Genomic DNA, 67,177 nt, shown 5'->3' on the forward strand with positions numbered 1-67,177 from the left:
CTTGAAATCCCTACATATGGAGTGCGTCTGCCAACGAAAGGCGTCTGATTGGGAACAACAGCCGACAGATTGCGGCACGTAATACCTCAGGCGGCTTGAGAACCTGAGGTTCAACTCAAACCCTGAGAAGCGCTTGCATTTTCATGGAGGACGCCTTCTGCGAAGTTTGGTCGTCAGTGAGCATGCGCCGCGTTGTTGCTTGGTGAGGACCACGAGATCCGGATCGAGCAGTTGGAAACTCAGTGTAATCTAAGCTCTCTATAGGTGGCCATGACGGGCTCTTACCTTGATTTCGGCCATTAGCCTCGAGTGGGACCGACTGGGGCGCTGCAATCGCTCAACGTTGACGTAGTGACAAGCATCACGCGACGAGGCCAGGTATTTTTTTCCGCTTTGCTTTGCTTTGGCTGTGCGCTTTAGCGCAAATCAACATAAACTGTTTGCTAAGTGTATATGATTTATGCTATTACGCTAAACGTGCGTTGGACGAAGCCTAAAAAAAAAATATCCGAATACTCCAAGCGAAACAATCGGAAGTTGTGTGTAAGTTACGATGGAATCCTACGATGGTTTCGTGGCCGCCAACAACGCTCGGATACTTCGCCGTGGAGACCAGCGATTACACTTCTACGAACCCTTCGTGCGCTTCCCGACTTGAAGCAGCAAACAAAAGGAAATACTTACTCGAAAACGCAATTGTATGGGAAGGTCGTTCGATCGATCCGCGGGTTCCGGAAGCAACGATCAACGACTTCTCCGGCAACTCATGTCGGCGGAAAGGCCTTGCAAGGTGGGCAGGAAGGCCTAGCAAGGTACTCGTCACTCGATTCGGTGCCTACGACGAGCGGCGTCGTTGAACATACATGTTGGCGCGACCCCCTTTTTAAAGGGGCCCTGCAATGACGTTGTTACTAATTTTTAATTTGTACCGAACCTGAGCGCACTGAACGTAGTAACTTAGTGAACGTTTTCGTTTCTCGAAATTCCCTTTATGTTAAAAGTTATAGGCAAATTAAAATGTCAAAAACAAGCCAAAAATAACCTCCCTCATGACGTCCTTGGTTGCTTGAGAGTGACCGTGAACTAGAGGAGGCGTAGTGAGCTCATCGAGCGCTCACGGCTGCCGCACTCCGTGTTGACGGCGCGAGAGGGCGCCATTAAAACGTGTTCTGGATAGGCTGTATGCAGCGGGCAGCCGGAGCGGCTCTGATTGCATTTGCTGTGTGATTAAATACTAATTCGGCATGACACTTCATTGGCCACAAACGACAGCAAACACGGCGTATTACCCCGGTTCAGAATGGGAGCTACTTTGAGCTGCCATACCGCGAAACGGCCAAACCGCAAGACAAAGCTTTTCGCCGAAGGCGGCCGGAACGCTCGGAGCCGGTCGGATCCTCCTGCCCTTACGACCGCAGCGCCGCCGCGTACATCCGGGACCTTTCCGTGTCGGCGCCTGATCCCACTACTCCTTTCTAGCATGCGCCGCCTTTTCCACCGCTTGGTGGCGGGTATGTCGACGGGTCATTTCTTTCTTGCGTACTTTATGAACTGCATTCGTTTCTTTTTTGATCTAGAATACTGACCCAAAACTACTTTCATAAATAATGAAAACAGTTCGCGCCACTTATATTTTGTATTTCGACTAAAAATAAGCTTTTAGCGGCTCTGACCTGTGACAAGCCCAGGACCAAAGACGTCACATTTCGCGCGCTTTCGGTACCGCGGGTCGCCCTCGTCGGTGGAGGAGGTTTCTGCGTCGTCCGATTAAAATACGACGCACTGATATTTAGTTTCTCTCTCCGTGCCCGCTGGCTTGCCCGAACCCCAAGAGACGTGGAAACCGCAAAAAAGGTAGACGCTTAAATATGATTGCAGGGCCCCTTTAAGTGGGCCCATTCAGTATGAATAGTGTAACCTTGACCTGAATCGTCCGGTTAGAAAGTCAGCCGAGCCCCTCGTCGTACCCTTGTCCTTTTCGGACTGTTGTGCGGTGGTGGCGGATGATCTCGTCGCATTTTCACATTCGTCAATTCTATTTGCTGCTTTCTTTGATCTAAAGCTCAAATGAACACGCTATGAATAACCCTCGAATCATTTGGTTAGAAGACTATTTTTTGTGTGTCTTTCTAAAACTGCGCGAGCAAACCGGAGATCGGAATGCCAAGTTCAACGCCTGCTCAGCCATCCTCGGGATTTGTTTCTATTTTCTCTTCCCTGCCTGTTTCTAACAAATAGGGAAAAAAAAATCGCTCCGGGAACTATGATGTTCCAGAATCTACCTGTTTGTCCATTGGACAAGCCTCCGAAGCTACGACGACGACCGACTTGGTTGTGATTAGTACCATAACATAAACCTGGGTCGCTGGGTCCAGTTCCCTATGCCGCCACGCCACTGTTGGCGCGCTGCCCGAGCTTAATTTTTGACGAAAAGTACAACGAAAGAATTAGGTAACACTCAACCCCAACTCTCGTTCAAATTCACGAATCAGACATAAATTGTGAACGATAAGTCTCAACCTATATTCTACCAAGGAAGCGCAGAAGCTGTCACGTGATCCTTGCTCTTACGTCTCAACAGGTGGCGCCACTCCATCTTCTCGGGGTGGATATCAGACGAAGTATCGGAAATAAAAACAATGTGCTCTTTTCTTTTTTTTTTTTTTACGAATTGTCAGTGCATGGCTGTTTTATTCTACCAGTCAAGCATAAAAAAATGAAGATAAAATGAAATCGACAAAAGAGATATGTTCTCTCGTTTTTTTCCGACAATTATTTTCGGCTACAGTTCTTCGTCTGGTTTGCACTCTCTGTTTGTTACCGCGTTTCCTTTATTTTCTTATCTTCGCTGTTTTGTGGTGCAAGTCATGTTCATGGTAGGCTTAGCTCCCGACTAGGAGCAAAGCGCGCTATAAGGCTTCCAACAAGGGGAGTGCCAGAGGACAAAAGAGGTTCGCCAATGTTTTTGGGCGGACTTTCGTCGGTGACCTCTGGGCTTCCTATTCGCCTCGCAAGTGGGCTCATTTTCGTCTTCTGCGCATGAGAAAGGAAGTAGCGGTGACGTCAGGACGCCGAGCCCTGATTGGCTGATCGCGACCCCCTATCTGAGCGTCGTCTGCTCCTTTGCAACGTCGTCTGCTCGCAACGTCGTCTGCGCCTGTCTTTCCTTTCCTGCGACTTTCGGAAGTCAAGCGAGCTCGACTTGGCCTTTCAGAGAGGGCAGACGAAATAACTCGAGCGGTACGTTGTTTTTGTCTAACAACTAGCAGACGCGCATCAAGGCGGGAAGTCAAAGGACTCACTGGCGAGGTGTCCCGAGGCGCCGAGGTTTGTTTGCTAAGAACCGAGAGTGAGCATGTTAGTGTCCGCAAGTTCCCTCCCAAATAGTTTTCCCCTCCTTTCGTGTGCGGCGAGACCCCTCATTCTTTAACGGCGTCGGCGGGTTGGCACCATTAACGTCGTCTGCTTTACGTCTGCTAGTCAAAGCGATGGCTGCTTTACCTTTCCTGCGTCTGTCGGAGATTCACCGCTTTTTCACCGGCGAGAGTCACCGTTGCCTCGAGAAACAAGGAGATAACAAGAGGAAGAAATTTACCTCTTAATCTAAAACTGAGGTTAGCGATCAAAGTATAATACGGGAAGGGTTCACAAGGGTCGCGCTGGCATATTCCATTCACCACGCCAGCCGGTCGTGAACAGATGGTCGCCGAGTGCCTGCTAGGCCTAACTGCCGTGCTCGCTTGGTCGGGTTCGGTGGATTCGTGGCCGTTGGAGCTTTTCCCGGGTGTTTGTGGATCCAGCGTTCTTGTTCGTCGTGATCTGTTTCAAGTACTTTTTACTTGTTTCTTGCTGCTTGAAGTCGGGACGCGTGAGAAGCGCCCGTAGAAAAATAAACGTCCGTGGGTCGTCGCGACTGTGACGCTGTCGGCCATGCTGATTTGATCGTAAGAAATGCGTAAGACACCTTCAGAGCTGTCGTAGGATTTCGTCATAACCTGCGCAAAGCTTACGAAAATTTTGTTTCGTGAATACGAATTTGTTCTTAAGTTTTGTCTTACGCACATTTTTGACGTAAGTTCGTTTCGTGAATCTGGCCTCTGCACTTCCGAAAGTCGCAGCAAAAGTGAGACAGACGCAGACGACGTTGCGAGCAGACGACGTTGCAAAGGAGCAGACGACGCTCAGATAGGGGGTCGCGATCAGCCAATCAGGGCTCGGCGTTCTGACGTCACCGCTACCCCCTGCGCAAGGAGCAGACGAAATTGCCCTCCTCATACGATTCTATGCTGGGTGAGGCGCTTCATCGAGGGGAAAACCATCCGAAACAAGCCACCGACAACACTGCTATCATCACCAAAGCTGACGCTGTAAAATGCGGTTCTTGGTGCCTTCACTGCCGACCTCCACCCAACATGGAGAGCACTGCTGACATTTATTGGCTGTTGCAACAAACATACGCCTTTGGTTAGTACACGGCCACTGTAAATAGCGATTTCAAGTTTTTAATTTCTATTTTTTACTCAGGTAAGTTTGTTCACTGAAAATGTGATGCCTTAATGTTCAACTGATTCGACGGTTTGACCTCATCAGATGGTGAGGTGAGATGACAAATACGTTTATTTAGCCTCAATCAAGCGGTCGCGCTGCAGCGTTGCTTGCAGGTATAGGGCATCTCCTAAAAGAGGGCGCCCAATCCGTTTGAAACCGAGGTAGTTGAGGAAGGGCTGCATGCAGCACCCTGAACCTCTGCTGAGTTAGTCCAGGAGACGAGGTCCTGTGGTCGGTCGTCAGGGTGCAGACTATACGAAGCGCGTGTTCTTTTGCTTGTCGCGCAGGTGTTGGGATGACGTCAGGACACCGAACTCTCTATGTCTGACTGAAAAAAAAAAATAGTGGGCAGACCTCGAGGCGTCTTGCGTTAAGGTCTACCCACTATCCTCTCAATAATCAAAACCAATCCGAGCTGGGCGTTGTTCTGACATAACAGCAACCCCTGCACAAGAACCAGACGACTTGCACTCCACATTGATAGCTTGGGTTCGGCGTGTCGCGAAGGCTGCGCAGGTTCACATGCGGTCATGTAGCTTTAGTGTGATGGCATCTTGGCAGTGTGGGTACCGTCGAATCAGGGATTGATATGTCGCGTCTTGTTTGCTTTTTTCTGTTATCTCATTTGCTGAGTAAATGACGGGTAATCACCGCGCCTCTGCGCACGCGTCAAAGCAAGACTGTTTGGTATCGGCAGGGTCCCTTGGGGATACTATTAGCAAAAACTAATACATTTGAGATATGTGCAAAGGCCTTTAGAATATACTTCAAACGTGTTTTGTGTCTTGAAATACGCTAAAGGTATAATAAATGTATATTACTAAATTTTGTAGACTGCACTAATTGTACTTGTCTTGAATACATTGCAAATATGACATAAACATGTACACTTTAAATGCACCTCATATACGTTGAGAAACATAAATATAGCCTTTGTATGTTAAAAATGCATTTCATATAAAGTTATAAAATATGAAGTAAGCGCACTTAAAGTTTATTATTAATGTAACTACAACGTAATTTCCAGGAATTCGTTTTAAATATGCTTGAAGTACGTTAAGATGCCTAAATGGCAACTTAGTATATTGAAAGTACTTCGAAAATATGTTCGTGTTAATATGAGTTAAATGAATGCAAAATAGTTTGATTCTAAGCAGTCGGTAACTCGGATCGCGATTGCTACATCGTTGCTCTGCCTATGCTGATAACATGTGCACTGACATTTGAATCGTCTCTCTCGAGGCAGCACGTATAGCACTTACCTCGACTGGGGCGTAAGTAGCGGCGTAATATCCGTCGAAGCCCGTGCTGAGAACCAAGAACTATACGTTAGAAACACGTTTTAACACCAGGAACACGTATCTAATTAATTGTGAGGTGTGCGCCACTTTAGAGGCGTCCTATTACCTCACTATTCTGCGAATTCCACAAATCAGCAAGCGCTAGTGCTGATCCCTCTTTTTTATTCTGAGATATTAAAGTTGCTTGAGCTTCTCCAAGTCCACAACCCCACCGGCCATCGTGGTACGCCGGTTGTTTCTTGATGACAACACTATAAACTGAATGGAAAGCGCCGAATAAACAAGGACGAGGAAGGGGACAGAGACGAAGCGCACTCTCAACTGAAGGTTTATTGAAACAAACATTGACTATTAATACCGTCTATCTGGCTATTGGTTTAGAAAGAAAAACTTCTTATCTATCAAGTGCAGTGACGGCGCAATAATACACAGGCTCTCCCCTTGCTTTCTTATGCAGATAGCCTCTGTATTAGAGCGCCGTCACTGCACTTGACAGATAACGAGTTTTTCTTACTAAGCCAACAGCCAGCTAGACGGTATTAATAGTCAATGTTTGTTTCAATAAACCTTCAGTTGACAGTGCGCTTCGTTTCTAGTTCCCCTCTGTTCCCTTCCTCGTCCTTGTTTATTCGGCGCTTTCCATTCAGTGATGTACCAACTAGATCATTTATCTATTCTACTATAAACTGAACCTCCGATAAATATATATATATATATATATATATATATATATATATTTATCGGAGGTTCATATATATATATATATAAACGAATATGTGCAGATGAATGAACCGTACTTAATCCAATGAATCAAAGAATCAAAGTTTTCAGGAACCCGCCGAAAGCCAAAAAACGGCGGAGCCAGGATTTGAACTCTGGGCCAAGGTGGAGTGGTGTAGTGGTGTAGCTAACCTCTACACCACTCCACCTTGGCTTTCTGGCGTTTCCTACCTGTCTTATTAATGCACAAGAACACCTCCGATTGGACACATTTCGTTTCTTGTGCATTAATAAGACAGGTAGGAAACGCCAGAAAGCCAAGGTGGAGTGGTGTAATGGTTAGCACAAAAAAAAAAAAAAAAAAAAAAAAAAAAAGGTGTAGTGGTTAGCACACCCGACCGGACATTGGGAGGCCCAGAGTTCAAATCCTGGCTCCGCCGTTTTTTGGCTTTCGGCGGGTTCCTGAAAACTTTGATTCTTTGATTCATTGGATTAAGTACGGTTCATTCCTCTGCACATATTCGTTTATATCCTCCTCGGAGACCACGTACGATGACGTGAAGTGCCCGTGTTGTATATATATATATATATATATGTACTTCCGAGAAATAACTTCAGCCGCCAATTCCAAAACTCGCTAATAACAGTTTATTTCTTTATTTTTTTTTTTTTTTTTTTTGCAAGCGCGGTATATATGTTGCAAAAACAGTAAATTTTTTAAAACAATTACCCTTTTTAAGAGTTTTGCCATGATCGTGACGCGCCCTCGCGGGAATTTCTCGAAACACTTTTGAGGGCTCCGAAATCGTCGCTCCGTCATCCACGCCAGTGCGCGCGTGCCTCCCGGTCTGTTTGTCTATGTGTGTCCTCTGGTGGCGTAGTTCCGTCCTTCGTCATTCTGCACGTGTCTTTTTGTCGCCGCTTGGCGTGCATATTTGCTTCGCAATGGCCAAGAACGATCCTGGTGGATCAACAAAAGTCACTGTTTACGACAACCTCGTTCGTCTTTAAACTTTCAAAGATGAATAGACCGCCGACGCCGCATCGGTCCCCACCGTCGACACGGAGACACTCAATCATCACTTCGGTGTCCCGTCCAGCCATAGCCTCCTCTATACTCACAAAGCCTGGCAGTTCGACGACGGAGTCAAAGAGTGCCCGGTCGCAGATTTGGAGCGCGGGAATCAGGTAACACAGAGCATCAAAGAGCCATTTCTCGGGGAACCTGTACGTCAAAGCACAGCTTTTGCAGCGGCAAGGACCCGAAACACACTTGTTCGCTCCGTAGAAGTCTGTTTCGGCGTCTCGCCGCAGCGGGGCGCCAGTCACGTTGCTCTCTTCTCATCCGTTGTCTGCCTCTCCACCTTTTCCATTTTGGCGGCCGCCTCAAGGGGCGATCTGCCAGGTTTTGTCAGTGTATAGAAGCTTATGGTTGGGCAAGCGACTTAAAAACATTTTTCGAATTTCAGGGCACGCGTGCGATGTAAGGAAAGTAATGGTGACCAGTTTCGACCCCAACCCAACTAGCCACCCTATGCGGAGGTTGATCTTTCCGTTTTTGAGGCCCGGTCACTAGAAACACCTGATTCCGCTCTCATTGAGCGTCTAAGTTATTCAAGCTTATTGCGAGACGACAGCTTTGTGTTCTGTCATTTCGCTGTTCTGTTGTACCGCGTGAGAGCACGAGGCGTCGCTGTACCTGGCGTCGTGTAAACATACTCGAACAGGGTGATATCCGGGCGGTGTTGATATCGCGATGGCTGGCCTGCACCGTAAAAAGGTAAGGAACAGTATGTAAGAAACCTCCCCTCTTTGAATTCAGTCTATTTTTGAACCTCCGACGAAGTGGGCACTACAAACAGGAGAGTTCACGATTGGTTGCCAAGGGGTTCCGTCAGGGTTCTGTCGCCGTAGGGCTTGAATCTATTTCGAACGCTTTAATTTGTCTTGCCGGTGACTGCTATTTTTTGTTAGTTTTCACTTTTAACGTGGCAAGACGTGAATGTGTATAGCGCTCGCCTGAAGAACGGCAAGTTTTATCTAGTTATTCGTGAGTATCGCGCACGGCTTGATTAAGTTACACAAGCTCGCGTGCCCAATTACTCTATTTTAGTTAAAAGCAGAATGTCCCGCCGTCACGTAGAGGATGTTTCGTGGGATGGGGGTTTTCGGGGTTACGTTGGTGAGGTTCCATGAAGGGGTTTCTTCAGAAAGATAAAAGAAGTTGGTCGATAGGTTGGTTCATTAGCTTTAGGATGGCACGCCCCTGGGTTGCATGTTCGAGCTGCGCTTGGTGCAGGTCAATCTGCGAGGCCAAGTTGTGATAGAATTCCGGGAAGGACACGAATTATCGAAGTTGTTTCTAATTTTGGGCATTTGGGTACGTTATGCGTCCTTAAGTAGTGTTTGAAGCCCAGCCCAAGGTCATTTGTTGAAACTATAGAAGCGAATGCCGTGCACCACTCTTAAGGTAAGCACCGATCGCATGAGAAGTTTTGCGACGTGCCCTACCACGCCTTCCATGCGGTGGGCACTTCTACAAATTAGTTGTACTCCTTGCTTCCATGTTTTATGATTGCTTTTAGCCACAACACCGGACCGTTATTAATATTAAAGTATACACCGAGAATTCTAAGTTCTTCAATTCTCTCGATTGCTTTTCATGGCATGTGAGCTGGAGAGCTTTCGTTACGTGGTTTCTTCTTGTCTGCATATACTTCGTATTTTCTGTTGATGGTTGGAGACAGACGTCTCTTAGATAATCTTCGATTGCGCCAGGTCCTTTTTTTTCAGGAGAATATGTTACAGCTTTGTGGGCCCGATGTTTGTTTATAAAGTGATGTCATCAACGTATACTGTAAAGTGTACAACTGCTATGTCTGCAGTTTCTATTACGAGGTTAAAGAGAACCGGCGTCAGCACTGAACCCCGTAGGACGCGGATGTTGCTGCCACGCTCATGGTATTTAGTGTTGCCGACTTTGATGCCGTATTTTTGAGGAAAGCTTTGACGAAAGCAAGGAGTCTTCCTTGTATGCCTAGTTTATGAAGCGAGCGCATCACCGCTGGGAGGTTGTCAAATGCTTTACTAATGGCCAGTGTTAAGAGGGTGCGTATTTCGTTGACCCGTGGGTCGAAGTCGGCTACGCCTCAATAAATCAGGCGTAAACTATCTGTTGTTCCAATGTTTTCTTTTTTTTAAATCCCGTTTTAGCAGGTGCAGTCCGAATCAGAGCCCAAAACCTCCTGATCTGCCTCCCTTCCCCCGCTCTCCCACCCTCTCTCCCTTCCACTCTAAGCCCATCCTTCCATCTCGCCATCCCTTCCTATGCTCCTATTGCTCCTAGGTCGCCCTTCCTCCTTTCCCTAACTCTCCCTTTTCCTGGTCACCTGACACAACAATTCAACTTCCCCACTAAACTGAGAGAAAAATTTACGTCACGTGACACAACACTTCCCTCTTTCCATTCCACTCTCCTACGTTCACTTCCTCTCTCTCCCAATTTTTTCTTCTCGCCCTCCGACGGTGCTCCTCTTCCACTCCCCATCTGTTCCTCCTCCCCCTCTCCCTCACGCCCTCCTCTCTTTTGCTACTTTTATCCTCTTTACCGCTCCCCAAGAATCCTGCAGCTCCCTTCCACTCTCTCCTCGCTTGCATTCCTTCCCCCAATCTCTTTTTGGTCACGTGACAAAAAAATTGTATCTCAAGAATTTATCAAAATATAGGTTCTTCACTCTCAGAACGACTGTTTAATGTCTTCCAATCAAATGAGATGATCGCCCCTATATACTACATTTCATGTATTATACGAATTTGCAGATGAATGTAGCTTTCATTTTTTTATTAGCCCGACATCATTATTTGTCCCAATCTAAACCCTGTTGGTGATTGGATTTCTCCGTGCCTCTGGACTTAAATAATAATGTTTCTTAAAGAGCATACCTGGGTAGTTTTGCTTGGGATAATATTTTTTTCTTTCAGTTTATGAACAACATTTTCAATATCTTGAATGTCTGCCCGCCATTGTGAAGGACCTTAATAGTCCCAATAATAGCAATATCGTCGGACTAATGGAAATCATTTAAGATATAGCAGTTAATCGACCGCTATAAAAAGAAACATTTTGTTACTCAATGGATTGGACAGGTGTCCCAGTGGTGATGCGTGGGCCCGAATGTCCACTTGTCCGGATGGCCGTCGTGTTGTTGATGCTTGAAGCCACTGGTGCTCCATTGGAAAGGAGGCACGGAACCGTCTGTCGTATATGTTGGCCCGTTTATGGCTACAAATTCCAGCTTTTTAAACATGGCGTAATTGGTAAGCTGAAAAAAAAGAAAACAGAAGCACTGAGTTTTTGTTTTCTGAACGTCCAAGTGATTTCATTACGTTTAACGTGGAGGATGTGGGTTCTTTAATAGTCATGTATTATGTCCGGGATTAAGGGCCTCTCACCGAAATGAATCAAACTCCGTGAGTGACCTTTATGAACTTTCCTTTAGTTCGAACACTCAAGAGTTTCACTCGCACTACTACAGCTCGCTGCCAAAGAGCACTAGTAACAACGAGATTTGACTGAAACATATGTCAATGTCGCGTTCATGCCTTTGGTGGCTTTCCAGATATTTTTTGTTGTTTATAAAATGGAAAATTCCGAAAAGCAAAAGTGTAGGCAATAAAAATACGCTGGTGTCTCTATATTGGCGTATTAATTTTAATGCAGATGGGTGATTGTTATGTATGTAGAAATCCTGCTTATTAATTAAGGTGCTCTCTGTTAAAAAAGATGATTGTTTCATAGTTGCGTCGGCATTATTTTTTTTTTTTAAACTTTGTATGTTGGTGTCGGCGTTTTGGAGGGAGCATTTGTGGGGCATTGCGGCCGAGGTGGGAGAGTTTCCCCTGTGGTAGTTAAGAAACATCTCGGGTTCCGGGAGAACCCGCGCTTGGAGCTGCTTGTGGTTTTTAACCAAGTGCGCCTGTGTATAGAGGGTTTCGCCGCTTTGTGTCAAATTGTCGCTTTTAGTATTTACCCGATGTAATAATTTAGCTGTTGGCGCCAAGCAGACTGGGAAAAATGCAAGGAACGATTCTAGAAAAAATTAGGTTTTGGCGGTTGGAGCGCCAGGCTGACAGCTCGCCGACCACTGGGTAACAGTGTACCACGTGCGAGTGGTAGAGTTTGAAGGGATTGGTTGGTCCCTGAGAGGAAAGGAGTCTCCTACTAGTTTACAACAGGACTGCCAAGAGGATTCTCGGAGGATTGGCTTCGAATCGATTTTGGGAGACTGGGGTCAAAAGTATGGGGTTTAACTTTGGGATTTTAACTCACTGTTGCGTTTTTTTTCTTCATAATAAACGTGGCCGCACTGGCCACTGTAAAGTCAACAAGCGTCGCAATGTGTTCAACTTTCCGGGGTCTGTCATCGGGCGAACACCATCCTCAGTCGTACCCATCAGGACCAGGGCGCCCACTCCCACACGAGGTCGAAGGAAGTTGACTGGGATTCCTCCCGATTTGTTCGTTTTGGATAGGTACGAACAAAAGGTTTATATACACTTTCCCACAGCCAAGTTACATAGCCATGAATGCACGACGACGGCCTGTGAAAGTTCGAAGTGATTTTATGACCGTAATTCGTATGCATAGAGAAGCTAGAATTCGAAAATATAGTGTGCGCCATTTCAAAAAATCGTAAACGTTTATGTGAATACCATGGATTTGCTTCAGAAACAGCTTCCAACATGAGCTGAGCTAACATACAGTTAAAATGAGTGGAAGTGCTAGTCCCGCACTCAGCAGCCCCACCTCTTCACGCACACGCACCAGAATTCGCAATAAAAAATCTGTCCCCGTCATTTGACTTCATGACCAAGTTAGCGTAGATTTTTAAATTTACAAATTATATTTTATAAATTAGAAAAAAATTAAACGCCTGACAAGTGGTTCATAATATATAACCCCCTGTGAGCTGTCCGCACGTAACTGCTCAGCTAACCTCAGTCGATAGGCTATCTTGTAATCACTTGGTCCCTGAATCAAACCCCGCCGGTAGAATTTATTGCTACCTGAAACCGGAGCTCCGGCGTCAATTCGAACGTTTTCATCTACATATTTTCTTAAAAAGCAAACAAAATTGAACCTAGCGAAGAAAGTAAATTTCCTAAAATGTTTTACATAAAAATAAATCGTAGAGATACAATATAACCGAATCCGTAAATATCCAGCAACTTTACTATTCCGGCATCTTGTTGTGACATCAGATGTTATAAAAACATCAGCAAATGTTCAGCTTGAGCACGTCCTGCTCAGAGTCAGATGCAGTCAGAAGGCCATCGTGGTCGTTTGTGTGAAATAACAACGATTCATCGCGCTCGCCTTAGTGCAATGACCTGCAAATGCTTCAGAATTTTTAGCACAAAATGTGAGACCATTTGCCGTTCGCATTCAATTAGCCGGCATCGCCTCCCAGGGCACCTCCCGTGGGGGCTGCATTCGCGATCCGCCGACATGAGGACCAAGAGGCCGCAGTGAAGTAGAATGGCATGAAAGGTTTTATTTTCTAGCAAAGTGTTTACTGTTTTCTAGCACGAGGCGAACGCCCCGAGCCAGCGTTCGCGTCGGACGGCCCAGGCCCACTTCCTTCGCAAGGACTTCTAGGTCGGAAAGGAAAACAATAAGATGTAACTCCGCTGTGTTGCTTTGTGGTGTTATTGCACCTCACAGTCCATCACTAATTCCCCTCACCCTCCACGGAATGCCGCAAACAAACTAAACCTGAGGCAATTCGCGAAACCACAACGCTCACTATCACCACAGCGCACAACGCCGTGGTGTAGGCGTCGTCGTCTGCTCTTAAATACATTTAACGTAACGAGTTCCCCTGCTTGTTGTTTCCAGTAGAGCAGCAGCAAGGGATTCGATTGTATACGCCTAAGCTTCCAAATTTATTTTATCGAAATTTTAAAATGAATATTTTGTTGAAATGTGTCGTAGATCTACTCAAAGGTAAATAAATATTTGGTACACGGATAAAATTCTATAAAAATCAATCACCATTTACATTTCGCCGAAGCTCTCCTTTAAAATTGTCTCTATTGGGCCTAAAAGCTTTATAGGAAGCTGACATAGGTGTAGTGGTTCAGCTTTAGAGCCGAGCGTGATGATCTTCATTATAAAAAAGTGTATCGAAATCTCCTAAAAACTTGGTGAGATAGGCCGCCCAAAAATTGCCCTTCACAGTAGAAAAAACACAGGAAGGAGTGCTACACTTTTTAGACGTAAGCTTACAAGTTAGAGATGGATTATGTTGGGAGTACAATACAGTATCGAAACAACAGTTCTTTAGAAACGGAGCCGTCATGCAAAAAATATTTAAAGTCGAAGTATATAAACAATAGCACACAAGGAGTCAAGTCTTTGCTAGAAATGCTCTAGAGATGTCGTGCACCCATTAAATAAATTAAGCGTTACAGAGGCACTTGAAGAGACTGGAAGATGCGGGCTATCAAGATGTGTTCATAAAAGTGCAAATGTCCACACAATTCATGAAAGGGAAGAGAGACCAGGCTCCAAGGAACTGGAGAGCGATAATATTGTATTTGCATAACGTCTCACGCAACTCAAAGGCTTGTGCAAAAAGGTAAGGTGTCGACTGGGTTTGCACTTCGGATTTTAAGTTGAGTAAATTGGCAGCCTTTCAGACCGGTCTGTATGTAAAACAGCACTGCGAAAAGTCGGTATCTTGCGGAAGGGGGGGGGGGGGGGGGGGGTGGCGTATGTAATACCGGTGGCTAGTGGGTTTAAATATGTAGGCCTAACGCCAAGATGTATTAATAACAGATTCACAGAGCACAAATGTAACGTAATTAACCAAGTTTGGAATATGCAATTAGCTACACATATTCGCGAATGTGACAATAATACCGTTGACCCTCCAAGAAGGGAGGTGTTTAGCATGTAGAGTAATGACATAAAATCCGCAGTGAAAGAAGCAGTTAGGATAAACATGTGAGGAAATCGCATCAGTCAAGCTTCAAATGCAACTCGGGAATCAGTAAAAAATATTCGTGAAATTGTAACTAAAATTGCAGGACAGTTTTATTTTTGTTTGTTTTCATTGGATTGTTTTTTTCGGTGGTAAATCTAAACAGTGCAGTTTCTATGTTTTTGCACCGTCTCTGTGAAAAAAAGGATCCCACGATCTACAGCGTCATTTCTTCTTTTTTGTGTGTATATTTGCTTCAAAGGGGTTAGCTTTGTTGAATTTTTTCGGTCGGGCTCCCTCCTGCGCCAATCCTTAGTGTCATCTGCTGAAAGAACTGGCTTAGATTTTGGATCACCATGAAACTAAGTTTTCCTTTTTGCACCCTTTGTATGCGGGGAGTTCGGGAATTTCAAATGATATAGTACTTTTATTCCTTTGTGTATGCGTGTCTGAAATGACTTGTTTTGTTTGAACTGTTTCCGTCGAGCTTCCCTGCTGGAACTACCGTATGGGTTCCACCTTTTTGTGTTCGGAACAAAGTGGCTTAGATTTTAAGTCGACTTGAAAACGAAGTGTTCCTCTGTGTGTTTTACGTTGTGGATGACCTTGGGAAAAGGGAACAAAAGCGTTATAATGATATACATTATGCTACCTGAGTGCGTTACATTTGTCTGTCACCTTTCACATTTTTTCAGTCTTTTTTAAAATATCTTAAAGTTTTTTTCAAGTCTCAAGGTTTAAACATCATGATAAATTCTCACCAGCTGGTCTGCACGTAGACCATTTTTTTCACAGTATACGCAGAATCCGTGAGAAGACTTTGAATCTACAAAATCGCACACATATGACCACCTCCATATATCCTGGTATAGGGCCTCCGGAACCACAGTGCAAGAGATATCAATGGCATCGGAAGAGTATTAAAGAAATTGTAACAGCTTAGTAATCGTAAACTAGAGGAGGCACAAATGTATCAACTGATGGCATTTTGGGTTGAAAAATGGCATAGCTAGTGCGAATAAACAAACTGGTATACAAAAACGCGAATACACATTACGGTTACATGACCTCTCTAAATCTCTCAGTAGCTAATATTCGCTGAATAAGTGTTAGGTGATATTACCCACCTTCATATCGGTTCCTCCGACGGCCTTTTGTTTGACCCCTGGCAAGCCGGTGCTCAAACTTGGGTTCAACAAGTCGAACCGAGCAGAAATAGCACTGACGGGGTTGTATTTCTGTGTGCAGTTGCATCTTGATGCCGGATCGTGGGTGTAATTATTGTACCTTGTAAATGAAAAAAACGTTAGCGACGCATCCAAAGTGAAAATATGCAAACATATCTGTCGTTTACACCAATTATTTGACTAGGATAGTTGCGATATCGCGATTGAGTGCATGCTAAAGAGAGAAGTCACTCCTGACGGACCAATCTCAACTTTCGACGCAGATCTATTGTTGTTGTTTTTCTTTTTGTCCAGTTTGCAGCGACGTTACCGAAGCTAATGGAATTTGTTCTTTGAGCTGGATGTGAGTAAGAAGGGGAAGCTGATGGCGTGAGATATAACCCCCCAAAAAGTGGGGCTCGATAATTTACTGACAAGGAAACAGCGTACCCTCAAAACAAGCATTCTAAAGCTTTCATGCACACAAAAGAAAGAGCCACTTACACAGCGTTTTTGTCGACGTCTAAAGCCTTTAGACGTCTTTGACGTGGAGAATCGTATACGGTAGATGATTCTCCACATCACATTAAACTATAGATACGCGTCAGAATATCTAGAACCAAATCTCATTCGCATTTTAACACACCTGCGATTCAGGAATTTGACGTCGGAGGGAAGCGGCTAGAAATTATAATGCAGTACTGGGCAGGACACCAGCAGGCGGAGAGACAATGTTCCGTGCTACGCACACTGAACTGCGATGTTTCTGTACTTAAAATACCAAGATAAAACAAATATATAATTTAGACTTTCCATGAAGGCAGCTTACCTCATGAGGCTTGTCATAGTAACAAGATCTTTAACCTTGCTCTGTTCCCTCCTAAATATTTGTGCGCGGGCGGACATATCATGGCTGTAATAATTTCCATATTTCTTGACCATATCTGGTTGGCCACTGATGTTGAAGATGGCTGGGAAGAAACTGCAATTTCGTATAGGTAAGTAGGTAAATGGGGTATGTAATATTGAACGAAGTAAATAAACCAAATTGGAACGAAATTGGATTACGCGGAGTACGGCCGCATAAAAGGCGCTCACGTGGTTCGTCTGCTGGGGTAAGGTTTCTATAAAACATGAAATTATTTTTAACGCTAGCCCCAATACCAACATTTTGTTGGTATTGGGGTATTGGCGTCCGTCTGTGCAACTCCCGCTAAATGTAGCGGAAAAATTGACGTCACGTGACCTATACACAAATTCGGTTCCCCACTAAATTTAGCGGGAAATTTGATGGCCCATGACCCTACATCACGGGACCTACAGACTAATTTAGTTTGCCTGCCAAGTATAGCAGTCAAATATACGTCACATGACATATAAACCAATTCAGTTTTCTCGCCAAATTTGGTGGGAAACTGGATATCACGTGACCACTGCAGCAATTCAGTTTCCCCGCTAAATTTGGCGGGAACATTGATGGCACGTGGCCTGTACACCAATTCAGTTACCCCGCTAAATAGTGTGGTGAAATTAACCTCACGTGACCTGACGTCATGTTACCTATACACCAATGTAGTTTCCCCACTAAATTTAGCTGAACATTGAAAATTCAAAGTCCTATAATACATTTAACGCATAATAGAACTTTAAAATTAAAGGTCATTGCTTTTTTTTCTTGCGGCGCCGTCACTTTGGTTGTTCGAGGTTCGGATCATATGATATGTGACAGTCTCCGCTTAAAACTGCATTGGCCGCGAGCAATATTCGCACCGAACCTATGAGGAATTCTGTAGTATTCGTTGAGGGCTCCTTTTTTTTGCCTGCTGTTCATTGGGTAAAAGCAAAACACGTGGCATCGGCCCGGTTCAACTGAATGGCCTGTGCCGGGCAGAGAGAAAGAAGGTGGCTCCCTACATAAGCTGTAGACGTGCGAAAAAGTACGAATTTAGTATGGACTCGAGGACTTCATCGCGCGTCAGTTTTAACGTATCCAAAAGTGTGTACAAACAATTTGATGTGCACAGTTTTGAAATTAAAATTCGACTGATTGAACGATCGAAATCGCCCCCACTGGAATATTTTTAATTCTTCTCCGTTTTCCGTCTCATTGTCGACACCACGGAAGGAACCATCTCTGCCTCTGCCAAGATGTCATTCTCAGCATCAAACTTATCTTTACTGTCATTCATGTAGAGAAGTGATTTGGGGATTTTGTGTATTGAAAATGTTGAAATTTCCTGCACTCTAGAGTTAATGAATATACGGCGCAGTGCATAACGGCTTCATACTCACGCGACATTGTAGCTTGCCCAGTACCGTTGCTTTTGAAGATAATTGCTGAGATCCTCAGACTTTGTTAAATTACTGCAAAAAAAAAAAAAAAACATTCGTTCATCATTTTTAGGGCTTACCTCAATATCAGAAACCTACGGCATCTGTTCGAGTATCCAGAGGGTATTCTTCGCGATGGCTTTTCCGGGAGTAAAGAGCTTGTAGTCCAAAACCATCCACTGATTATTGTACCTAAGAAAAGGAAAAAAAGATGTAGTTAAAAAGTTCAGTGTAATTATTAAAAAAAAAGAAACACTCTACGAATTGAAAAACAATCATACATCTATCTCATTTTCCACCAGGCTTTTTTTAAAATATGTTTTGAATACCTTCTTTTGTGCCTAGAACACTTACCATATAGTATCCGCCTGATATATTCTTAATATCTGTGGCAGGATTTTTATAATTTGGTATTAAAGACTACATAACCATATCTAGTTTTATACCTACAGACTGCGTGAAACCTATGAGAAAATATTCCCCTTGTGACGAGACTACTGTATTACGTTTCAGATTGTGATACTGCGCAAGAGAGTACACACAATTCTCACACATAGGTATGTAGCAGAATGGAACCCACACAAACATTTGGTCATACAAACATTTGATGAAGTGGGAAATATAGATCACCATTTTAATAGGATTAACGTTGTGGGAGACGAGGGTGGAAGATGACGGGGCAGAGGGCACGTGACAAGTGGTCGGCGGAAGAGACACGAGCTGGCGCATGACAGAGCTTGCTGCGCAAGGCTGAGGCCGGACAGGAACGTTGGAGCCCGTCAGGCCCATGGCGGTCCCCGCAGCGGTCCTTTAACGCGGTTTGGACCAGGACTATAAACGATGAGCCATGGCCATACCGGCCTAGGCCACGACGAAATCGAAGTAGTTCCGCAGCGAAATTCGGGCTATAATAGGCCGGAACAGCTAGCCTACGGAGCGCTTGCGTGAGAAGGACGATCCGGAGGCCTGGACGCAAACTTCGGCGGCGAGCTCTGAATGACGGACGAAAACCAGGATCGGCGAGCCTGGACTGCCGGCTCTCGAGGACGGGCAACCGGGAAGTACAGTAAACCCTTCCGCTGTGTTCTCGTTGTGTTGTGTCACTCTTTGGGAGATGAGCGAAGCAGAGGCCGGTCGGGCGTCGTTTATTAGCGAGCGACCCCACAACATTAATAAACTTGATCGAGTACAAAAAAAGGCCACTATAGTCGGTTAGAAGTCAAGAAGGTAGCGGCAAATGCCCCTCAAAGGAAATCTTGTATTCCTCCGCCACCAATCGCGTCTTGTTGTTTACGTGACATCACGACCTGCCCGAGCCAATCTTGTTCTGGCAAATGAGTACTTTCAACTTGGCTGCCGGGCAAATTTTCTACGACTCCAGTATCTTGCAGCAATTATTTTTTTTTTTTTAATTCGGTTTTTCACTTATTCGAGCATACGTCGCTAAGTCGTAACCGCGTCCACTTTTATTCGCAATAGGTTCTGCACGACAGCGTGAGAATCCAGCGATAGCATTGCCATCGAAAAGTTCGATGCGGGACTAAGACCTAGCATCGTACAAACGTCGAACGCCGTCTGCTTCTCTGCCTCAGGCTGCGTCTCAACATCGTGAGGGCATCGGCTTTTCTTCGCAGAGGTATCCGTGGAGTGACGCCAAAATGCAGCGGTCACCAAACTCTTCTTTATAAGTGTAGGGGGCTGTGCGGGAGGGGCATAAGTGAACCGCGAACACAGTAAGTGTCTTCACCCAATTTCGACCGTATCTTTGCTGGTGTTAATCAATAGTCCGTCTACTGAAATGACGCCTTCGAAGCAGTTTGTATTCATCTGTGAAATGTGGCGTCCTTGTCAAGTTTCCGCGTCGCAGTCAGCTGCACGGTAATCTATGTCTGTGATAGTACCCGCGGGTGCATCCTCGTTCGCAATAATGAGCTGTTACATACATGTGGCATACAAATGATAAAGCCTGTGATGCGTATGTTGCAGACGTTTAATTGATGTTGTTTTTGGACGTTAAGAAGCTGATGTCTTCTTTTGGAAAAAATATCAGAGAATTTGAGGGAAGAAGATTTGGTTCTTCCAAATGCTTTCGAATTATCTGCTTGCTCTCAGAGGCCCTGTCAGTCCTATGTTTATGCTTCTAAACCCGGGTACGTGACGCGAGTACCCCCACTCGCGTCGCCTCGCGGCCTGAGGTATTGCCGGTAAACACGCACCAACGTTTCCAATTTATTTTAGACGGAAAATTAATCCACAGTATTTGACAGCAGCATTGGTTTAATAATTTGTAAAATATAAGAAGTCTGTCAATAAAACTTGATTGCAAGGGCAGCTTCCTACTTCATGAATTGTGGCTTTCTTATATGCGACATATTTGTTTAAATCAAAAATTGAAAACATACCGAATACTCAGATGTCCTGATCTTGGTCTGAATGCAAGTGGCAGAATGATTTGTCTTTATAACAATAAAATCAACAGCGCTTGAATCAAGCAACAGGTCAAACCGCCTAATTACATTTCTGATGTATGTTTATCTCTGCATTATACCAGGCCGTAGCCGCGAACGAGCTGTACAGAGACTGTCATCATCTTTCTGGTCTACCTTGACAAAGACAGACTCGTGTAAAAAAACATATTGAGCTTCTTGGAGGCAACTTCGCAGTTCTCATTGTCAGAGCTTTCATGATACCATCGGAAAGAAGGGTCCTTGTCGTTTCATCGATACATGTTTCATCAACTTTTTACGACTCGTTTCATCGACACTGATTGCTTCATCGATACTACCACACTGTGCTCTGAAGTTTCATTGACACACAAATTTCACGCTGTAGGAGCATTTTGTTGTGCGTTTATCACTGGGGCACAGGTTAAACTATCCGGCCTACTCAGTTCACGACGCTTTGCGGCGACAGTCTCCAGCAGTTCATTACAAAAATTTGGACCCACGCAGCCCACCCGTACATCCCGCTTCGCAGCAGCGTGTAAGGGTGGTCCTGCCCCGTGCATGTACCCGTTCCCTTGCTCACCAACAAACCAGCGCTCCCCTAATCAAACAAAAATGTTGTCGACGAAACATAGAAAGATATATCGAGAAGCGAGTGTCGTTGAAACAATCTGTTGATAAAACAACGCAACGTTGATGAAACGAACTGTCGGGGAAATGCCATCCGTTGAAATGAGTGGCACCGCACAAAAAGCCTGTTTCCGAGCCGCGTTACTTAAACACTATCGCAGGCATCATTTTTAAATACCCTTGCCAGAGAAGGGGTTAACGTGGGGCTCATGACCGCATCGAATGCGACAACTGGATTCGATGCGACTAAGTCGCATTCATGTAAACACGGCTTTTGTTATTCTCAGAGTGCCCTCGGTCATGTGAAAGGCCACCGACTTCCAGTTTATGCTTCGAAACAGATGATTGGCAGTTAGAGTTAGCTGCCCACAGTGTTGACCCAAGTTATTGTTATTCTCAGAGTGGCCTCGGTTGCGTGAATGGCGACCGACGTCCAGTTTATGCTTCGAAACAGATCATTGGCAGTTAGAGTTTGCTGCCCACAGTGCTGACGCACGTTATTGTTATTATCAGAGTGGCCTCGGTCGTGTAAATGGCCACCGACGTCCAGTTCATGCTTCGAAACAGAGAATTGGCAGTTAAAGTTAGCTTCCCGCAGTGCTGACGCACGTTACTGCTATTTTCAGACAGGTCTCGGTCGTGTGAATGGCCACCGACGTCAAGTTTATACTTCGAAACAGATCTCTGGCAGTAAGAGTTAGCTGCCCACAGTGCTGACGCACGTTATTCATGTTTTCAGAGGGGCCTCGGTCGTGTGAATGATCACAGGCGTCCCATTTATGCTTTAAAGCAGAGCACTGGCAATGATCGTTTATGTCATTTTTCTTAAACAAAAAAAGACCGTATTTGCAATCAAAATCCTATTTGTTCCGTAGCAAAGATGCTTAGACAGCGGGAAGGGCCAATATGGCATCTGATGTCTTTGGCGTAGATGGGCAGCAAACTTTGGTTTTCACAAAGTTGAAATCTATACTGGTGATTCATGGCACATTGTAATGTATACACCAGGTTAGACATTATCGCAACACAAGTAAAAAAAAGTTTGTCTGGTGGCTGCATATCGAAATGCTATACGGCAACGAGCAGAGAAGCAGGACAACATGAGACACGGGAGGTCATTGGGGGACAAGAACAACAATCCGATTTTAAAGCATATGAGTGGTCCTTAAAAGGACCGTTTTGTGTTCCGAGATGTTACACGCTTTCTCCATAATGGTGGCGTTAAGCTTCGTCAAGGGGCTCGACACCAGACAGGTCACTCTCGGATGGGGTGTCCTCTTCATCCAGCTGGATGACGATGGGCTGGATGTGGGCACTTGTGACACCGTCTCGTGGGAAGGTTGCTTGAATGCCAATAACGTGCCTGACAGCATTAATTCAGTTGTCAGTGGTAGCCTTGTCAACTTCTTCCTTGAGAAGTGTCCCCACGTCGACAATCTTGAACGTCGTGTTTCGGGAAGCAACGCCGTTCTTGATCTGCGCCCTAATCAGTTCAATGGCGTTGAACTCGCAGTGATACGGTGGGAGCCTGACCACAGTACAGCCAGCCGTCTCGGCAGCAGTGTCCACACAATACTTAAGGTGCTGTGGCTTCACCAAGGCCACAATGTCGAGCAGCTTCTTCTTCAGCATCTTGGGGTCGCATGAAATTGTTTTAGACGTCAGCCACTGTCGGATGTCGTCCTTGCGGGAACTCGTCGTCGGCACTGCTTCCAACCGCCGTGAATGGTAAGAACCGTGGTCCATGACAATAACGCTTTCTGTCGGCAGTTTGTCGAGGACACCGTCGAACCAGTTCTCGAAGCGGGCGCCATCCATTTCCTCGTGGTAATCGCCGGTCTTTTGTCCATGGAACACGTCCAGGCAGCCGTCGACGAAGCCTTCATCGCTGCCGATGTGGGAGACAATAAGACGCTGCCCTTCTCCGATGGCTGCTTGAGGCCAGTCGAGAGACCACGCATGAAGGCGTCGTGGGACGAGGCCACGGTCGTGTCTACTCACACCCTTGAGACAGTGTGCCCTGCCGTCCCCTACGTCTCGTCCAAGTAGAAGATTTTCCGACCATCTTGTTGGTGACGTCCGATCTCATGCAGGTACTTCTGCTGCCAGGCGACGATGTCCTCTCGTTCAATCAGCCGCGAGTTTCGTTCCCTCTTGTCATGCTCGAATCCGATGTCGTGAAAAAGGCGACGCACAGTACAAGCCTTCAACGAGGGATGTTCGGTGCTCGTGCAGAATTCGGCCGTTATCTTCTTGACCGTGGGGACCTCGTTCCGTTGAAAGGAACGGTGGACGCACGATCTCAGCGCGCACAACGTGAAGTCGCTTTACCAGACTTTGCGCCGCCTCTTGCCTTCACTTGCTGAGCGCTTCCGAGAAGGTGTCACAACTTGTCCCTCGGTTTCTTTCGCCTGCTTCCTAATCTCGAGGATGGTGCGTACACCAAAACCAAGCAGTTTGCTGACTTTGATGCAGGACTCCTCCACAGTGAGGTCGGGCTGGCTGGGCTTGGCGGGTGGTTCGTGTCGCACCAGAACGTACGCGTTCATTATCAGCGGCCGTGCAACTCGGTTGAGGACGTCGCCGCTCTTATGCTTCCTGTAGAGGCGCCTTGGCGTAGACGGCGAGGCTGCACCAGACTCTCTTGACGAAGAAGATTCGGAGGAATTGCATTCCGCTGTCTCCGCGTTGGGATTCATATCGGAAAAGAAAACACGACTTCGTATTTGTCAGATCGCGAATCGCAGGGGCTTTCAAAACCCGAAACGCAGTTGTTGTTGTTTTTTTTTTTAACAAACGCAGCAAATGCACGAAATGTACCTAATTCGTGTAGGAAGCTTATCAAGCTAAACCTAAATCCAACAACCATATATGCATTACTTATAAAAGTTACAATTTTCGTTGCACTGAGGCCTTATTTTTACTTCAACCTTCCGGAGCGTGTAATGTAGAAGCCTAAAATAAATAATTTACCTCGGCTAGGTGGTGCAAGCTGCCGCTCTCTGCAAGGTTTGTCTGTAGTCAATATCTATCCATTGAAACTGAAGGCGCGTTTTCACCAACGAGGTAGAGGGGCTTAGAGCAATAAACCGGGGTTCCGGTCTGCACTCGAAAATGACCTCCCTAAGGCGGCTGCCATTGTACGCATATTTGACCACTCGTCACATGACCAAACCAAATATGTGACGTCACAGGAAGGATGGCAGCGCCCATGCAGCGGCTGGCCCCAGCTGGGCCGAAGTATTGGCCGGAGCTTGTTGGATGCTTCGTTCGTTGTCGCTCGTCTCGGCGATTTGATTTTAGACGCGGAAGCCGTCATATGGGGTTGTATGAGGCCGGTCGAAAGCGACTTCAGAGTTCAGCGTGGCGTCTGACGTAAGTATAACGTGAAAGTACGGAGGAACGGTGTGCATTTTGCTAGTGACCGAAGGGGATATTGCCACGAAGGAGACAATCGGCCCTACGTTGCTCGGACCTCGGATTGATTCGGACACCGCTTGGATAAATTTTAAGGCGACGTTTCTGTGCTCTCGTTGACCATTGGAACCTTCGAGATCTGCAGTAAAGCGTGTGCAATATATTTGGATACACAGTTTAGCGACGGAAATTGCGTGAGTCGTGCTTGGCAGTGTGCAATCGTGGTGCCACTTCGTTCAAATGACAGAAGGCTCACTTTGGTTGTGCGGTGCATTGGAGAGCCGCCTTGCCGCTTGTAGTTCTCGTGCCGTGCGAAATGATACTGTGCTGCTTCCCAAATTGTTTCGGCGGAGACGTGCACTTTCACGGAGCACAGGTGTGCGGCGCGCCGAAGAGCTGCCTTCAAGCTGGTAGTTCCTGTGCCGTGCTTTAGGTGATGCGGTGCTGCCTACTAAATTGTTCTGGCGCAGACGTGCACTTTAACGGAGCACAGGTGTTGCGGTTGTTATTGATTCTGCTGGTCTGTCGCACGTTTCGTCGACACCAAAGTTTCATCGACACTCGTTACGCGAATTGCAATCTGTAGAGACATTTCATCGCTCGTGTTACCTACCCAGTCCACCCGTTCACGCCGTTTTGCGACGGCAGTCTGCAGCGCCTCATTACCAGAAAAGTGGTCCCACATCGATTTCAGTTCAGCTCGTCCACGGCAGTCGCCAGACCCCGAAGGAGAGGATTTATTCGGACAGAATGCCACTAAAGCAAAGCAGCTTCTTTAGTGGTCCGGATAGACTCTTTTCTGTCTGTTTTGTTATACTGTCACGGATGCTTCCTCCAGTCCTATTTTCTATGAATATTTACTATTATGAAAAGTTGCAGGCCATGATCAGCTGTCATTGTGTGTTCTGGTGGAGGTGCTGCGTACTTTACCCATAGCCCTTCACTCTGTGTGGACGCTGGCGGCTCCTCAGCCGAGTTGCCCGGTAACAAGACACGGGTGGCACATTATCCCGAGTCCCAAGTCCTATCCCGAGCCCGGCAGAAAAACCGCAAGACGAGCAAGTACCACAAGGACGGAACTCGGAAATACACCACGAAGATCTTCAAATCAAAGCCAGTCGCTGCTACCAGCGGAATTAGGTCGCTGCTACCACCGGAATTAGGTCTTTTGCCATGAAAACCGAACCTGACTAAGCCAACAATGACAAACCTGTAGCAGCAAACCACGTCTGCTCCCACCATCGTTTGCATGCCCGTCACACCTCGCACTCTGACGCCCTTTCACGCAAGGTGCATAAGACGTTGAGGGCTGGATTGAACAATATGACCGTGTTGCCCGCCACAGTGGGTAGATGGGCAACCAGCTCCTGCAGAACCTATACTTCTCATGGAAGAAACTGCGACGCACTGGTCTGAGAACCACGAATCCTCCTTAACGTCGTGGGAAGTTTGCAAGATCGAGCCGAAGTGCTCGTTCATCAGCCAACATCGACGAGAGAGAGCCGAATTCCTGATTCTGTTGAGGACACGGCCTCAACGAGAGCGTCACCACCTTCGTGTAGGATGTTTTGCTTCTGATCAAGCACCCACGCGAACCCTGATGCTACAGAAGACAAGAAGCTAAGAATCGCATGTCCTTCATCTGAGGGACAACACTTTCGGCCGCCTTGTCCGCAACCCCACGACAACAGTCGAAGAGTTCATATCCATGAGGCCTCCAACATTGAATGTACATTGCAGGCCCGAGCCTGTCACAATCAACAACTTCCCACCTTCTCGACACTCCAGTCATCCAGCTGCAACTTCGACGCCAGCCCCCCAGGCATCCGTGATATCATCCACAACGGTGTCCAGGAGGAGATAAGGAAGCTAGTTCCTGCCATCAGTTGCCCGGCTTTTATTTTGATCGCCAAGATTGTTTCAGAAGAAGTTCGACAGGCATTTCAACTGGAGACTTCTTCGAGCAAAGCGGCATCTGACGAACCGAGGGCGACTTATGCCACAAAGTCACAACGACCACCACCGGCTACCTGTTACTATTCAATGCGAATTCAACTAGGCACCCCAACGCCGAAGCATTCCTGACATCAGGAAGAACCAGTGTTGGTCCGCGCTGAACAAAGTACACCGAGGATAACGGAGGTACTGCGAATGGCCGACCGAAAACCACTGTGCTACCACTGCATGAGGCCGACCATGTCTACTGGAGGTACCCGTACCAATGAATTGGCATGCAAGGGCTCGTGCCGAACGACCCTCGTGCACATCTCGACGAGCGTTTGCGGAAGATTGAGGATTACCTTCAGCGGTCTTTGTCCCTGGTGCCGTAATTACCCCGAAGCTCGTGATCTACTTCATCTGGACGGGAGGTAAGCTCAACAAAGCAGGTGAGCGGCAATGCAAGGAGAGTTGATCTGGTGTCGGCTCTCGTCAAAGACAATACCTAATATTTTGCTGACACTATTTATTTGTGTCCACGCCACGAAGCACCCAATTTCCAACTTTGAGGGAGGGTGCCACTCAGTGACTTAAAGATATGGAATGGTTGGTTGCTCTCAAAAGTGGACTGCAAGCATCACGAGACTTCACTATGCCACACAAGACTTACACAAGTGGCAGTGGTCGTGGGATGCAGAATGAATCTCTATTACAAAATGGAAGTGAAATGGCTCGGATAGCAAACAAACATTGTTGCCAGCTATCAAGTCAACGGTATAGCAAAGGCACAGCCACATAACCAATACATGCCCGAGCTTGCTACATTGATGCAGAAAACTACCAGGAAAATTTTGCGGATTAGAAGCCAGCCCTGCAGCTTCAGTGCATCAGATGTCAGAGGCCGCACATGACGTATGATCACAAGATGGCATCAGTCGGTCAAAGTTGCTACTCGACCAAACTGAACACCGACGTGCCACAAACGTCATCCCACAACGAGGTCCACAGGTATTACGACTGAACGCCTGACAGGAGACTGTCGCAAAAAAAAAAAAAACTCGTTCTGGAACCATCAACTTGGAATAAATGATTATGTAATCCAGTGGAAATAAATATATTTGATACACTAACCAGATAAACACATTTCCGCTTGCCTTTACGCCTTGAGAGATTATACACCAAGAATTGTGTTCACCGCACAAGCAGGTCCTTTTGAGGACACTCGCATCTCTGACCCTTCAATATTAATTAATGGGACATACCAGACTGGCAGACTTGTTGCATTAGGCTGCACTCATTACACTTCTGCTGAACATGTGGCACATCCGAAAACCAACTCCAGTTATGTGAAAATATTATTTATTAATTTATGACCTCCAGAGGCCTCCGTAGGCATTGTAGAGAGGATACTTAAAACTACACACATGATAATAACATTAAAGCACACTGCTGTAAGTTGTTAATTGCAAAAACAAACACACCTCTAAGCATATACTTTAATAGTATGTGTTGATGCATTGTTATATAGCAGGACACTTCCTATACGTATGACACATAGACCCTTTGCAGAACCCCATCAAGCAACACAACTGTTACCATTTTTTTTTCCGGCGTAAGCACACAAATGGTCCCCAGTTCACGTCGAATGCTAATGCAGCATTCGAGTCCAATAGGCGCTGAGCCGAGTTCACAGTGATGGCGGACATAACATTCTTGTCAAACAAATGACCAAAGTATGAAAGCCTGGGCTAATTAGAGTAGTAGCTACTGTAATTCGTTTCATCACAATTCGGCAAACGGCAAAGGCTACAGTCTCGGTGAGCCAATTTGCACGTTAGAGAGAGGCACGTGACAACATGTCATTCAGAGTGCTCGTCTGCATAGATTTGTCACACACCTTCGCTCTGTCTCTCTGATTGGCTCGAGGGGCCTGTGGCGGTTGCCCTTTTCCAGGTTACAATGATACGAAGTATAGGCAACCCACACTTTTCAAAAAAGTCTATTGAAGAGAACGAAAGGAATGGTCAACATTTTTCAGCAAGACTGCTCTTCAGGCAAGGGATGAACACAAATATGAATCATCTTATCCAGGTACTTAGAACAAGTAAATATATTAAGGTATTTAGCGCACAAGGTAGAGAGAAGAAGGAGAGGACAGTAAACAGCGCTTTACAGAAGAAGTGCCCGATGCAACAGCCCAAATGTCAACTTTAGAACAAGTAAATAATTGACCGACTAATACAATGCACTCTTGATAAAAAAAAGTATTGCTGCAATAAATCCTACAAAAGAAAAAAAGGTGCAGTTAATCTATGCATACACCAAAACAGTAATATATAAAAAAATCGCAAGGGTGCAGTCGAGCTGGTGAATATTAACCATGTTGAATTAACCTGAGACTGGGGTAGATAAGAAACACCAAAACGTAGAAGGGACAGAAAATAGACAGGACGACGTCTCAGGCTCAGACGTAGTCCTGTCTATTTTCTGTCCCTTCTACGTTTGGATGTTTCTTTTCTACCCCAGTCTCAGGTTAATTCAACATGACCAAAAAAGTTGTTCTTATTGCAAGTCGAATAGATTTGAAGCAGGTGCCTGCAACGATTTATTCATCCCCACACTCAATAAAACGTTATCCTGGTGACTGAAAATAAGTGTGCACTTCGCACTCACCAAAAAAGGAAGGAAAGCGATCGAATGTAGAATCGTTGATTAGCACAACGGGTTAAAGATCGCAGGAGCTTCCTCGCTAAAAGTTGCTGTGATTGTGCAGTTACTTAGGGCTGAAACAAATTCCCTAGTCCCTACATCCGACGCATACATTTCGCGTCGATTCTCAGACATTTCAAACTTCAAACAAAGCTAAGAGAATGCGAAAATGTCATGCTAAAAGCACTCAAAGCTCTATCGATCCTCGAAGAGATCCCGAATCCGAGCACCGGTATGGTGATACGGCTGATGCTGTCTCACAGGTGTAAATATCCAGATTATCCAGGACGATCTTGCGCAAAAAGGGTATAAAGTTTCATTCCTTCATATTTTCACATTATACCTGCATCAGCGAGCACGAAAAAGCCCGAAATCGTCGGAAAGCATCTGCACATTACGGATGCTGCGCACCGAACACTCGCATCCGCCAGCTCTGGGCGCTGCCATCTTAACTGTGACGTCACGGTTCTTGGGAGGTCACGTGACGAGTGGTCACATTTGCGTAAAATATGGCGGCAACCGGGGGGGGGGGGGGGGTGCCACTTCCGATCTTCCGGTTTATCACTCTAAGCCCCCCTACCTCGTTGGTTTTCAGCGAACTATACTCTCGACTGCGGAGGCGTCTGAAGCGGGCGCATCACGCTTATGAGGAGCAGCTTCTACTACCTTCTTAACTTGTAACCAACTATATTTTCATTTATAATAATATTGGACGAGCCTTTATAACCGAAATTGAACCGGAGCTAATTCACTCTCTTTGTCTAGAAATATCTTCATTATCGACCAGAGCGTCTTGTACTAGTCAGAATATGGGTATTATAGGGTAGACCTGCCCGAATTAATCACTTTCTCATCGAGATAAGCTACTCGACAAATGCATGCTCTAAAAATAAGTCCTTTTCAATCGCGTATTAACTGCTTTAAGTATTCTTTTTCCACCTAAAATTAACATAGTGAAATGACCTCGCCGAGAGCGTTGTTGTGCAACCATCATTGTCGTCACTTGCATCGAATTTAAATTAGCTCCTTCATATGCCGTATTTGTTCAAGTGTACCACAAATTCTTTTCATTTTTTATTTTTGTTTCAATTTGTTGTACATATTTTATTTTTCAGTCTACCCACCTGCAATAATTCTATCAAGTAAATGCCGAAATAATAAATAAATAAATAATTCAAACATACAGACAAAATTTGATTTGACGAATTTTTCCTGGGGAGAAGTTCAATGCACATGTTTTGTAGCGGTAAATTAAACGGCTAAATTACGTATATAAGATTTTTCTCTCGAAAAGTTTGAAAGCCAAATTATAAAACAGAGGACGATGACGGGAACAGGACATCTTCCCTTCATCGTCCTCTCTGTTTTATGCTTTCAACTTTTGTATCTATTAACCAACACGCTCGTTTTTAATTGAAGCCAAATTGTTTATGTTACTTTGATCACTGCATTATCCTCTTCCTCGCTGCTCAAAAAACAACAACAAAAAATAAAACCGAACAAAGAGACGAAGACACTATCTGATTGTGTTTTTCTACACATTGAAGAAGCCAATAGAGTGAGCGGAGGGCTCCGGTGGCTTAAAGATCGCTCAAACATATGGATTTTGGTCACCAAAAATAGTCTTTATTTTTTCTTGATTTACAGCCGACAACAACCAGAGACCTAGAACCATGGCTTCCGGAGATATTACTTCAATATGCTCTAGTGAACGCAAGCCGGTATCTTGCAGCATCAGTTGCAACTTATTTACGCATAATAAACGTCAGCTACGTTGCTTCCAAAATCAGGAATGATGGCAGAAACCCAAGTAAGCCAAATCGAAGCTACATACGAAGACAGACCAGTCAATTACGCAAAAGTGTTCCAAAAGCCGGGTGAATTCATGATTGCAAAGGTTTACTCCGACTTAACAAAACAAATTAATAACAAAAGGTACAGACGTTTCGCCACCTATGCAGGTGGCATCTTCAGTATACACTGCCACAAATGAGGTGAGGTCGACCAGTCTACTTATCACACACGTCCCCGTAAACGTCCGGCAGGGGGCCACGGTTGGTGTTGCACACCGATGAGTCACGGCGAATGAACCAGGACTCGACGAATTTTCTTTGCCCCCACCTTTGTTCTCGGGCCAGCGTCGTCGCATTGTCCAGGTCGAAACTGTGTCCTGTCGTCCAGCAGTCTTCGACAAGTTCCGTCTTGGACCGCGTGGCATGGGTGGCCTTGGCAACGTCCCTTTGGTGTTCTTTCAATCTCGTTGCCCTCTTTCTGCCCGTTTCGCCTTTTGTTATTAATTTGTTATGTTAAGTCGGAGTAAACCTTTGCACTCATGAATTCACCCGGCTTTTGGAACATTTTTGCATTTGTCCGAGTTCTCTACGGAAGTATTCTCCTTGGCACTGTGAGGGAGTACATCAACCAGTCTACGAAGATCGTGCGGCTGGAATGTCACCTGCCCTTCAACTACGAGTGCCTGAACAACAACGTGGTGCACAGAAGTCTCCACTGCAAGACCCTCGTCGACACCCCCTACGGCCGCACGCTCGCACGGAACTCCAGCCGCAACTGCCTGAAAGCCAGAATACAGGATAACAAGCAAGAAATACAGCAAGTAAGACGTCGTGTGTACGCGGCGGAAACCTGTCTCCGCTCTAGGCTTCGTCCCAATGATTTCCACGACATCATCAGGGCGCGCAAACAAGCTGAAGATTTGGAAAGAGGCAAGTGCACCGAAATCCATCGCCAGAAGTTGTCCCGGTTGTTACCTCGCCATCGGCCAGAACAGGATAGTTTAGAAGCAGTGCATAACTTTTCCTCGAAACGTCTATCGGACAACCACATGAGCTTATTGTCGAAGGGCCTGAATTTCGCAATTGCCCCACGGAAAGTGCCCAAACGTGATATCATCGTGGAGGTTGAGGAGAAGTTGCGGCATATCCAGGATACAACTGGGGTAAACTTGGCTCGTAGCCGAATTGTAAGTGTCCTGGCTAATGCAAAAAGCACTCGGACGAACCTCACCGCTGGGGAACGCACGGCGCTAAATGATCTCAAATCAGATAAATCTATCGTTATCCTTTCGGCAGATAAGGGAAAGGCTACTGTGTTGGTAGATCGAAAGGATTATGGGGAGAAAATGTACAGCATCTTGAACGATCCCTCGCACTTTATGAAGCTGAACCGTGACCCGACAGCAAAGTCAGAGCGCCAGCTCGTTGAACATTTACGGGTACTGCGTAACAAAGGACGTTTGGATCAAACGTTGTACCGCCGACTGTTTTCTTCGGACGGAGCCACTCCAACCATCTACGGGCTACCTAAGGTGCATAAAGAGGGCTGCCCTCTCCGTCCTATCGTGTCTTTTGTAGGTTCACCAACTTACAACCTGTCGAAGTTCTTGGTTGAAGTGCTGAAGCCGTTAACTGTGGACAACTCTAGGTCGGTTAGAAACTCTCGCGATTTTGTAACCGAAGTCCGTACGCAGCAGCTTGATGATGACGATGTGATGGTGTCTTTTGATGTTATCTCATTGTTTACAAATGTACCCATTGGCCTGGCTATCGATTATGTAGAGGCGCGTTTGAAAGAAGATTGTAATTTGGAGAGTCGTACGTCCTTACTTGTGGAGGATATTATAATTTTGTTGCGGTTTTGCCTGAATCAAACGTACTTCAGTTTCGCCAACACGATTTACCATCAAATCGAAGGGTGCCCTATGGGAAGTCCCATTTCTGTTACCGTAGCAAACTTAATGATGGAGCACGTCGAAACACGGGTGCTAAACTCAGTACCCTTTCCGGTGAAAATTTACTGTAGGTACGTAGATGACACTTTTGTAATTTTGAAAAGAATCAACCTAGATGCTTTCCACGTGACGCTGAACAGCGTACACCACGCCATTCAGTTCACGTACGAAACAGAGACAGATAATGTGTTGCCTTTTTTGGATGTGTTGGTACGCCGGGCCAGTAATGGCAGTGTGGAATCGACGGTGTACCGTAAGCAGTGTGACACCGGAAATTTTTTGTCCTTTGACTCGCATCACCCGACCGAACACAAACGGTCCGTTGTAAGAACCTTTTTATCACGTTGTGATGCAGTGTGCTCTAACAAGCAGCTACGGTTGCAAGAGGTAGAAAATGTGGTTGGTGCGTTAGAGCGGCACCATTATCCGAGGACGTTTATTAACGATACGCAGAGGCGAATGCAGAGGGGAAGGGGGAGTGAGTCACGAGTGCGGGCAACGTCTATTGTATCTATTCCCTATGTCCAGGGCGTGTCAGATGCTGTTCGGAGAGCTTTGCGCCCGCTGGGCGTACAAACTGTTTTTAAACCACATTATACCTTAGCGAATGTGTTCCCGACACCGAAGGACCGCACCTCTGCAGACGGTCAGAGGGGGGTCGTATACAAAGTGCAGTGCGGGGATTGTGACGCGACCTACATCGGCGAAACGGGCAGAAAAAGGGCAGCGAGATTGAAAGAACACAAAAGGGACGTTGCTAAGGCCACCCATGCCACGCGGTCCAAGACGGAACTTGTCGAAGACTGCTGGACGACAGGACACAGTTTCGACCTGGACAATGTGACGACGCTGGCCCGAGAACAAAGGTGCGGGCAAAGAAAATTCGTCGAGTCCTGGTTCATTCGCCGTGACGCATCGGTGTGCAACACCTACCGTGGCCCCCCTGCCGGACGTTTACGGGGACGTGTGTGATAAGTAGACTGGTCGACCTCACCTCATTTGTGTCAGTGTATACTGCAGATGCCACCTGCATTGGTGGCGAAACGTCTGTACCTTTCGTTATTAATTTGTTATGTTAAGTCGGAGTAAACCTTTGCAACCAGTCAATTATACAATAAAATGTCTCAACAGAGCAGTCCTAATATTTGGCTTGAAAGCTGAATGGAAAGAAGACGAAGTGATAATAACAAACCTATAATGAGATAGGGTCCATATTTTGGTCTCTACAGTGATCGCCAGCCAGAAAAACGTAATGGTGGTTTATTATGCTCGGGTTATACACTTCGCGATTAGAGAGGTTGTCTACCGCGTATTGGTGCAAACGCAAGAGGTGTGCGTCTGCGCTAGCGTTGCGTGCTTCACACTGTGCATGCGCGTCGTCGCCATGCCGCAGTCCATGACGCAGTCTTGGCTCCGTACATGCGTAGTGGAGACGATGCTATTTCATTGAGGACGCAAAGCTTTTGCGGTCGCTATTCTAAAACTTTTTATATTTCTTAATCGTTCTTACGGCCAAATACCCAATCTCACGTACTGCAGAGCGACAACGAGGTGGCTATATCCAGGGTTTACTCACGTGCCACTGTTCAATCTCCCAAAGATGGACACCCACAGGGAGCCGTTTGTAGCAAGCCGGGTAGCAACCATGCCTCGAACCCAGGTGAGGGGAGCGCTGTCGGGTTTCACGAGGTTCCAGAGACTGCCATTGGCGTTTTCGAGAGAGGTTTCGGTAACTGCCTGAAATGGAAGACAATGATTTTGCTAGGTTATCACGTAAAATTGTAGTATGCTGCAGGAAACCTGGAGCATTTCCGTTTCCACGAAGCACTTAAGAGAGTGAATGACTGCAAGTCACGATGAACAGGGAAGGAGTTTGGTGAATGACGAAGCTGGTAATATGTAATATGACCTGTAAAGTGTCATGGCTGTGGTACCGATCGTGGTGAAGCGTCACGTGCAGTTTTGCAGCGCAGACAGCTGTTTAAGGTCTAAACATATGTTCAACCTTGTCATTTGTTCAACTTTAACCGTAAATTGCAGTGATCCACTCTGTTAACCAAATGTGATTAACGCTTCTTTTTATGTTATGAGGTGTTCTATTCGATGTCTTTGCCCGAGAGTTTAATTTTATAACTATTTTGTGTGTGTACATGTACCCAATGTATTTCTATCTAACTGATCATGTTCTTTGTGTGCTGCGGAATGCTGATGGTGGCAAGACTTTTCTATCACAGCTTGCAGGCATGATGACGCAATGCCCGCCTTGTCCGGCTAGAAATGAGCTGAATCACGAGAAAAAAGGCCGTTCTTTGAGCGAGCATGATAGGCTCAACAGACGTAAATCTTAGTCAGCTTTAATCTCAGGTCGAGAAAGTGCAAATGCATGCCATCCTGGCGTTCGTATGTAAGGTTGAATACCCCATTGTGACGCTTTAAACATCCATCACAGAACCAACAACATTATCTACCGAACCATTATCATCTCCTTTTCATACAACCACGTTGCCATTCACGAATATAAATAGCCTAGCTGTTAACGCTGCTTGCATAAAATGCTCACTATTGTATTGGTCTATCACCGGTGCTACACATGCGCTAATGTGTATGACATGCTTTTCTAAGTAGTAAGCACCGTTAAACTGATGAAGTTGAATTAAATGTGGAACTCAACCAGTACCATGAAACCACGTCCACTCGCTAGTATTCTGAAACTTAGCCACTCCGCCTGTGTCTATACATTCTCGCATAGAATCAAAGATGCCATCGTAGGGTACCGACTAAAACAAATAAACAACGTGAATGGAGAGTGCAGCCGCATTCTCGTGAGTACTATGATTAAGTACACAGCTATCGCCTACGAGTTCCGCACGAGAAGAGGATATGTTCTTGAAGGGTTGAACTGTTTGATGCGTTGTGCAAAGGGAACCTTTTCCACCTATCTGGTAAAACCTGAAAAACGTGGTGTCGTGTTTTCATGAAAAACGAGTCAGTCTCCTTCAGGCAGATAAGAAGCGGTTGTTTGTCGAACTGCCCCAGTACATGTTTGGGACCAAGTACTTCCCAGCAATATCTAAGAACATCAAGTTGACGACTATTGACCCGAAGAAAGTCACGGGCGCTGCTTTGGCATTAGCCTTGAAATGTGCAACTTGGTAATGGACATCCAGAAAAGCAAGGCTGGCGAAGTAGATGTCTTTTTCACCGTCAAAACACAAAAGGAGGGGTTTGAATTTATGACAATTGTTACTAAAAGAGACACTTGGCAACAGTTAGTGAGCCAATAACTACCGAAGCAATTAAGCACCCTGCATCTAAGTGACCCCGTTTTGGTTGGGAAGTCACAGGCGATTGTGGAATACTTACATAGTTCTAGTCACGGGAATGCGGCTGGGTTCTCCATTGACGTAGCTGATATGTTTTACTCGGTACCCTATGAGGGCCTCTTTTCTTCGTGGCTTGAATGTATGGACACAAGGGAAGCTGTTATGTCTCAGAATACTAGCTTTGTGTGATTGGACGGTTTCATGGAACTGCTTGAGTTCTATCTTTACTCGACCTTTATTTGGTTTAACGGTGCGCACTACTTGCAAAAGGATGGCATATGCAATGACTCATGTGTAGCACCGGTGCCGTGTGATATTTTCTTGGACATGCTAGAGAAACCTATTAGTTAGAATTTGGATGCAAGCAACGTCAATAAGGTACCAGTATTTGTGGAAACTACCTAATTGTACGAAAGAGAGCTGATAAGATTTCGGTGAATAACCTTGTCGCTTCTGTGTGAGATGCTTTAAGGGTCTCCCTGGGAGATGAAATTTACACATGATTTCCAGGATGTCATTCTTTTGGAGTGTCTCGATCTAAAACTGATGTTCACTAAGAATCACGTTTGTTGGGCCGGTTATCCCCGCAGAGAAAAAGGCTTTTGCGGTAGATTTAGGTTATTTCAGCTGATCACGAAGGGTATGGAGTCATCATGCCTGAAAGCTGCCCTAGAGAAGTCTTGCCATCATACGCTTCAATATAGCTCTAAATGGCAGGTTGAACGGCATGACACTGCGGGTTTTCAGTGTCAGTATTGCTGTCTGTGTCCGAAAAGCTACCCGGAAAGATTAAGAAAGGACACCAACATTGTAGGGAGCGACCAACCAAGAGTTCACAGGTAATACCTTATTTACATATGTTGTCTGATAATATGAAAAAAAAAATAGCGGGGCGGTATATTGTACCGGTTATCTTGGCGCCTAGCAAACTGTTGGAACTATGCTCCATGGTTGCTGATAGGGGAAGAAATTAAACAAATGTACTCTAAACCACAGAATAACTTGCGGTAAGTTTAAGGTGGGGGTGGTGCATCGAATCCCGTTATCTTGTGTTCGAGCATACATCGGAAAAAAGGGTCGTTGTGTCAACGATTGAGCGCGCACACACGCGTTGTCGTTGAGCTAAGCTTTGGAAATGTAAGTCAAACTTTGACTCTATTACGAGTGAAGGGAAAGGGGCTGATAAAACTGCAAGATAACTGTTGCAAGTGTATGACTTAGGAAAGGAAGACGCAACATGGGTCGGTCAAACTTCAGTTTGCTTAAACCACGAATAAGGTAGCCTTCTTGAAGCACGTGTCGACGAGATAGTGATGTGGATGGTTAGTTCGACGTCTTCACTTTTTGGAAATAATCAATTGAAGAGTACAGTGCTTTCCCGTCTACCTTCGTTTTCTTTGTTACTTGTGCTCTGTTTCCGGTTATTTCAAAACCAACTCGGCTAAATCATCCCTTTGAGCTATCAGGAAGTTTAGAAGCCTTTATCAATTTACGATGCACGATCAAAAATAGTACAAGCTGTTAGTAAATGATACATCTAGGTCTCACAAGAAACAATGTTTTAGAAGTTGTTGTGCAATGTTAAAATTGGTGAGACCAAAGGTAGTTACCACTTGAAAATGAAATTAATGTTGCAGTATTTTGATGGTATCATAGTACAGTAAATTCCTAGCTCTAATCACGTTTTCTTCCTCATTAAGAATGAAGCGATGACTATTTAGTGTGAAAAGAATTCGGTGTTGCTGCGATATATATTGCCTCATTTGCGCAGAGGAATATTTCGAAGTTTCTTTGATTTAGTCATCATCTAACACTTTTCACCTGACCTCGACATCTGTACATCTGTTATAGCACCGCAATCAATCAAAACATTCCCCAGTTCCCGTTTCCCCGGTATAGCTTTATGTATTTTATTTTGTATATATTTTTTTTTTTTTTAATTTGTAATGTATGTGTTTTGGGAGTTTATTTCCCTTTTTGGTGTTTTTGTTTTGTTGCAGGAAAGATAAAACCGCCGTGGTTGCTTTTGAGCACACAAAATATAGTTTAATATTATTATTACACTGAAACCTCGTTACATACCGTGCCCTTTACATTCCAGCACGCGTCCGTTATTTTGGATTTGATTTAAACTCCAAATTTCAAAATAAAGGCTCAAATATCTAGAAAGAATTTAAAAAAAGCATATTAACACGTTTCAGGAAAGTTTTAGCAACGGTTTTAGTCGCCGAGAATGCTTGCCAAAATGAAACAACGATAATCAAACAATGAAATTTATTACTTTTTACGGTAAAGCCTTCTACGGAATCAAACATGCTATTAATATTATGTATAAATTCTTAATTTAAAACACTTGACTGCTTTATACCTAATCTAAAAAGAAGATTCGGCACCTATGGTATTCATTCGTATTTTTGGTAAACTTAGCTTCCTCTGTTTTGTCATTTTGTGAACATGCTAAGCAACACTTAGTGACACTCGAACACTTAATTGGACAAATCTTCGGAAAGAGTAAAGAAGTTGCCCTTCACATATTAGAAAATGATACCAGAAAAAAACAAAATATTGAAGGATGGTATCTTTGAAAGACACAAATGTTTCGAGGAGCAATACTTACTAGGCCTGCTGAGGAAAGGTAAAAATCGTCTAAAGAAACCAGCGTTCCAGGGTATGAAGACATACTGACAGTGCGTCCAGGAATAATTTCACCTGAAGGAACACAGGATTTGCAATATTTGAACATGTTGTAGGCGTCAACTCGATGTTAAAGAGCGTAACAAAAAACGAGGAGCCCACTTTCTTGCTCCATCCCCTGAAGAACTATTTTAACCTACAGTTTCAAAAACGAAGGGTTTAGCTAGTTTCTGGCATCTTATTATCGAAGAGAATGAGTTTGCGGCCCTTAATATGATTATACTTATTAATATTATTATTATCTTCATTTGGTGCTGAATCCACATAGGCATTTGTTTTTGTCTTTATCTGTGTCGATGCTGCAAGTACTTGTATATTTGTATATAAGTGTACGGATCTGTAGATATAAATATCGGTATATAATATATATATGCCTCGGTGCATCTTTGTGTGATATATGCCTTTATACGCATATGTGTTTATTTTTTTTTGGCAAACATTTACAGCTTTTTTACTTTTTAAATATTTACATGGCCCATATATGTGTCTAAATATTACTTTGCCTTCAAGGATGGTATAGTGTAGCTATAGGAATCACCTCTGTGTGTCTTATTTATGCCATGTGTGAACTATTTTGAACTTCTATACTGACTGCTATTAGCAATGCCAAGAACGCCCGTCTACCACTCACTTTGGCTAACATCATTGCTGGGTCGAGTCACACAAGCCAACACTGGCTTTGACAGACCCGAGTATTATGTAATCAAGAAATAAAAATGCTGGAATACATTTTTATTATTAATGTTACCATTATTACCGTTGTCATTATTATTAGCCAAAAACAACGCAGAAGACCGAATCACCAAGCAAGAATCTTGAACATAACAGGCTGTCAGCGACTATAATACACATAACTCGAGAGCATTCACACCTTACGGGCCAGCGGTGTTTGAAAATAATGGCAGTTAATGTTTTTGTCGATATTAGGTACACATTTGATATTTTCCATCTCAGTATTGTAACAAATACTGGCGTGTGCCAGATTAAAAACAAAAATTGTTTCAAGGCTTGGGCGAGATGACGTGCATTTTGCATACCTCTGTGCGTATACAAAGTTTCTTGGCCATTCTGTATACCCTCCCGTGCATTTTATGGCAGCACAGCGATCAAGACTTTTGTGGTATCCGCTCGGAAGTCACCTTTTTGCACTCAGCGCGAGCTCAGTCCGAAGCACTGGAAGACCATGTGTTCACTATTATAACGCAAACAATGCTCATGTATCATAGTAGATGACACCTTAAAGATCGCAATGCTAACTTTAATCTTTTTACCTTAATGTTCCTATTTTTCCTGATGATTCGTTATTTGGATTTCTTATCCATTAATGCCCGAATCTCATTGGGTTCGAAGCGATAATAAGTTGCTCACGAGTCGGCACGCCCTTGATTTCTTGAGCTTTCAGTGAGAGCACTCCGAAAGACGCTCTTTCTATCACGAGAGGTCCGACGATTCACCAGGTCCAAACACCTTTCTACCTCGACATGAAGTCTGCAGCGTGTCAATGAGCGGGACTGACATAAGTTGTCAGCTTCCTTGTCAGACTTGGTGTTAGGGTGTGAGTGCTTTTCCATTCAGTCTTTGTATTCCTCAGATTTCCTTCCTAGTTTGGAGTGATTGGCTTTCCCACAGTTCTTAGCGCAGACGGCTTGCACATTTTGGTGTGCGACTTCGCACTTGTGAGGCCAATTCTGTATGATATTTTCAGTAAGTCTTGAATTTATACAAGGTTAAATTCAGGCATGAGATGACGTTTGGTGACATTTTTAGAAATATCTAAAAATTCCAACGTGGTTCGCCTCTACCCGGCCTCACATGTTTGATAAGTTGTGCTGCTGAACCTGAAACAAAAACGTACCTTATAATACCAACCAAGCGGAAATAAGAGTTATTACAAACCTAAGTTGACAAGAAGCCTGATAAATCGACTGTTGGTTTGCATGATGTGACCCAGTCCAAAGCATGCGCTTTTGGAATTTACATTTGAATGCACTTCTAGAATGTAAATCCCAACCGAAGTTTGATAGGTCAACAAGCTAATTTCCTCTGTAATTCGAAGAGAGCTCACTATAATGCAGTTATCTAAAAACTAAAGTGAAGACATTTAAATTTTATCTGGCACTGCGGTTATACCAGTGTGGAAATAATGCAAATTAGTATTATTTCCTGCCATACCTGCGTAACTACCTTATCTGGGCACGTCACCTGAGAGCTCCTTTGTTGAAGACCTCACGCAACGGAAGCGGGAATGCGAGGATCGAGAGACTTTGAAAAAACAAGGATAGACATCGACATTGGGTGGAAAGTCCGTGACGGATATTATCTGTAATACACAATGCTTTTAAACAGCTACTCGTTTCAAGTCTGCGAGCATCATTATTACATTAACGCAACTATTATTTTTCAGGTATATAACCTACTAGAGAAGTTTTACTATTGCTCATGGGAGCAAACGCGAGCGCTGTACATTTGTGTTAGCGTTGCGTGCTCCACACTACGCACGCGCGTCGCCACCGCGCGTCAATCGAAAACTCAATTCGGGCTCCGCCAATGTGGAGTGGCGACAAAGCTGTTTTTTTTGTGCATACGAAAAACGCTTGCATACGCTATTCTAAAACTCACTACCATATCAATCGACTTAAAAAACGCAGGGTCGCAACCCTTAAAAGGATACTTAAGCGCAATATCTACCTCACAAAACAAGGCTGGACGGATAGGAGGGACGCTGCAAAACTAAAAAAGACACCAGTTATAGAGCGATATCTATAACGCAGTGTGTCTCAACTATTGATACGGCTTGAAGCTGAGCTAGTTGGTTCATGGTTGTTAAAGTGCCAGCTGAATGTTTTAAGGACACACACACAGCGGTGTGTCTGCCTTTTTTGTTCGTCTCTGTGTGTGTGTCCTTAAAACGTTCAGCTGGCACTTTAACAATCAACCATTGATGTTTCGCGGACACCTTGTGGATCGGCCAAGATGACGGAGGTTTCCTTCGTGGTGAAGGGAAGGGAAAGGTATAGGCTAATTATGATAATGATTTAATCAATAAATATAACTAAGGGCTAGAGTGAAGTAGACTTCTCTCATTGACCTACACACTAAAAAACTCACAAAAATTGGAAAGTTTCCTCTCAATCTGATAAAAAAAGACAAGTTTTATTGCCGTGCTTGATTGATGAGGCAGGGCTTGCGGACCCCTACAATGCCTTCGCGTATCCCAAAGGGTCCGCGGACCCCCATTTGAGAACAAATGCTCTAAGGGATCGCCGTATTTTCGGAAAAGAAGCGCGCGATGGAGCACGGCCGACGAGGCCTACGAGATAAGTTACGTCACGATTCACATTCACCCTCCACCTCGCTACGCCCCGTCGAGCTTGTGAACCAAAGCGAGGAGGAGATAAGTGAAGCCGCTTCCCTTCATTCTAAAATTTTTCAGGGGGATAATGACGTCATAACCCTTCGCTTGATTGCGCGAATCTTTTTCCAAAAGTACGGCCATCCGCTTGAGATATCAACGTATGAGGGATGTTTTGGAGTTTGTAGTGTCGCGTCCAACGCTTTTTCGGCCTTATTTTGCAAAAAAACAAATTTCAGTTCAGTATCCCTTTAAGAGCCAATAGTACATGGGTATATTTATAATCCTACAAGTAAATATTTAGTAATATGTATCAGTGCTTTAGTTAGACATTCATTTATTTCAAGAATTTACAGTAATAGTTTTGACACGACTCTTTCCCTTTCTCCTTGATACCTCACACTCGTCTTTCCGCTCAAACATAACAGGAACATGTCGACTAGCACTGGCAGAAACGATATGTCCAATATAATTTTTCTTCTATATACAATGCAGCATTCCGCCATTTAAAACAACGCGGTGAGTGGGCCAGTTGGTACTGAAACGACATGATGAAAAACAGGGCACACAGGACAGGACGATTGGAGAGAAACACATAAAGCACACACGCGCTGACTCGCAACTGATATTTGTGATATCAGTTGCGAGTCAGCACTTCTGAGTTCTGTGTGTTTCTCTCCTGTTGCCCGCGTCTGTGTGCACTAAATTTTATTATGTCGTGCCAATTGAAACCTCTGTTCTAAACACCCACTTACCAAGCAGCAAAAGGTTTAAGTAGAAAAATTGGGGCCGTTTCGGCAGGTGAGGAGCGGAATATAAATAACTAAGTTTCCGAACTATTGTACGGAAACAACCCCTATTTGAAATTCTTTACGCGGTGCGGCTATCCACCGGTTGTGCACTATCGAAGGATTTTTTTTTTTAGATTTTTCAATATGTCGAGTCAGAACAGTACAATAAAATACTAAAATGACAATATCAGTGCGGCAATGGATTAAGCCATCAAGGCTCAGCAATGCAAGCTCCTTTTGTGGGCTAATCAAGTAGGCACTTGTGAGGGTGGGCTGTGTTTAAATAATCATTGTTATACTTGCATACTCTAGTTACTGGCATCATTAGAAACCTAGGGCGTGGCGAGACACAAGCATTTTTCTCGCTTCAGTGCGGAGCCCAAGTTCGTCTGCTCCTTTTGCAGCGGCTGTGGCGACGTCAAAACACCGAGCTCTGATTCGCTGGGATTGAAGGATAGTGGGTAGACCTCAAGGCAGCTTGCTCTGACGTCCACCCACTATCCTTCAATCAGAGCCAAGCACAACTCGGTGTTCTGACGCCACCACAACTTCTGCAAAAGAAGCAGACGAACTCGCGCTCAGGATAGGATTGCTGAATTTTCCGATAGGAATACCTAAGCAACCGACACTGGTTGCTGCTGACTGAACACGGGGTGCGGACTTCTAGGAAACGCCAAGCGTGTCTTATTCAGGTTCTAGCTTTTTGCCTTCTGATTTGTTCTCCGGTACTCTTATCGGATAATGCTGTTATCTCATTGGCTGCGGAACAAATATAAGATTTTTGGGACTCGATACACACCATATATCTTATGTTAGCTTCGTTTGATTTACCTGCACCTCCTGCACCGGGCGGAAATGTGTAGGGTGGTGTACTTCCTGTCGTATCTAAATGCACATACCGGAAGTACACTGCCCTACACTTTTCTGCACCGGTCCAGGAGGAGCAGGTAAATCGAACGAAGCTAGTGTCAACGACTCTAAGGGTCGAGATGCTTCGGTGGTGCCCTCTGTTGGTTTCCGGTTGTGACGTCACGACCAGAACTTTTCTCGCTGTGACGTCATCATTAGTGATCTTTGACTACTTATCATCAGTTTCAAACTGTAGTGCATTGGTATGTGTATAAATAACAACGGAAGCTAGGGGTGAACAGATTCTTAAACCAACAACACAGTCACAATTTACACTCTGACATTGCGCTGATTTGTTTCGATGAAAGAAAAATGAATCCGGGATAAAAACGTCGCAGTGAGCATTCGGCCAGTCGCGAAATGTGACCACAGCGGCGTTTTTGGTAGCGCACGTCGCTTATACCGACCTCAAAAATCTTCGTGTTTTTTGTTTTTCTCGCACTTACTCGATTTGGACGTGTAGTGCCAGGGAAACGCGTACCTCTTCTCAATCCTGAGCATGCTTCTGTACACGAACCACGTGTTGTGACCAACCAGAATGTCCTCGTTTTCTCCGACAACTTTGATGAGAGCCGAACATGTGGGTGCTCTATCGATGCTGTTGTATGAGTTTTTATTGACAACTCCGACCAGGCCAATCAAGTCTCCGTCAAGGTTGAAGTATCTGGAAAGTGACGCATTATTCGGCGTTCTCTCTTACAGAGCGGCGATAATTCGCATGATATATTCGTGAAATTACGCTCCCGCAATAATTTGATACAAATGCAATACATGGTCAAGAGTGGCGAAACATTACGTGTTAAAAACTCCTTGGCTAGATTTCGGAAGTTTTCATTTATAATACATTTTTTAATTTATAATTTATATTTATATTTCGATTTATATTTATATATAATTCTACGTGCCTAATTTGGCGAAACATTTATCTTTCGACGAAAACTATTAAAAAACGGATTTCGAGATCATGTTTTTGTTTGGTCAACACGTTCTGAAAAACAGAATTGGCAAACTTGGGCTCGAAGCTAATAACCTGCCCCAATATCACCGCAGAGTTACAGTATTTGTCCTTAAGAACCTTAAGGACATGACTCACATTTTGATGTGACGCGGGTTGATATTTAGTTACACGTTTAGGTGTAAAACTAAGTAGAAATTTTTTTACCGTTTGCACGTAAGCAGATAATACATTCTCTATTGATGTAAGCTAAGGGTGCGGGAAAAACAAAAGCAAATTAATAAATACTATTTGCAATCCTTCCCAGCGACACTTCGAAAACTGCAATATTAAACTATAAAGAGCTATACTACTATTTCGATTAAATACCAATCGGTTTTTTATATTATATTAACATACAAATCTTACGAAATTTATACAATGTACGAAACTGCTAGAATATATCTTTGACATGCATAGCATGTATTACTCATGTATTCTTTTTGAGTGTGTGCATCTTGTCTTGCTTTCGATTGCATACACCACGCTGCACCACGGTATAGAAACCAGGCCAGCGTACACGTGAAGCCGCCAAGGGGCTGGTTTATTTTTCGCAATCCCTCTATTTGTGTTGTTGCAAGTTGGAAAATAGACTAATCTTATATATCGCCTTACCACAAAGGTAGTGCTGCTAAGTGGCTATACTTAGATGCGTGATGTGCAGGTACACAAGTATAATCTTACACTGGTGGTTTCTGTACGCCACTCAAAACGTGAATTGCCTTACTTGCACTTACAGCGCCTTAGTGACGTTTAGATACTCGTTTGATACGTTCAGGGTCTTGTTCTCAAAGATGTCGCTTAAACCGGACAGTTGCTTCATTTGTAAATGAACCTGTGAAACAAAAGTTGAGAAAAAAGTTAGTCGAAATATCGCTTTTGATGTACACTTAATAAATTTTTTCGGTAAAGAATAATAGTCAGATGTGCCAAAGACTTGAAGAAGGAATGACATGACTTGAGATTATGAGTGCTCGAACGTTTTTGTTTTCTTCTGACGATGGTAAAAGTAACAACGTAATCAATATACGCAGAGAATGAGAACATACGCAGCAGATGACGAGGTCTGTTTGTTGTGTTTTTTCTTTTGTTGGTTTGCATTGCAGGTTTTTTGTATTTCATTTTAACTATTTGAAATAGATAAACATGCATGGCGATTGCAATCAAAGTCACTCATACTGGCTTGAAGTACCCTGTAGTTGAAGTAATTGTGAATTGGTTTTTATGTCACACAGTGTCGGAGTACAAATGTGACTGCGTATCAGTGACATCATAAAACTGTTCGGATCTTCGTTCGAGACATTCCACCACCAGGATGTACAAAACAAAAATAAGTCATAGTTGCAGTCTCTGTAGTTTTTCTTTGTCTGCACCACAAGTACACTTGAGCGAGGCGAAAGCATTTTACTTATAAAAAAGTGTAATTAAACTACCCAATTTTAACGTGGTAGCAGAGTAAATTGATATGACCAAGTGAGAGCAATAGGTCAATTACAAAAAAAATGCGGACCATTTAGTAGCTACTGTGTCAGTCACCAAAAGATGTCGTAGTTTGATTATGCACTCTGATTATGTATTGAACATGAGTGCTGTATTAGCGTGAGCTGTGAAGTCGGGTTTAGTGACACTTTTCAAGCAGGAGCAACAAGGCGGTTGCCTAAGACACAGCGACTACCAATGTTGTGGGATGAGGTTTCTTAGGGGGACTTTTTTGACCTCTGTAAGTGCGTGAATTACAATAGGCATTGGGCCAAGTAGGTGTACACACTAGTTTCAGGGCCGCAGGGGTCAAACCACTATCATCACTTTTTCAACTTTTCATTGACAGCGTGCGGATGTGCTTCATGCAGAATAACAAAAAAAATACCGTTGTTGTACGAGTAGCGGTTTCGTTATAATATTTCCGTCTGAGCGTCTTATATGACGGTGGGACTTTTATGCGCTTTTTCAAGTATGGACCTTCCCAGGTATCGCGCAAGACAAAAGGCCCAACTTGGCGCAGGCTTGCCCATCCTAGGAGCTTAACTTCAACGTAAAACGGTCTTGCTCCAATGCGTTTATTAGCGCCAAAGTTTTTTTTTCATTTTTACAGCGTTTCTCTGGCTCGCCAAATAACCGCCAAAGCGCCAGACTTCAGCCAAAGATGATATGTATAAAACGAAGAAACAGCAGCAAACCATCAATCTGGAACTTGGTAGGGATTCAAAGCTACCTACCATATGCCAATAAGGATCCGTAGACTGATAGAGGCGTTCTTGTCTATTCGAGTACTCGAGGTTTTTCAGAAGAAATTTCTCAAGCCTCCCACAAAACGAAGGCTGCATTTTGCAGTAGTCGGCGTACATATTGTTATAATGTTTTTCCATGAGGTCCCGCGTAAGGTGGGCCTCCACCGCACCGGCGGCGTATGCTTGAATTTCGTCGGCATACGAAGCGTTTGACTCCACATTCAGGAAGGCCCAGCTTTAAAGAAAGAATAGAATGTGTTAGTTCTTACTTTGGTGACCGACGCTTCTAATAAACTGTCTGTCACAATGGTTGAATATTTTCAGTACCTAGCTCGCACAAGTATCACAGAATTGTTTAATAACGACAGATTACTTTCTGCAGGCGATAAATAGTTGTGAGAGCCTGTAAAACTCTAAATAAGTTTCGGCAATGTAAACCAGAAGGATCTCAGTGTTGAACTTATAGTAGTTATGAATGATAAAATATTTCACTAATTTTATTGGGTAGGCATATATTGGCATAAAAGTTTGAGCATTGCGAAAAAAAAATACAGAGTTGGTGTCTCAGGAATAAAAATGTAGTTCTTTTGATTTCGCAGAAAGCTGTTATTCATTTTAAAAAAAATACTATTTCTTGTAGAATGCTAATTTTTTTATATGGAATAAGCATGGTTTCGAATACAAGAATATCGATACACCTTAGCACTGCAGCCCTTATACACAAGTATATTTGTCAAACAATCACATGACGTAATAAAGGTATGTTTGTAATTATGTTACATATTTAGATATTCAAATTCGATGCGTTTTTTATAAAACAAAAATTAAAAAGAAGTCGTGAAAGCAACACAAATGTAGTCTATGCAAGTGAATTATACGGCCAGGCGGTCATCATGTTCTAGAGAAAACGCAACTAAAAGATGACTAATTACCGAAAATTCACTAATTACTCTTTTTAATTTAACATTTTTGGGCACATCCTTATGTAAAAGAAATGGAGGTAATTAGTGTCGAAGGCCAGAGCAGCTTTCTAAAATCCTGGATCGAGCGCACAGTTGGCTGTGTATGGCAGACTAAAGCGATAAGCCATCTTAGAGGCCACGACAAGTTAATTTGGTTTGCTGCACGATGTCACTGAACAACGTTTTAATCATGGGTGCGAATCAGTGATATCGCGCAGAAAGCAAAGCAACTTGTTGCGGCCGTTGACATGGTTTATCCATTCAGTCAATCATCTCCAGAGCTCTCCATTGAAAAATACTGACGCAAATTTCGTCATTAACACGTGACCCTCAAAGTCGAACGATGGTTGTCCTTCCGGCGGGCATCGAACATTAGGTCTCGGTATCGCAGATTTCCAGAACAAAATTTAACAATGAATACCAACAGCTGCGCGCTCGATCCAGGATTTTGGAAAACTGCGTTCGCCTTCAAGATTGATTACCTCCATTTCTTTAATATAAACGTGAGCCCTAAAACGTCTAATTAAAAAAAAATATTGTACATTGTCGTTAATTAGTCAATTTGTAGATGCATTCTCACTTGATCATAAAGTCCGCCTGGCCGTATAACTCACTGTCATAGAACAAATTTGTGTAACTTTCACAACTTTCACGGCTTTAAAAAAATTATATTCGTTAAAAAACACCCTGTATATTACATGAAGAAAAGTTTGATAAAGCAATACGTCTTTTCAGTAAAATACTTGAAGTAAAATTTGTTTCATCAACTGTATTTGATTGCGAAACATAGGAAGGCACATAAACATGTATTTATTTTTTCGCCGAGGTATTTTAATAAAGAGTACTCCGACATAAAACTCTATAAAATTTCCGCAAAATAAGCCTTTCAAACAAGGCGCAGGCAAGGAATTCGACAACATTGGTTAAACGTGGGAACTTTTTTTTTCTGAACTGGGAACGTTGCAATGGAAAGTCAAAAGAGCCTGAATTGAACCTCTTTGTCCATAGCACCGCCAATATATAGCTTTCTCTTGCATACGCACAGTGCACATCTATCTTCATTAAAATAAATAAAAAAATACAGTTTTATTTGTTCTGGACGAATGATCCAAAGGACAATTGTGAAAGAAATATGTAATGCTGCACGTCCGTCAATTGTGGGGGGAAAACGCGTAGAATTATATCACGGGATATCTTGGATCGTTTTTCGCCCTCCGTGTTATATATAGACCAACACGCGGCCTTGACGTCACGCAACCGCGGTGGCGCTGTAGACGGCACGGCGCATGCGCAGACGCCTCACTTCGCGCAAATTCGGTTCGTGCGCACGCGCAGTGCCCACACCTGGTGTGGGCAAACGCGGGCTTGTTTGTAAACAGCGTGTCGGTCTATACGTTAAGCGATTGGAAAAAGTACAATCGTACGCCCACGTGTCATCTAGTGAGTACTATTTGAACGAGACCTACACCGTGAGAAATCTCAAGCTCTTACTTTGCTGCAAGGCACTCGGGAAAGTCAATCGATGAAATCTATAGAGAAAGTTGGGTGTCTGACGAGGTCTTCAGTGCCACAGCGCAAACTCTTATTTTTAGAGCGAAACAAATTTCAGCGATAAAACAGTAAACGGGCAGGTGAGCTGGTGAAGGTTAGCCATGATGAATTTTATGTGCGTCTGTGGTAAGAAAAGAAAAAAATCAAACATTTGTGTCTCCCTTTCGTCCCGTATCCTCCCAGATCACCCACATCCCACTAAAGGTTGCAGCGATTGTCTTTTCAGAGTGGCTTCTGGTAAACCAGAAGCTCAGTATTCCATTGCATAAAGCATACAAAACAACTAACAGGAAACACGTTCATTCTAAAACTATATTAGAATACAGGTAAATCACAAAAGTAAGTTCGTTCTTGGAACTCTTCGGCTACATAAAAAGTAAAAAAAAACAAGAAAAACAAGAAAAAAAAAACGTTCACGCCGGTCTTAGTCAAATCGTTGTTTTCATACCCGCTGAAATGAATTTCACTCTCGAAGGATCCCCAGGCGACGGCTCCTGGTCCCGGTTTTCCGTCGTGGATCTGCAGAATATCTCCAGACTTTCCAACAGATGCCCACGCATACTGGCACTTTGAATACTTGGTAGTGGCCCCTGCCACTTGCAGCACCAGAAGAAGTGGAATCGCTAGATTCCCGAGCATGGTCCTGAAATCATGGGGTTCATTACACATCAAATGTTTTTTTTAAAAATGCACCACCGAGCGCAAGCTTAATTAAACCTGTTCTTTTTCTTTATCTACGCCTTGATTTTTGCCCAAAAGACGAGATACGGCCTTAAGACACAATGACCTATAATATTCTTATTTTACAATGGTAAAACTTGGTGCCCTTCAGACTTGTGCGTAACACATTACGACTAATGCGTTACTTCTATTAAGTAACTTCGTTCGGTATCAAAGTAACCACTTTGTTACTTTCCGAGGGAAGGAACGAGCGACGTATTTTCGTTGATTTTTGATGGAGTAACCAGTAACGGTATTTAGTTAATGCTAGAGTGAGACGTGCACCAGACACGCTACCCAAAATAAGGATGAGTGTGCAGGATATCTAATAAGCGATCATTAAAAATAACACAGAAAAGAAGACAAGAAAAAGGGGACAAACACGATACTGTTTTTCCCCTTTTATGAGTGACCTCGTTTCTTATGATTATGAATACCAGCTACCCGCCTGATTTTCATCCCAGCTGACGCATGTGACTTTACGAAGAAGAGTCACACAGCCAATCAAAGATATATGCATAAAGCATTACGGTATAATTACAGTGATCCCTGAATATATTAATTCAACTCCATATCGGCGAATGGCCCCTCATACCTGGTTAAGTTTTCAACAAACAAACACAACACAACCCCGTAGTGATGTGACCGCTATGGGGTTGAATGGAGCGAGAGGTTTGACAGAAATATGACTGATACTGCATCTCTGGTTCCTTCCGTTATTTTTTGTTCTTTCTGTTTCAAAGACTGCACTTCAGTTGCGAGTCAGCGTTCCTGCTGTCTGTGCGTTTCTTCTGGTCCGTCCGCTTTTTTTTTTTTTTTAGCAGTTTCCACATTATGATCGACGAATAGCAACTAGCCCAACTCGAGACGTTACATGGTCAAACTTGAACGCGCCGTCCGGAATCACAAAGAACCGAACTCAGCAACCATACTAGGACGTCTTCGCACCGATAAGCGAACTTCGAATATAATTTTGCATAATTCGGGTTCAAGGCGATCTCTTCGATAAAGAACACCATTGTTACCTCCGTCACCACAGGTGTACCCACGAATTTGGAATTCAAGGAAGAACGCTCTATCTACTGACATTGTTATGCTGAACACACAAAAATATCCTCCCGTGAGCAGCCAGCCAGTGCAACACAGTGAGCACAAACGTTTTTGTCACGCTCATCTTTCTACGCACATGCACAACATATGCTCACAACTGCAGCAACACTAATCCCCAGGTGATTCTTGCCTACAAAATATTGCATGGTGCGGGAATTCATTATGTCCATGAATGCGGTAAAAGCAAAAGTTATTAACGGCGGAAAAACTGGAAGGCGGAAACTGCTTAAAACAGGACAACACAATAAAAGTATAGATAAAGGACGGGTATGATGTGATCGAAAGTAACGCGTTCCCTTTAAATCCCAGTAACGAGATAGGTACTTCGTTTCTTTTCGAGTGACGAGCGGGTAACGATATGTTCTTACTTTTTACGCAGTAACGCGTGCATGTCTGGTACATTCTTCGCACGATGTCCGGCGGCCGTCTTACGCCAAACTCCGGGTGATCACGGGGAGTAAGCGGAGACACCGGTCCGCTATTATTATCTTCCCATCGCCGTCGCCCCTCGAGCAAAATTACGTAATTTACTGCAAAACCCGCACCTCGTAGATAAGAAAGCCCGAGTGCTGAATTTCCGCGCGTCACACAAAAGAGGTGATCGCATAGGGCGAAGATTGGACAGGAGTGCCGCGTCAGCGTTCGGCCTGATCTTTTGTCCAATCAGTGAGAACTCGAGTCTCAACCGAACGATGACGTAGCAGTTGTGTCCAATTTGTGCCCTGCGGTGGAATCTTTGAGTGACTCCCCCGACACTGCCATCCCTTGCGGCTTTCCATCCAAGGAATGGGTGTGGCAAGCACGCCGTTCTGAGCAAATACCACCTAGACAGAAGGCCTCTGCATGGTCTCTTCTCCCTCTACGAAACGTCATCAGAGTGGGATAGCGCCAACGCGGCTATTGGGCCCGAGCCCGACCTCCGATGCGCTGATTGGACACAAGCCCCAGCCAAACACTGACACAGCACTCGTGGCCAATCACACGCCTCGATCGACCTGACTGCGATGACGCGTGCGGAGGCCTTCTCTCTGGGAGGTGTTGATTGAGCCGACCAGATGTTGCGCAGTGGCAGGATAACAGAGAAGGACGCAGGATTCAGATGAGCATGCAGGAGAGGCAGCGCGTGTGCGCCTTTTACGGATCTCCTACAACTATTCATTAAAAGCAAATCTGGAAAAGAAAATCTGTCAACAACGTAGCAGAGCTGTTTGCAATTTTTTTAAGTATGCATGCCTTGACGAAACCTCCTGCATACCTCTGTTGTCTGCCTCATCGATGCTGGTCACTTTCGTGACGAAGTGAATAATGCTGTATAATGCACTCCTTTCTCGCCCACGTAGAGCACGCGAATTTGCGGTATATGTTTTTGCTTCCAACACAATTTGTTTTTTCAACTTAATTATTTATAATTTGGGTAATATATTGTAACTTTATTCTTAAACATTTGTCATTGGTGACCCCATTTACTTATATATTTCTTTACGCATTGAGGAAACAATCAATCAATCAATAAAAATAATTCCACATCCTAGGTGTTACCGTCGAAATCAAGATGTCAGATGGAAGTCAGGATTGCTGTGCATCAGCGCCGGTTCAAGAACTTCGTATTATTCGCTAGCTAATTTCCCGAATGTCAATCAGCGCTTATACTTCATTTTGGTTAGCTCTGTCGAAAACTTTACGTCAAGAGCGACATATCGCCTGCATATGTCAATTTACATTATAATAAACCAGACGTACAAAACGAGGGGATGACTATCGGACTGTGAATTTCTCCGCAAGGGGCCCGTTCTTTGTGACAGACGCAATTATTGTCACGTATTTGCGAATACATTTGGCCGCTACTTTCAACCTGAAGATATTTTAAAATCACTTATAACTTCGGATTCAGATAACGATGAGTTCTTGAATTCTGGAATCCGGCCCCAGAAGCTGCAGTTTGTTGCAAGTCGAGGTTTAAGCAGGACAAACCCCTCCTGTAAAGCTATCTGCATGTCATGATTAGATATTTCATTTTGTTCACTCACCTCCTTTACAGCGTTCACTTCGCTGAAATAAAAAGAGTGAAGGCTTTATAGCACGAGTGTGTCCTGCTCTTATTATCCCGAAAGAGGCTATATAGCGCTGCATTTTGGCGGAGACTGAATATTCGGTGATGCATCGTTTATTCTTGCAATAAATAAAAAAAAAAAGTTTTTTTTACCCGATTATCGAGTAACAGACTTTCAAGTGGGAGTGTTGAGCAAGGCGCCTCGCCGCTTCGTATTCACAAATAACAGTAAATAATAATAATAATACTTTATTTACTGAAAAGGAAATATTATACTCAAGATAGCGTACTGGCCCACGAAAGCAGAAAGCAGAAAGTACTGTACCGGCTAGAATGAATCAATTGAAGCTTGCGTGAAAATGTAGAAAATTTGTGATTGTTTATTTTAAAAATACATTTTTCGTTAGACCGCATCACTGAACGCTCATTTTATTGTGTTAAAAAAATGTTTGCCCACCATGTTTATATTTGATTGCGTTCGTAAAGAGGAAAATATTTCTCTACTTCCTACTTTTAGAATCGTACGTAGTAACACACTATTACTTTGTGATATTTCCTCTAAAAACCTCCCTGGTTCATCGGTTTTATATCTATGGTTTATTTTAGCTCAATTTATACGACACTTACCTTCATCCTAATGATAACGATTATAATCACCGCTGTTGTCACATGCATAATGTTTTCGACATTTTTGTAGATCTTGTCATCGAGAGTGCGAATTTATATTTTTTACAACATACATCACACACAAGTTTCATCGATTAATATTTATTCACATCTGTGCGGTACGCAGTCAGTGCATTGAATGTATTGTCACAGCAGATAGCTTGCAGTGCTATTTCAACTGTGTGCCAGATGTAGATACTGTTTTCAAGAACTCCGTCCTCTTAATGAACCAGTAACATCTCTCCCCAACGCTTGTTCGCTGAATGCTTGGATTCAACTTGCCTGGGAGCTGCATAGTAACCTCACTAAATATCGTTGAGACTGCATTGCGTTAGGGATGACTCACTTTCATGTTGAAGCGCGGTGGTCAAAATCAACCCACAGCAGGTTGCAGAGACTCGCATAGTGTATTATTTGTGTTTTGCAAACAAACTTAAAAAAAAATAGTCTTTTTTATTTGCAAATAACTATACCTATTTTTAGAAGAGTGGTATTCTATGACGAAATTAAACCCGGAGAAGGGGAGCAACGGAAACAAACGACAAACACAAATCTCCAAACACAGCTAGGTGACTGGTGCGCGACCGAAGAAATCTGCCTGGTCATGGTATCGAATCAGAGACCTCTCCATTTCCGGTGGAGCGCTCTATCGACTAGATAACCAGGAGTTAAACGCCAGTAGAGCAAACGGGTTTTCCCAATGCCACCGGTCTAACACCAACAAGGGTAAACGGCCTGTATATTAAAGCTTATGATGAGACAGCAAGTTGATAAAACCCGTTCGCTTTACTGACGTTTATCTCCTGGTTGGATCATTTCATAGAGCGTTCCACTGAAAATGAAGAGGTCCCTGGTTCAGTACCAGGACCACGCGGATTTTTTTCGGCCGCGCACCAGTCACCTCGCTGTTTGGAGATTTTCGTTTGCCCTCTGTCCCCCTTGTTTGGCTGCTCGAAGGTTTATTTTCGTCATGATTGCCCCGTTCGCTTGCGCCTTTGCATTTAATAGCACTATCATCGTGATACTTTTTTCTTAGAGTTGTAACATAAGATTCTGCTCAAGCAATTTATACTACATCCTTGGTGCGGCGTATTTCTATTAAGATATATTTTATTCTTCTAAGTCGTACAGTCTTTAGCTATTCAAAAATTCGGGAGATTATTACAGGGCGACCGGAAACAAACAACGTCGTCGTAACATTATAATACTACAAGCTGCACATTTGGGCAGCAAAACACTTTGGATTGAGCGTCACAGATAATCGGAAATGGCAAGACCCAGGTTTTTTCTTTTGCAATTTGTCTACTTTTTATTTAAGGAGTAATTCAAGAATAATATTATTACTAATATTAATATTATTGCTATTATAAAAATTAGGAAAATAAAAAAAATGAAGTTATGAATAATTATTAGAATGAAACACTTCTGGTGTGAAACACTTCTGCATTTCAAAGTACCCCTTCTCGGGTTTTGATAGCTTCAGCCAAAGGGTGCTATGAAAGGCCTTTTGTTCTAACAAAGTATGGAAAAAGAGTTCAGAATTTTTATTTTCCCTCTATATTTAATAGCCTTCCGGACGACACTGTGGAGTGAACTCACTAAAAACACTTCAGTTAGTGCTTCGATGTATTAGTGCAGCTTTTTGACTGCGCTGTGTATGTGCATTTGTTTGTGTGACCATCAGTGTTTGTAGCACAGCGTATGTGTGATGTACCATCCGCTTAGAACTTTTCATGTGTGGGGAAGCGATTAGATCACGAACTGTAGGGTCCTGTCCAACAAGCCTTTTGTCTGGCTTTGACTGACCAGCCTGTCTATCAAGTGGACTACTAGAGGCGTAGATAAACATTATTATTTCTATTATTATTATTATTATTATTTCTATTATTATTTTTTTCGCTAAACATCTGATCTATTTTAACTTTCAATTGTATTATTCCTTGCGGAGATGCAAACTATCACTAGAATCCTTAATGCCCGTTCACGCAATTGCATTTGACTACAACCGACAGAGACAAGAGCGTTTTTTGAGACTCTTGGGACGGTTTACGACCGGCTGCGCAGCAATGCAGAAGGTAGTACGCCGTCGCAAGAGAGTTAAAAATCGGTCTTGCCGCAGTCGGTCGTCGTTCAACGCAAGTGGGTGAACGGGGATTTAGAGGTTAAGAATATTTAATCATAACTTCAAGATAGTTCAAACACTTGCGTGATACTGACCAAGCGCGACTGCAACGGCTTGCGATGTTAATCTTTTTATGGATTGCCATGGGAGCGGGGCCGTTGTAAGCGGCTTGAAACCCCGTCGCCGTAGCAACCCGTAAAATGATTAACGTCGCAAGCCTTTGCGGCCGGACTCGGTCGGATTCAGGCAAGTGTGTGAATTGCAACTTAGATCCATCATTATATTCTCTCTGACAGGGAAAAGTCAATTATAAGAAATGTCTTAATCAGTAAACCTGAAAAAAAAAGAAACTTCTTTTCTCTGGGAGGTTTGGGAAAGAAGAGTGGAAGCTACGGTCGCCACGAGCTGATATAGTCAATAGATGTTTACGAATAAAATAGTTCTATTTAATTTTTACCATACAGATTTTAATACGGTTATGAAAAAGCTCGTTAGCTTCAATTTTATGAAAACTTGTTAAGGAAAGAACACTTATGATGTCATGAAAAGTTAACTGTCGTAGAAATCAAACTGTTTCTTAAAAGTAGTTTTTTAAGCCACAATTGCTAGTGCAATGTAAAATTTATTTTCTTAATGGCATTCTTGGTCGTCCTGACCACACAGCGCTTTGATTTATAGAGGGAATCTGATAGGAAGATTAGGAGCCAGGGTTCTAAGCGCGAACATTTATTTATAAAACGGAGGTAGCATCTAAAAATGTTTCATCTAAAACTAATCCCCGAAGAATACTTCCGAACATGTCATCAATATTGCCTTAGTATGGTACTAGTTTGTTTCTACAATGAATTCATGGCATTTTTATTGATTGAGTGAAGCAGTGTTGCGGAGTTGCCACTCCGGAGTTGGAATGATTCCGGAATCACTCCGCATTTTCACGACCCCGGAATGGTATGGGAATGGAATGGCGGCAACATTGAGGGGAAGGGAATGGGAATGCAATTAGCTGCCTTTTGCCCGGAATGGAATGGGAATGGAATAAGCCCGTTTTTTTTTTTTTTTCTTCTTTTTTTAGTGCTTAGAGTTAGCTACGCCGAGCCGGTCAGCAAGTCAGTTACTAAGAAATAAATTGAGCGGGAAACTGCTAGCCCGCGTGGAGCTCTAACAAACCTATACGCAAGAAACTGCAATACAAAAAGCAAGCGTCAAAGCAAAGAGCGGAGGGGGGGGGGGGGGGGGGGTTGTGTGGCGGTGGCGCCTTTCACGGACACGAGGGCGACGGGCTTCACCGGCGTTACACGAGAGCGAAGCAAGAAACCAAGCACCAAGCAAAAGAAACGAAGGGAGCGACAAAGAACGAAACCGCCACGCACGGCTCCTCACCAGTTCTGATAACTCGTTGACTCGCACGCTGCCGAAAGACGATCAGTTGTTGTTTTCTTAAAGTTTAAGGAGCATTGTTTAGCAGGCGGCCAACCCTGCTGCCTTCCAGGTTCATTCACGCACACTCCTTTGAAGTGCAAAATGTGGGTTCGCTTCGGCATTAAACAAAGCGAGATTCACTTCCCTCTTCTCCTCTTGCGCTTTGCTCCGACGCTTGTTTTTTTATACTCAAATTTTACGTGCAAGTCCGCCTCTTGGTCTTTGTCCCGACGGTTGTTTTCTGTGTTCTATGTTTTGTATTGAAGTGGGTTAGGGTTACAAGCAAGCTAGAGGATACCCGCTCATTCCCTTTGCATACTTTGTTTCACCTTGCGATGGACCGCTGCGGACCCTACGAGTGACCCCAGGCAATCCAGCACCGTGAGGGGGACTACACGCACGGCGCGTTGCTGCGCCCCAGGGTCACGCGACACTCAGAAGGCACTGGATTGGTTTCGATGGCTCTCGTGTTGTCTGCTGCAGTCCATCGTAACGTGAAGTAGAAGATCGTCACCACTCCTGTCGCATGACCGAACTGACTAGACCTGCAGAAAGACAGTTTCGTGACATGGTCTACACGGTCCCTCGTGCTGCGCCATAGAGGTTGCACTTTGTCAGAGGACGTGTTCTTGCCGCTGTTCATGGAGTCGCTTCTAGCAGCGTACTAGCCCAGTTGCGGGTGTATTTGAAGAATACAGTGATATAGCTGATTTCTGTGCCACGCACGAACTGGATGTTTTTATGGTGCTACCAAACAAACACGCTGGCCGCGTATGTCCTAAAAATTAAATGCAAAAAAAAAGTTTGCAAAAAAAAAAACGAAGAAAATGAGAGGATTTGAGTTTTGCAGTTCGTTGCGAGCCACGTGGTCTAAAGCCCGATGTCTTAAACAAGCATCGACATATCAAGGGGCTTTCTTGGTGTTTGCAGTACAATGTAAACAAACACTTTGGTACACCAGTGCTCCGCTTAGTCAAATCAGTGCTTTTTGAGGCCATTAGCATTTTTTGCAGTAGTCTATGCGTTGATAATGTCAGCTTTATGCTGCTTATGCCGGCAACACAATGTAGCTGTCAAGTGCCAATTTTTACGCTTAGAAATTAGATTAAAGAAATGGATCGATTCAGCCATTCCAGGAGTGGGAATGGGCCCAGTCTTCCCATTGCTAGGAGTTGAAAGGAATTGAATTATCAAAAACTCTAATTCCCCAGATTGGAATTGGAATGGAATGGGGCTGCCCATTCCGAAACACTGGAGTGAAGTAACAAGTACGATACTCACTTTTCTCAACGTCCACTTCTCCAGAAGAGAACGCCTATGCAAACGAGTACATTATCGGCCGCAAAAACCTTTTATATACTTGCAGAAGATATCAGCGGGCTTTTATTAGTATCAGTGGCTCGTGAATCTGAATGACCCTTGGCGTCAAGCTTGCCAAGAGCTGGCAGGCGAGGGGTGCTTACTTTGCTCGCTCGCTATCATCCGATTAAGCTAAGTTTTTTCGGTAATATTGAACATCTTAAAAGCAAAGATGTATTCCCAATTTAACGGTTAAATCTGACACTATTATGTAGTGCCGCTGAATTTTAGGGGAGCCTGAAGATCTCACAAAGGAAAATAAATATTGCCCGGGCATTACTATCTAGAATAATGAGTAACCATGCACTAGAAAGGGGTCGTCATTAGAATAACATCGAGGGACGAAACTGGTTGAACACGAGTACTGTTAAAGCCCGACTTCCATTCGTTTTTCCGCAAGGGAAGAAAATCCTCGTCACCGCCCTTCCCATTTTCTCCTCTCCTGCTGCTGTGTTGAAGGAGGGGGAACTCCTTTGTTGGGGCTGTATAAGCCAGAATCGCATCCCAGCTCATTCATCCCCAAGATGTAGCAACAAACGGATTTTCCCGCTGTCAAGATAGCAGTTGGAAAGGAGGAAATGGCAAGCGTGGCGAGGGGAATTCTCCTAGCCTTCGGAGAAACGTTTTGTAGATTGGCCTTCCAAGTACAAAAATAATGCACAAAATAAAGCCGGAGCATTTTGACGAGCTTATACATGTCTCTCGTTTTCCCCATTTTGTAGTATATTGTTTTGATTTTTAAATAAGTAAACATACATTGCTTCAATTTATTGTTCAAGAAAGTTTTTTTTTAATGCATCGTATGGTTTTTATTTAGTTTTTTGCTTAGTTTCGTCAGCTGACGGCTTCACAAGCAGAACGCTCAGCGGAATATTTTCAGGAAGGAAATTCATGCAACGATAAAAGTGCGAAGGAAAGCCTATTATAATTCCTTTAGGTTGGTGTATTTATTTCGAGCTGCTTGATCTTTTTTTTTTTTTTGGTCAAGGACATACGAAATAAATGCTGATTTTTTATTGTAAGGTGATATAGATGAAATTTAAATCCTCATGCGACTGCAAAATATGAAGGTAGTAATTTTCCTTCTCGGAGATTAGGACGGATGTATAACCAACACTCTGTGCGGTGCGAAAGATGTTAGAGATTTATCCATAAACGTTACACAAAAATATTTGGATATTTTAAAATCATCTGGTGGGCTAGTTGGCTGTACATCTTGGCAAAGTTAGCGCAAAGGCAAGGGAGGAAGAACTTAGACATGTTAGAGCGCTACTTACAACTGACGTTTAATACTGTGAGAGAACGACAAAGAAGAGTACTAACATTTAAAAGAGAAAACACACATGGAAAAAAACACAAGAAATTTTCAGTGAGGTAAGGAGCGGAAGAAAAAATAAATAACAGTAAAAAAACACGGGGAAGAAAAAGTGGTTAGGTCTAAGCTTGATGGTTGGTCACGCTGTTCAAAACGACAGCGAGCTCCAGGACATCAGGAAAACCTTTGTTCATTATCTGAATGGCTAACACTTTACCCGGTGACCATGCCACTGTTCTTTACATTCTGCCGCCTGGTGCTGCATCCAACACGCCGCCGGGCTCAGACCTCCGGGACAGTGACCAAGGTATTGCCTTTCTTTCTCCGACAGCAGTTCACATATTTGTGTTAATGATTTACCTAATCGTCAACACGAAGTAACTCATCAACACAAATATGTGGACTGCTTCAGTGGAGTAGCCTAAGAAATACCCTTTTCATGTGGAAAAGTCTATGTGGGACAGTCGGGTAGTTGCATAAATGCTAGATTGAGAGAGCGTAACCTCTCGCCCAAGGCTAAAGCCCCTCAAGGCTTCACCTGCAGGACATCTAGCGGTACACGTTCGGGACTGCCAATGCACCCCATTGCTCAAAAGCACAAAAGTGTTACAGCGTTTCCGAGAAAAAAGATGTAGGGAAAGCTACAAAGCGCACATGATTATAAAAACACGAGGTGTATGCATCAGTGCTCTGCTAGTAGCCATATCGGAGAAAGAACGGCAATACCTTGATCAGTGTCCTTAAGGTTTGAGTCCGGTAGCGTGTTGGATGCGCCCCAGGTGACAAAATGTAAAGAACATTGACATGTTCACCAGGAAATGCGTTAGCCTTTAAGTTCGTGAACAGAAGCTTTTCTCGTGTCCTGGAGGTCGCTGTCGTTTTGAAGTGTGAGCAACCATCAAGCTTAAACCTAACCCTTTTTTCTTCCCCGTGATTTTTATCGTTATTTCTTTTTGCTTCTTGCAATTACAATTTCTTGTTTTTATTTGTCTGTCATCCTCTTTTAAATGTCAGTACTTTTCTTTTGTCTTTCTCTCACAATATTATACGTCAGTTGTAGGCAGCCCCCAGGCCAGCAGCCGTACTGCACTGGCTAAATTGTTTATCTACAGCGGGTAACAATGTCACCATGTTCTAGCAGAGTGAACTTCTGTATAAACAACTAATGACGAGTTGTTTTTTCTGTCTCTACGTTATTCCTCCCCTGTCTTTGCGCTAATTTTACCAAGATATTTGGATGATCCACAGTGTTTATTTTTTCATTTAGTTTGACATACTGCATCCCCGTCAAGGATACTGCAGGAGTTGGAAGGGGCGGTCACAAACATGAAACATCGTAAAATAAGATCAATCAATGACAACCGCACAAAGAAACTCACCTGGAGGTAATAAACGGATGTTACGGAGTGGTAGATTCCAATATTCACTTGATCTAGGGGAAAAAACGGTATTTAAACATATCAGTACGAGCATAAAACGTTGAAATGTTTAGGTCATGGTGGCTCCCTGTTGATGACGCTATGTGCAACCTTATGTATATGTCTAATGAGGTGAGACGCGGCGAGTTAACAAGGACTTTAAGGCTCGCAGTGTGACATCTATTCGAAAGAAGACTTAAGCTTAGAGCCGTAAGGTTAGAGGATGGGGGATAAGTCTCTGTCGTAGAAACGGAAAATAAAACGTACTCCTTTCTTTTAGACTGATTCGATCTTCTTAATATAGGAGTGTTTCCAGGAATTTCAAATGATTGTACCTTACTCGGACCGTACTGCAACTGTCCCTCTTTTGGCTCCTCATGCGTAAAGTTTAAGCCACTGCCACAAGTCCCCAAACACCTCCAACACTTCTTTCACTTCACATTCTAGTGCGTCAGCCTGATTACTTAGAATGAGGAAGTCATCCACAAATCGGAATATTTTGAACCTGCTAGAGACCCGTAGCTTCTCTAAAATGGCTATTCCGCACGCACTGAGAAAAATGTTGCACAACACAGGTGCGACAGAAGAGCCAATACAGATGCCCCTTTTTTGCTTCTCATCTGTATTGGCTCTTCTGTGGCACCTGTGTTTTGCAACATTTTTCAGAGCGCGTGCGGAAGAGCCATCTTAGAGAAGCTACGGGTTTTCTCAGAGAGTGCGGAAGAGCCATCTTAGAGAAGCAACGGGTGTTGTCTACGAAATCCCAACGTCACGCGGCTCGTCTTATATTGGCCAGACGGGAAGGTGCTTCAATGATCGTGCACGAGAGCACGCCGCGGCGACGAAAGCCACTCCATCGGGACATCTTGCCACTCACTGCAGTCGTTGCCCATGTAACCCGTCATTTGGCGACACCAGCTTTCTGGCTAGATACCCGGATAGGGTTTCTAGAGGACTGCATGAGGCCTTCGAAATGCAGGCAAAGAACATAAAAAAATGCATAAGTGACACGTCCCTTTCTTTATCGGGGAATGAGTATTCCTTTTGTTACGGGGGTTGAACAGATCTTAGGAGAGAGTATGTGTTTGTTCGAAGCTATATATATGATTGTTTTCACAAGTAAAAACCAGTTGCGAGTGCGCTCTTCTCTGTCTACTTCCTCGTCCTTGTATTTTTTCGCGCTTCTTTGGGTTATCCTGAACCAACTGGCCCAAATTGCTACCTTAATGTCATTTGGAATCTTTTGAAAATATTCGACCCCTAAAGCATCCTGGAACACATGTATTATCTCCTGTTACGGCTGAAACAACGATACGGTTGTATCCCTCTTGTGAAGGTCCTTTCTACCGACCCTCCGCCACCGACGCATACATCGGAGTCGTCAAGTTTCGCCTAGCATCATGCAAACAGAGACCTCGTGGATTGCGATCTGATATTGCTGGCACAGGTGCGAACTCTCCGAGAAACAGCCCGCTCGAGACGGGTCGCAGGTCTACGAAGCCTGGGTCGGCACAGCAAAGCCACCTCTGGCCTCCTTCCTGCGTTTCAGGTCACCACAGCAGCGGGTCACGTTCAAGTAGTCTGATAACGTACCCTTGAGCCGTGCATTATTACGGGCGCAGCCGCACCCGTATTCGAAGATGTGCTCAACTTCACTGCGTAAGTAATCCTCCTATTTCAAGGCAACCATCGCCAGGCTCGTGCTGCAAGAGACTGTGACTCAGCTTTGCCTGCTGGGTGTACTGTGTACGCTAAGGCAAGAAAGATGGTTTTCAGCGGGCATTTCATGCCAGGAAACAATGACTCAAGAAATTCCTACCTAAGAACCTGCGGCAGAAGATGCTCCGACTCCACTCCTGGCACGCCACCTGGTTCGTGTCTCCGACTACTCAACACTTATCGGAAGGGAGAAGAGGATGCACAAAAAAACAGTGTGGAGAATGGGAAGGAACCTTGGTCAGCATAGTAACAATGCCTCACCATATCTTTGACTCTGGTGCCCTCAGAAGTAACAAACAAAAGTGTTCGTGCTCAGATTTTTTTTATTTGTTTTCGGGGGAAGGGGGGGGGGGGGCAAGGATGTACTTCTCGAGAAATGTAACATGTAGCAAAATACATTTCATCCTGATTGTATCGCCATACAAAGAAACATTCCAACTGTATATCGATACAGGAATACAGATGCTGGTGAAAAAAATTAATCGCGATAAAGAAATACAGATACGAAATGTATTTCCGAAATACTATCGCGATACATATGTATCGCGCCATGCACTGCATCGTAATTCTCAACACTAAGAAATCGCATCCCATGTTGGGTTGCACCAAATTCATTATTAAACTTTCACTAGAGCCTGTCGCCCAAAAATACTGCTTCTTAATTAAAAAGTGCAACTTGAACTCGTTTGGGTTGTTTCCACAGAATAAATTCTCGAAGACAATAGAACGCAGGTCACTATGTGTAAACCGGACCTTCACTGCAATAAAGTGTACTTACGTACAGTTTATAGACAAGGCTTTCCCTCACATTAAGGAGAAATAACATCCCTTTCCTCGTATACGTCTTGGTATAGCCGCATAGACAAACACTAATGATTAACAAAGAATGTGTATTCTATTAATCATTCTAGAAAAATAACCTCAACGAAAACCAACAGTAAAGGCTGCACTTTTTGAAACTTTTCTTTCGAAGACCAAGAAGTCCTGTACGTTCGCGACAAATGAAGAAACAATAAAAATGTCAAATGTAGTAATACTGCAGTCTTTATTACCATTCAATTAAAAATGATCTTCGTTTTGTAAAAGAAAAAGTAGCAAAAGGGATTTGTCAAACACATGAAAACGTCCAACACCACCGTGACGTGCACGATGAAGGATTTGTCGTCTCGGAGAGTTTCGTCGCGAGTTTTAAACAAAGATGATAAAAAATAAACCAATAACATCATTATATTTGTCGCGCGCAATAATTAACTAGAAAAACATACCATAGCACTATTTTTTTACATTGTATTTCGTTAACCAATTGAGTGCTTGCAATACCACCATCGAAAATTACCGGATCAAGGTCTACGGCTACAGTAGACCAATGAGGACAGCAAGTCGCCTGCTTCTTGTGTAGGGGTTGCGATGGCGTAATAACGACGCCGTCCTCTGATTGGCTTTGATTGAAAGGATAGTGGGGAGACCTCAATGCTGCATGCCTTGAGGTCTACCCACTTTAATTAGCCAATAAGAGCTCGGCGTTCTGACATCATCGCAACACCTGTGCAAGACGCAGACGAATTTCCGCTCTGCATACGTATCAATACTCCAAAGTGCTAGTTGCCCCAGGGTAGCCATAAAACTCCGAGGGTGCTCAAGGTCTATGTTTGAACAACGTGCCTAATCACAATATCATTGGCCCACTTGAAGACTGCATCAGCTCAGTCAGCAATTTTCAGTGAATATCGAACCGAGATATCAGCAGTTTGCTATCGTTTCTCGCACCCATTGTGTGTCGCACCCTTATTGTTTCAATTTATCGATCTCCTGTATCGCTTAAAAATTTGCGAGGATCATCTCGCGACGTGATTAGAATAAACAACGTCAGCTGTTGCGACATTTTGATGATATCTCTTCGTGATTGACTAGAAATTCCAATAATGTTCCGTCGTGCGGGGTTTCGCTTAAACGACAACCGATCGCACGCTGAACAAATAGCACCAAACACGTTCTCGCGGATGCGCTGCACAAATTGTTTGGTCGCTACAGCGTGTCTATTCTTCACTCGGTGATGTTCTCTTCTACGTGCCACCTCACTTTCACACACTGCAATATCTTGACGTCGAACGCCTTCTATCGTAAGATTCAGGGTGAGACTCCGTCGGCGCCTACACATCAATGACGCTCTCGCTCATGCGTGCGGTTACTCATTCGAGCAGCCGCTGCTTGCTTCAGCGTATACTTGGGCCGCCCCATTCTCGCGCGCAATGGCTTTAGAGAACGGGCGACGAAAGACGAGAAAGAGCAGGTGGCGAGGAGTGCGATCACATGACCCCATTATATTGAAAATCCGTCTGTGGGGACTAACAGGATTTCTAATATGTTTTGACAAACCCTCCAAAACGTTTTGAGGGGTCCGAGATATCCATCGAAGTTTTTTTAAAGGAACCATCCTAACGTTCAAGAATTCTTAAAATTTGTAAGAGACTCGTCATAGTTTTTCAGAGGCGTGCGGGGTCTTACTCAATCCTTTCCGTGAAAGCACGGTACCCACCAAAATCATTTAACGGGCCTGTTGGAGGGAGCAGGATATACGCGTAAGAGTGTAGTGTCATCCCTTAGCAAAAAGAAGCAGCACTTGAAACGAATTTGAAATATATTGAATATCAATATTCATTTTGTATTCATTCTGTATTATTTTGTCCCCATTCGAAATACGTGCGCAAGGTATTCAAAATATATCATGAATATTAATCAGAAAACGTTTCAGATATACCGAAAGTATAATTCCTTCCCCCTCAAGATGCCATTTGTGCACTAAAAACCAGCAACACATTTTTGGGGGGATTTTGTTAGTAAATGTGACCGTGCGGTATTTGAAGATACTTCTAAATACATCCCACAAATACACATTAGAAACGAACACAAACGCAAACACCATGACGCACTGAACACCTGAATTACAGTCCCATTGACTGCTCTAGAGCCTTATATAGCCTGCATATTGAAGGTAATCATTTGGCCGGTGACCAGGTCTTCACTTATTAAGGTTCCAAGTATTCAATCTTCTCCTCGGGACTCTGCCAAAGGAGAAACAGTGTTTTGAAGTTCGTGGACGATATCTCTTACTAAAAGCATTCATAAAACTAATAATAATTCGGCGCAGTCGCTAAAACATTATCCACAAAAATGGCTCCTAGAAGAAATGTTATTGCTTCTTTGCATAGCACCACCCAGGATGAAGCGAGTCAAGCTAGTTTCGTCACTTTGAAATAGTTATATTGCTTTTCTTTACTAGTTGACTATTAAATATGGTCAATAACGTCACTATATTAAAGTCACTACTCCCATTACGTACAATGCTGAGCATACACATTCAGTGAACTAACATTGTGCTAACACAATTCCACGCCAAACATATCTGCTCACAGCACTTGCTGAAGCTTTCCAGCATCTGCAAGTGTTGTGGTTGTAGTTCCCGAACCCCGTTTGTGATTGGTGTGCAAGAAACTCATCAGGTGTGTCCTTGATAGAAAAAAATGAAACAATTACATAA

At 44.0% G+C, this 67,177-nt stretch overlaps 1 protein-coding gene across 2 annotated transcripts; it reads right to left on the minus strand.

The window, feature by feature from the left end:
• Positions 1-7,282: 7,282 nt before the first annotated feature.
• Positions 7,283-59,167, minus strand: LOC115308187 (putative phospholipase B-like 2). Of its 2 annotated transcripts, XM_029984010.3 has the most exons (14): positions 59,110-59,147; positions 53,599-53,620; positions 50,190-50,384; positions 47,217-47,463; positions 45,738-45,835; positions 44,453-44,670; positions 38,878-38,969; positions 34,514-34,674; positions 18,151-18,243; positions 18,013-18,084; positions 16,550-16,702; positions 15,682-15,841; positions 10,700-10,891; positions 7,283-7,530 (listed from the first exon to the last, which is right to left on the minus strand). In XM_029984010.3, the coding sequence occupies exons 3-13, from the start codon at positions 50,378-50,380 to the stop codon at positions 10,700-10,702; spliced, it is 1,677 nt and encodes a 558-aa protein (XP_029839870.2). In that variant the 5' UTR covers positions 50,381-50,384; positions 53,599-53,620; positions 59,110-59,147; the 3' UTR covers positions 7,283-7,530. The 2 variants fall into 2 exon arrangements, with proteins under 2 accessions (XP_029839870.2, XP_029839868.2); XM_029984008.3 differs by lacking the exon at positions 53,599-53,620 and having other exon boundaries at positions 7,284-7,530; positions 59,110-59,167.
• Between the last annotated feature and the right edge of the window lie 8,010 nt (positions 59,168-67,177).

The sequence above is a fragment of the Ixodes scapularis genome, unplaced genomic scaffold, assembly GCF_016920785.2.
Source record: "Ixodes scapularis isolate PalLabHiFi unplaced genomic scaffold, ASM1692078v2 PGA_scaffold1__304_contigs__length_218370807, whole genome shotgun sequence".
In the NCBI taxonomy this organism is placed as follows: domain Eukaryota; kingdom Metazoa; phylum Arthropoda; class Arachnida; order Ixodida; family Ixodidae; genus Ixodes; species Ixodes scapularis.

Coding starts and splice junctions, on each gene's coding strand:
- LOC115308187 (XM_029984010.3), bottom strand. CDS start 50,380: ATGCTCGGGAATCTAGCGATTCCACTTCTTCTGGTGCTGCAAGTGGCA. Junction 47,464..50,189: donor AGTGAAATTCATTTCAGCGG/GTATGAAAACAA, acceptor CTTTCTTTAAAG/CTGGGCCTTCCTGAATGTGG. Junction 18,244..34,513: donor GGGAGATTGAACAGTGGCAC/GTGAGTAAACCC, acceptor TCCTTTTCTTAG/GTACAATAATCAGTGGATGG.